Here is a 51,533-nt window from a genome sequence, read left to right as displayed (position 1 = left end):
GTAGTCAATAACACAATCCAATCCACATCACAAATTTTAATTACGAAATTCAAAATCAATAAACATAACTTACTTGCAACATGTAAATGCATCCATCAACATAAACATTGGTCTTTGCATTTCCTTTCTTCAAAGCATCTGAAGCTTTGTTCAAACCACGTACCAAAAACCGATAAACTAGACTACCCCAACAATAATTACCTAGACCATCTAAATTATCAACTATTTCCAATAAAATGGGATAAACTTTACCATTACGTTGGGGAAATAATATCTCACAAATACCAACCAATATGTACAGACTACAAAAAGGGGTACAGGGGATTTTTTTTCCTTTCTTCATCAAACATTTGTAAACCAATTTCAAATCACTTGTCCTATTACCAATGTATTTCACACATTTACTTACTCGCATTTCTCCATTCAAATTAATCTCTTTCCCATCCAAACTTAACCCCAAACCTAAAAAAAAATCTTGCTCATTCATTGAAACAATTTTATCTCCAATTAAGAAACCACTGCTTGGATCAACCCATTTCCACACCAACTCACCCAATATTTTCCTACCTAATTTAACATTGTCAGTAAAATCTAAAAACCATCCAAAAGGAGTGGCCAAAATCAATGACCGGTGCTCATTTGTTAATATCTTGTTCAAAGCACATATGTACTTGGTAGAAAAAGAGTGACGAACCGTCAACTGCATACAAATTCAAAAAACCACACATTCAAAACCCAAAATGCAAAAAAACAAACAACAACANAAAATCAAAACCATAAACTCCAAAACCAACCTACGACTTACCCTGGTCGAAGAAGACGCCATTTTGCAAAACGAAGACTGCAAACGAAGCAAATGATGAAACACCCACAACCTTTACGAAACCCAACGCCAACAACAACGAACAACCCGCAAAACGAAGGCCAAACCGGAGCCAATACAAGCAAACCCACACAACCCTAGTGCCAATGCAGAGAATGGAAGAGATCTTTGAGTTTGATGAAAGAGGGAAGAAGAGAGAGGATTCGAATAACATGAATTTCGAGAGGGGCAATGTTGGAATACATAAAAACATGTTTCTGTCTCATTAATGACGTCAATTTTTTCAATTTTTTTAAAAAAGCATTGCATCCAATGATCAGCTGACACGTCAGTGTGTCAAAATTAAGTGTGTCAAAATATCGGAATCCAAAATATTTTTCATTTGTAATTTTTTTACCAATATACGAAACATTATATAGTATTATTCTATATAATATAGTATAATCCTTCTGCCTTTAAATGAAGATTTCCTATATGTTTATTAATAGATATCACAAGAGCTAGTTACTGCCTAGATATTAAGCTTCACTGAAAGAATCAAATATAACATTAAACACTTAGTTAACATAAAATAGTAAAAAAAATGTCATTAAAATATATTTTAAATGGTTTTAATATGTATTAATTTAAAGATTAAATATGTTTTTGGTCCCTTAACTTTTAATAAAAATTAGAATTAGTCTCTCCTCAAAACTTTAATCTAATTTAGTTCTTCAATTTTAGAGATGTATGAATTTAGTCATTTTAATTAAATTTTGTTAACTTTAATTGATGTTTTAAGCGCGTTAGAAACATCAATTAAAGTTAACAAAATTTGGTTAAAAGTTCAAAATTCATACATTTCTAAAATTGAGGAACTAAATTAGACCAAAGTTTTGAAAAGAGACTAATTTCAATTTTCACTTAAAATTAAGGGATAAAAATATATTTAACCCTAAATTTAATTTGATTTTCTAATATTAAAAAATGAAATTTATATTTATTTATATAATATAAATCAATTTAATTTTTAATCAATATAGATTTCCAATATAAATCAATTTGATTTTCTAAACATCCTTTTTGTATCTTTTGAAATCAAATTCACACAAAGACAGACAAATTAATATTTATGTTGTTCATAAATTGTGTGAAAAAAAAGACAGCTTGCAGAAGAACGTGTTTGCGCGTATTTGTGCTGTCAGTCATTATCTCTTTCTTTTTTTTATTATTACACTCTCAAGAACCAAACAACACCATAATTTCTTCTCTAATTCTACCCAATTTTCATTTTTTTCTCTATATGTAAGTTATAATCTTCTCATTACAAGTTACTCAAATCAGAAACATAAATCTGTTTCAAGAAAAATAAAAATCAAGATCAACAACAACTACCACAAGAACAACCTCTTCTTCTGTTTCTATCATTTGGATCTACCCTTTCTTCTATCAGTTTTGAACTAGTCATGGTGTTTTCTCTCCACAAAAGCTTCTGGGTTTCTTCTTCGTTTCTCCTTCTCTTCTGCGCCCTCTCTGTTTCTTCTCTCACTCCCACTTTCCTTTCTGGTAAATGTTTTTACTTTAAGCTGAACTTTGGTTTTTTGGTTTTGATTTTCTCAGTTTTGGTGAACTAAGCAGTTTTCTAACAAGTTTCTGTGTTAATTTGCATTTGGGGTTTTTCTTGTTCTTTGCAGACCATGTCTTCGATTCTCAAGCACATGCTGGTCGGAACCTCCTTCAGGCGAAAAAAGGTTTGCCATTTTTTATATAGGTGGTTGTATTTTTGTTTCTTGTTCTATGCATTTGGATCTACTCATTATTTTGCTTTGAAAAAAAAGAGTAAACCACCATGCATAATATTATGTTCTTGTTTGTCATATTAACTGATTCAACCTATATTTTAAGTTCAATTATTTGTCTGTTCTTTATGAATACTAAAATTTTACCTTTTTGTTTGTATTCCTTGAAACATTCAATTTTAGTTCTTAGTAATAAATTCTTTGAAATATGATTGACTTAAAGAATTAGTTCCATAGCTGATCCAAAAGACTAAAACATGTAGGGATACAAGGTAGTCCCATCTGGGAGTCAAAGGCCTTAATTATGATAGTTACGGGAAAATAGTGTTTGTAGTTTACATTATCATCCAATTACAAACTGTTATCTATGTTAAATTTGGTATCTTTTAAAATAATTGTCTTACAAAACGTCATATCTATATTGGTTTATAATTGTTTGACAGTAGTATCAAATCCTTCTATATGATATATTTATGGTGGTCTGCATATTGTCTTCAGTATTATGGATTTTCTGCTTGTATCATTTTCATTTTGAGATTACAGAAACTAGGTGCATTCTTTTTGGACAATTAATAAACAGCAATGGCTACTAAGTTAATGCAATGTAAATTGTATTCTATGTTCCATAGGATTTTTGCTATTAAAAATGCCTTACTGTATAGTATTCCTACTGGTTTATATGCAAAGTAGAGAAGTGGTAGGTTATATGAACTTCATCAAAGGTACAGAGCAAGTGACTCATATACCAACCAACTACATCTTGCATCACCTCTGTTACAACTTGTGTTTTGGTTACTAGCTGCTTCATACCATTAAAAGAATTGAAAGTATGGTGTTTGAAAGCATCAAAATAGTATTCTGATGACAATTTTTCATCTTGCACTTGCAGGTTGTTCTGTGAATTTTGAGTTTTTAAACTACACAATAATCACAAGCAAATGCAAAGGACCCCAATACCCTCCCAAAGAATGCTGTGGGGCATTTAAAGAATTTGCTTGCCCTTATGCAGATGTTTTGAATGATCTCACAAATGAGTGTGCCTCAACCATGTTTAGTTACATCAATCTCTATGGAAAATACCCTCCTGGCCTCTTTGCTAGTGAGTGTCATGACACCAAGCGTGGTCTTGAATGTCCTGCATTGCCACCATCAGTATCAGCAGATGACACTTCAAATCAATTTCTACACTGTCCATCTCTGTTGCTGCTGCTCACAACCTGTTTCTTAATCTTGTTATTCTGATACATTTATACCAACTTTCATTCTTTTTGTTGCACTATATTGATGCATTACCATTTTTTGTATGTTGTGTGTGAATTGCTTTTCGAGCCAAAAAGAAAAAATGGCCAGGTGCCTGTAGTTTGAGGATTGTATTAAACAATTATGCATTGAAAAAGGTTACTTGTGCCAAGTGATCTATCTTCTTGCTGCTTAATCACAGGTTTTGATTTCATTTGAATGAAATGCTTCATATAACAACTTGCACAATTTCTTGCCCTTCATAGCAGGTTGCTGTTTGTTCCTCTGTTGCTATTCTTATTCAATGTTTGATAACTTCTAATTGAACTATGTTTTATAGAAAGAAAAAACTATTTTTAGATTGAATCTATGCATATCAAATTTATATTGACCTAAAATTGTTTAATATTTATTTATGTAGATAAATTTGACATTATATTGATTTTCTTTTTAATTCATATTTATTTAGCATGAATTGTTTAGTTTTCTTTTTATTATTCTTTTATTTTGTCAAAAAACTACTTAAAAAGTTTATAAATTATCATTCAATTATTGATAGAGTAATAGGTAGTGAAATTATATAAATATAATTTGATTTAATAATTAACTTTTTGTCTGATTCGGTAAACAATTAGCTTCAGTATGATTTTTCAGATTATCACTGAAAAAGTTAATCGACTTATATATATATATATATATATATATATATATATATATATATACACACACACATAATTTTTTTAAAAATTTACGTATATAAATAAGTTGTGTTGTTTTGACAAGTAGTGTTAATATGAAACGATTTTAGTTTATAAGATTTTTGAAGTTAAAGTCATGCAAAGGTGAAAAAGTTATTACCCTGACACGAATTATATTAAAATTAATCTAAAGTTATATTATCTTAATATCTTTTCAGTTTAAAAATTCAGTTGTATCATTATGACACGACTCCTTACTATATCATTGACACCACTTATCCATATCAGGAACTTTTAATTGTTGTTCATTTTAATAAATTAAAAAAATGCACTAGTTTAGTAAAAAAAAAAAAACTCAGTTTTATTTTTTTAATATTACTTTTATATATGACATAGCTACTATAGTAATTTATTGAAATAGATTATCTTGTATGTAAGCTGACATGACCTACAATAAGTAATAAAAATAAAATAATATATCTCTATTTTGAAATTATGAATCCCTAAATAAATATTAATTAAAGTGTAATAAAAGTAATTTAAAACTTTGACTCTTGTAATATAATTGATCTAAAATTGAATTTTAAACCAAAGTCTTTACAAGTTATGTTTTAAAAAGTTCTGAAAACATTTATTTGCATGTTAATAGTTTCTCTTAAACTATCCTTATTTTTTGTGCATAGAATGTTTTCAGTGCATAAAAAAGTCGCCATGATCATAGATCAAAAACATATAAAAGAATCAAACTCAGGATTGAAATTACAATTTGAGTAACAATTCATCTTAGAAGTTTATGTCATTGTTAAAGGGTACATCTCACTTCAACAATACAAGTGAGAGGGAGAACCAGAAATGCATTCCAATCTTACAACATTTTTCAAATTACAGCAAACCTCTCACGTTGTGGTTTTGCTCTTCAACTACGACAGTTTCTTGAAGACACTTGCAGGGTAGCCTTCAACCTTATTACATTATTCTTAACAGGCTAAATATTAATTGTAGGCTTCTTATCAACATGGAAAACATAGTATTTGTACATGCTAGATCAGTTGCTAGCATTCTGATCTTCTGTTCTTGCCTCTTAGGACAAGAGGGAATAATTGAGGAAATAAATTATATGTCAAAATAATCACCATATGAGGCTGAGTCTAGGCTTCTGACGGAACTGCTTTTTTGTGACACACCAATGACCAGGAAAGGTGCTCAGCTGTATACAATTCAGAGACAGATAGCCTTGAATCAGATACCTCTTTATCACATTGATTATGAAGTAAAATATCTCTGCTATCAAGTAAACCAAATTTGTATGTTTATCTAAGGTGGTAGGAAGATAACTCACATTGCCAATAATCTTAGCTCCAAACCATGGCGTATCAGCACCATATGGAGGAGGTATGACTCTAATTCCATTGAACATGTAGGGAGGAAGTAAGGTATGGAGTTCTTTCTCTACCCTTTCTGTACCAAAATGGTTCCAAAAGAAGCATAGTTAGAAGAATGCCATAAACCAAAAATATAAAATGTCTCAATCAAAAATATTATAAAAAAGAACGTTTACCAGCCAAACCAGGTAGGCATGCAGTTCCCCCTGATAAAACTATAGTCTTGTACCAATCATTGTCACCTGGTAAATCTGCAAAATGGCAATGTTCCACACAAAGAGCTATTGCTTGGTGCAGACCCATGGCTTGCCTAAACCAACAAGTGAGAGCAACACAAGCTTCAGGGAATGCATAAAACACAACTAACAAAAAAGAAATAATCTATATTCTAAGTTGTAATTGTCCCATGACATGCAGTGTAGTTAGATTTGCATATTGATTGGTTACAGAATCATCAAGTCTGATACAGAATGCCAACCGGTTCCCTCAAACATCAGACAAAAATTTCTGAGTTGCACATTTCCTAGTCTGACAAAAAATAAATGTATTATATTTTTCCTCCTAGTCTTCTCTTGAATACCTTCAATTTTTTGGTTATTGCTAGACATGTGCCTTTACTCATTTTTTTCCTTTTTCTCAAATTACATGAGATTTTTTATGTCCAGGATATCTTATGGTCATTCTTCATTAATTTTCTATCATACCAATTAAGTATTAAATTGTGATTTATTCTCATGAGTTTGCCATGGATCAACTAGACCGAAATTTACCCCATTCATCTTAAATTAGACAACCCTTTATGAAATGCAACTCCAAAAGTTAAAACAGTTCAAGTATGAAAGTAAACAGAATGGAATTTAACTTAGCCCAAAAACATGATTTCAATTTCATCCAGTCAAAGCTGGTAGAAGATGCAATTTAGTGCATGCTTTAAAGATGACAAATATTGGTAACATCAATCTAAGAAAAAAAATATTATTACTCAATCAAACAAGCCATTAATTATTGGAATTTGATGTTGGGAAAATAAAACAAAAATACGCAAAGCCCGTTCATAAGAAGAGATATCAAATAAAGACTTTATAAAGTTATGCCAATCATTTTCATTTTAAAAAAACTTCCTCCTTATTCTTGTGTTTTTCAGTCTACCTGTTAAAAAAGGATAGTTTAATTATTATTATTATTATTATTATTATTATTATTATTATTGTTGTTGTTATTATTATTGACAAATTAACGTATACAATGCAAATGGGGAACCCTAAGCTTGTTGGGGGTAGAAGTGAAAAAAGAAAAATGAATTTTATTTATTTTCAAGTTAAATGTACTTTTGCAAGTAATCCTTCCTAAGAGACGATATCACATGCTAATTTATGAATGGTCATAACCGTGGTAGAGTATCTCTAAGGTTGAAGTAACTATGCATGATTAATCTGTCATATCTGTACGGCAATAAATGGAAATACTTACACTCCAGCAAAATGAGGCTTGAATAAGACCTCTGGTGTCTGAAACCTCTCTTTTGAGAGGGTAAACCATCCTTCTCCTGCAGCCTCATATGATGCGTTTGTATCCTTTGATAGCTCAGCTTCATAATCAAGTGCAACATAGCATAGCTTCTGTTTCCATGCAAATAAAAAATTACCAAACAACTTCTGTGATAAGACATTTAAGTAAAAGATATCTGCAATACCAATCATTCCCACCAGACTTCAGTGAGAAAGGGAAACAAAGTAAAAGAGATAAAACGATATGAAGACAATTAGAAAGATATAAAGAGGGGTTTGTTCAAACAGTGAAATCGCGTGTTACTCTCATGAATCTTTTTATCCCGGGCATATCTCAGCTGAGAATCAATAAACAATCCTTCAAGATAAAGAGATTACATTTAAAGGACTGATTTCTGTTGATGGATATTATTCCACACATTTAAAGATTAGCATTTCTTATTCACCAAGTAATGCCAAGATTCCATTCCAATTACCCACCTCAACCGAGTGCTTTCCACCTCTAGTCTTAGTTCAAGTAGCTGACCCCAACAACAAATTTCACTAAGATAGACTCTAAACTATGGTTCTGATATCATATTAAGAAATGGATTTTAAATCTAACTCAACCTCACAAAATCCCACTTATATACCCTAAATTAGTCTTATCATTAGTCGATGTGGAACTTTCAACAGGTGAAGACACACTAATGTTTTTTTCTATTATATTTTTGACTTTCCCCTTCATGCAAGAATCCTTCAGACTTGAAGCATGGACAATAAACAGATCTACCAACCTTTACTCCTTTACTTATCTGTCATTTATTATTTAATGTGCTCTCTAGGTTGATTCTTGCTAGAAGTAAGAAATATCTGAAGATAATACCTTAGAATATTTTAGAGTATCTATGATGATCTCCTAGGATTTATTTTTTTTATATTTTGATTTGTTTCCTCATTTAATTAGGACATTATTGTGTGATTTATACAAATCTGCCTCTAGAACTAAGGCCATTAGAGACCAGAAAGACTCTCTTTTTCTTTGTGCTTATACAGGGAAAAGTTTTCATTAGGATGCTGATTAATTTCAGCAAATTCCAACAACAATCAATAGAAGCAATTTCTGTTCAATAACACAAAGTTAAACCTAACCTCTTCCCATTATCATTAGATAGAAAAACCTTCCTCTAGCTGAAGGAGACCAGAGTCTCTGTCTTCTCTTAAACGACCAAGTTCTTAGAGCTTCCCATCATCTAATGTTTTAACTACTTAAGAACTATTTTTCTAAAAGCCGGCAAAATAAATATTAGCTAGCTAATACCAGGAATCAATATTCATTATAGGGAAGCTTTTAGAGAACAAACATGTTGTAGGAGAGAAAAAAAAAAGAGATGACTAGAATTTCGTATCTTTATGAACACAATGAGTTAAGCTTATAAAAATGTCAAATATTTTAAATTCCAAAATGTAGATAAGTGGATTGCATTTCATAAGTAATGGAGGGTCCTGTACTGTCCTCTAAGATGTGCTGTGGTAGCACACTTGACCTGATTGACATCATAGAGTAAATCTCCACACTGTAAATATTTCAGAGCACAAAGATGAATATCAGTACCTCTTTCAGTGTGCGAACAGTGTACAAAGATTGAAAAGTTAAGTTGTTCAACTGCATTTTCTCCCTGAGAAATCCTGTAAGCTTCAGTGCTCCCAGCCCCACGACTTCCACACCCACCTTGCGCATTACTTTACCATTTAAAACTGTGAAAAGATAATGCAGGTCACAATTGCAACAGAAGGAAAAGTAGAAAATGTCCATTAGCTTCTAACATACAAAATACTGTGAACAAAGTGGTGACATTTAAGCATTATAGTCTTTCCCAAGTCCCATTTACATTTCAAGAACAATTAATTTGATGCAAAAAATTTGTTGCTAAGAATAAATAAATTAAGAATTATGTTAAGACAGAAAGGTAAGAGAAAAAGAAACAGAGCATACTTGGAACAATAGAAGTGACTTGAAAACCTATATTAACAACTATTCCAGAAGTTCGTTTTGCAGCGTACAGAGCTAGAGTGGCCTACATTTTACAACATAGATGGTAAATACACATGAAAATAACTAGAAATAACAGAAACACAAATAATTCATTGGGCAAAAAACCATGCACAATTACTTTCAATAGACAATGATTTCAATATTGGTAAACAAGGTTCTATTCTCCAAGGTTTAAACTCGTAAGCTGGCAGAATAACAATTCTACTGCACGTAATCAAATGCTTTGTGCTCTCACTTTCTTACAACTTCAGCAGAAAAACTGAACACATAGAAGTTGACGGTCAAATCCTAATTTACAAGTAACTCAATATACTTGATGGCAAAAACATATATTAAATATAAAATAACATTCATGTCCCAACAAACAAGGAAGCATAAACATGAATTACCTGGTTGACAGCACAAACAGCAGGAACATTCATGTCAAACAAAGATGCGTAGATTGCCTCTTTAAGCTGTTGCCTTGAAGCTTTTGCTGATTGAGTATCTGGAATGAGGAAATAGATTAACATTGTACAGCTGAACATCATATTGGAAGAAAAACTATGTATTATTTGTAGAAATTATAGGAGTGTAAATGGCACGTCAAGACTGTATTCAAGACAATGATTGTGCCTCGTGTCTAGAATATAATGAACACTGCTTCTGAGACATAGAACAAGTTCCCACCATGCTATGCCCACCATTGCAAAAAAATTACACTGACCTTCATAATGACATATTGGTACTGAAACAATAACTGGTTGTTTATTTGGTTTCACCTGCATCCTGCCAGCAACATAAATCATGTGTAAATTAGAAACAAAGCTTTTCTGAAGGGCTAGTGAGAATCACCACTCAATTGAATGATCTATTTATATTTGATACCAATTGGAGTACAAGACTAGATAAGCTTGAGGAAAAGCAATCCTCAGGCTGTTTATTTACATTAATCAGAAAGGAATACAAATAAGAGAAGAATCCCTTGATTGTAGGGATGATAGAATCTAACATTGAATGTAAAGATAAAACAGTAACAAGGCAATGGTACTAATAACCGAAAAAAAGAAAAAAGGAACAAATCTCAACAATATTCATAAGTATTACAAACATAACCATTGCCAATTACATTTTACAAGAGATTGAACCTAGCAATACAAAGTATCTAGGCTATTTGGGAAGAGGAACATCATTGAAAATTCTCTCATAGTTTCAACAAAACAATTATTCCTTTATTCACGATAAGTTTGAAAATTTTCCTAGTGATAAAATTTAAATATTAATTAAAAATTACTGCCCTCTCAACAGAGTGATTGCTCTGGTACAAAATTCATCTAAATATGTACATAGATATTCTAATGTGCAATGAATGAGACCAATAAGGATTTACTTCACTTGAAAGATTAAGTGTTAACTGTAACCAATACCTGTTATAAATAGTTGCAAAAAAATGTCGAAGCCTAGTATACATTGGAGACTCAATGTTACCAAACTCCTGCCCATCAAAGAGGAAAGAAAATATGCAGCCAAGTAAGAACAAGCTGAAAAAATACAGAACGCAATGCCTAGTATCTGCATAAGTGTTTTCTTGTACTTTTAGGCTAGATCAAAGTCAAAATGAGAATGAGGTAAATTGGCAACGTGCAAGCAAGCCCAGTTAGTGCTAATTTAAAATTAAAATCAGTACCAAAAATGTTGCCGATCGACCAGATGGACATTCGTATTTGCTCCAGCCAAATTTGCAGTAGCCAGAACCACCTAGAGAGATTGATGGACAAAAATAAAAGTAAGAGAAATATAATCATCACGAATAAGAGAAACATAAGCTCACAGTTTAAAACTGCTAGACTGACCATCAATAATAATAGAACCAGGAACTTGTGCTCTCTGGCCATAAATATGCTTGAACGATAGCTGGGGCCAGTGGCCAACATATGCTCTGTAATTTAGGGAACTTAAACCACTTAATCACAAAATATCAAGCACTTTCATCTATATGATCTATAAGAGCATAGAACATCAATCACATGCACAACCCATCAAATTGAGCACAAAATACAATACCAATTACATGCCACCAAATTGAGCTCACAACACCACCCATCAAATCCCAGAATTTCAATCTCTATGAAGTAGACAATGCATCACCACTAAAAGTGCCAAATAAAAATCACTTGCACATCCCGTCAAACAAAACAAACCACACAACAACATAAACATGCAGACTGACCATTGCTTAAACCACCAATCATCACTAGCGCAACCAATCGTCAAAGCACAAAATTTAAATGAGTATCAGCACAAACAATCAAACAAAACACACAACACCAGTAACAAACACAAACCATCATAGCTAAAACAAACAACAACCATTTGGAACACCCACCAAAACACAACTTCAATCACCAACAGCACAATCCATCAAATTCACAAGCAAGACAGACCAGGGAACGAAATTTAAATCACTGGCACACCACCCTACAAAACACAAATGTCAATCACCAGCAGCACAATCCATAAAATCCACAAGCGACCCGTCAAAGCACAAAATTTGAACCTCTAACACACCACCAACCACTAAAACACAAAACTCCAATCTCTATCACCACACAGTCCATCAAACTCACCGACAAGACCCAATGACCAATCCAAGCGCCTCACCCATCACAGCAAGAACTTACGCAACCCATCAAACCACAAATTTTTAATCACAATCCACCAAATTCACTAGCACCACCCATCAAAAAACATAATTTCAATCACAAACCAGTAAATTCACTAGCAACAAGCATCATACACAAAAATCGAATCCATGAAAAAGTGAAGAAGGAAGATCGACGGTAGTACTCACGGAAGAGGGTAGCCAGAGCTCAAGGTGGTCTCAGCAAAGAAGACAGAATCCCCAGAAGGTTCAGCCTGATGGGTCTGAAGGAAGTATATCCAAAGTCTGTTATCAGACGCAATGGATCTCAAACTCTTGCAAACCACACTCAATTTCGCAACCGCTTTTGGACCCAAAAGCTTCAGAATTTGCATCAAGATGTCACTGGGTAGCTGCTCCAATTCACCCATGTCAGAATGTGCCACTTCAAGTGAAAATCTTGTTGCAGTTGTCGTTGCTGTCGTTGATGATGATGATGATGATGATGCTGACGTTGATGTGTCAGATCTCCACAACACCATATCCCAGGCCTTCCTCAGCAGCATCGACATGTTGAGAACAATGAACTGAGCTTACCTACCAATCACACCAACACACCCAATCCTCCTGCTTCTCCTCTGTTTCAATCCTATCCATGGAATTCTAACAAAAAAAAAAACACCATACACATGTTTTTTGTTTTACCATTCTTATTCTTAAATTATTATCTTTATAAAAAATAAAATAAAAATCTCTCTAGAGTCTTCTTATCCAACTACCTATTTCTTTTCATCATAAATTTTTATATGGCATTAGCTTTAGATGTTCAAATCTAATCTAATTTTACGGAAAAATTAGAAAAAAAAAATCTAAGTTTGTTTTTTAATTAGACCACTAATTTAAAAACATAAAGTACGTCTTTATATACAAATAAGACTTTATTTTTTAATTTAGAGAATTAAGAAAAGTGGTTTATGTAGTTTATAATACTAAATTTGTTGATAATTTATAATTTGTACTATTATTTAGACAAGTTTTTAAATGCATGTGTTATAGAAAAATTAATTCTTTAAATTAGAGAACTTAATGTGTTTATCTTATTTTTAATGAATGGTATTACTGTTTATTTAGAGATACAAAAGTGAAAAATTATGTTTCCTTCGTTTTGTTTTATAATTCATCTTGCCTCTTAAACATTCATTATTGCTAGTGGAGTTATTTATTAAGTAAAGTATTACTTAATTCAAAGGAGTTTTCTCCAAAGTCAATATGGTGATCTCCCTATTATTAAGTTAACATGCTTTAAATTATGCTTATATGTCATCAACATGGATCTCAACAATTTTAATTGTCACTACATTTTTTTTTAATTTAAATGTTATAACTTCATAAAAACAATTAAATGTTTCTACCATGAAAATCATGTTTTTTTTAGCTCTAATGAGAATGCAAATTTGATTATGTTAAGAATATGCATCCATGAAGTTGAATAATTTGCACCTAATGTTACATTCACAAAGTAATCAATATATGAGTAGGAATCCTTTGGATACATATTTTTTTAACTAAAATCAAATGTTAAAATTCTAAGTGTGAGTCTAAGTCATACATTAAATAAAAATAAAAAAGTAAAACATCATACATATAAATTCTTTCTACAATTGGTATAAGAGTCAATAATTCAGGTCTAGGGACCGGACTCAGACAAGTATGTCCCACCACAGTAAGGTGAAACTCTGACAAACGACCAATGACAGACAACCAGATGAATCATGGTAGGTAGAAAACAAGAGATGCTCAGTGATATAACCATAGATTTGCGGGCGGGGCTTGACCATCATTCATCTTTATCTTAAAAGTCTAATGTCAATATGTGAAATAAGAAAACAAGATTGATTCATGATATGTGAACCATCAACCACATAAATATATTGTTATCCGCTCTTTTAACAACTAAACCACACTTTTTCTGTATATGAGTTTAAATTCATACCTATTTTGACCATTTTTATTTCTTCAAATAAAATGTTCTTTTAAGTCTTTAAAAGATTTGTAGTATCCTTCTTCAAATACAATTTTCAGATCTAAATCAAATATATTTATTTATTGGTTTACTTTTGAAAGTAAATAGGAACACTAATTTTTCAAGCTAACACTTTTGAACTACATGTTAGTGTTGTGATAAGTTAGATACTTGACTTGTCGAACTAGTACACTCACTTTCAATAAATTTTATTGTGATAAATATTCAAATTCCCAACTATAAGATTTTGTCGTTGGTTAATATAATAAAAAAAAAACATGATAGTATTAATAATAATAATTATAAATAATAATAATAAGATTAGATGGAATTAATAATAATTGATGATATTATATATTAGATGATCTTTAATATCGAATACAGATTAAAAAAAATGAAAAAGCTCATAAAAAAATCAGAGAAAACTTATAAAAAAATTTATCAAAAGACATCAAAAAATTTATGTAATGAACTCTAGGAAAAAAAAAACTAGTTATAGTTTAGCTATTTTATTAATAAAATATTCAATTTACATATTATTAAACCTTCCACATAATATTATATTTCTAAACCTACAAAATAGTATTATATTTTTTTAGATCTTCACATCCTCTTTGCTATTTCTAAATCAATAAATGGAATATTTGAAACTTAGATTCGTATTAAGTTTCTAAAGATAAATAACAAAATAATTAAAATTATAATTTCTATTAATAATTCAACTTAAAGTTTTAATTTCTTTTCACAATCATCCTATTTTAAATCGAAAACAAATTATTATTGAAAAGTATGTTATTAATTGTGTGATTTTGTTTTAACTCATCTCATTAAATAACAAAGCTAAAAATAAATAAAATATCAAAACATAAAAATGAAAAAAAAAGAAGATAAAATACATTATAGAATTTTAGAGTAATTATACTTTAACTTTTCTGTAAAATTATTTTTAAAACATAAATAATTTAGAATTCGTGTTATTATTGTTTTAAAATATTGTATCTTTCTTAAACTAAAGAAATACTTTTAAAATTTTAAAAATTGTATAACTTTTTTATTTATTTTTAATATAAATTTTAAAATAAAATATTTTCAAAATTAAAGTATAGAAAATTTATCTAAAATTTAATAAAATACGAACAATTTTAAATTTGCTTCCAGTCTCTGCAGTATATTTTAATTTAAATTTTTTGTCTAACTTCTTTTTCTTCTAAATATTACAAAATGCGCACTAATGATAGAGTAATTTGATAGTAATAATACAAAATTCAAGTCAAATGTGGTGTAAATTACTTATAATTATTTTATATAAACACGATTTTTTTAATATATTATTTAAAATAATGCATTTTCTATAAGGTTTAAACAAGTAAAGAATAATTAAAATTTAGAACTTGATAAACAGTTGAAAAAAGAAACAGAAAAGTAAATTAATAATCTTTTTATTGGTTATACTTTTGAGATAATTTGTTTATTTATATTCATGCGTTAATTTGCATTTCTGAGTACTGAACGAGACAGCTCCTTCCAACAAAGGTTTGCATCAATCTCTCAAATCCCTATTTTTCTCTTTCAATCTTTTCCGTTTTCCATTTTTTGTGTTGAGCTCAATTATTCTTTATTTTTTTCTATTTTACGTTTGATATATTAATTTACCAGAACAACGAGGTTTGTTGTAGTATTTTATGTATATGTAGTCAATTTCTAGATGAATATTGAGAAATTATCTAAATAAAATGGCTTTGAATTTTTTGTAATGTCATTTTGGGCTATAATCTATCAAAACCCTAAGTCTGGGTCGTCTATAGGTTATTTAGTTTTAAATGAATTTGGAAAAAAAAAAAACTGTTCAATTTATAATTTTTTTTCGTAAAAATGCCCTTTATTTTATTTGTGTGATTTTGGAGGGTATTTTATCGGAACCCTAATTTCAGGGCCATGTGAAGATTATTATTTTATGCTGATCGGTTCATAGAAATTGTGGTTACTGAACTATTGTTTTCTTGTTTCTGTTCATTTTTCGTTCATTTATTTATTTACTCATACATGTAAGTTTTGGACCCAATTGTGGTTACTGGACCATTGTTTGCCTGTGATTTTCTAATCTTTTTCATCATTCTTGTTATTGCAGGTTCTAAATTCTAATTAGTTGGACAGAACATGTCACATCACCACGAGGGTGATGCTGAATACATGGCGGATGAATGTGAAATGGAGGATGTGGAAGATGATGTGGACGATGAATTTATTGACAATGGAGAGAGGGATGGTGTAGAGTCTGATGCAGATGAATTTGATTACTCGGTTAGTAAATTGCTGTTTGTGCTGTTTTACGAACACGAATGATTAATCATTTTCAGTCATTAGTGATGTCAAATTACCTTCCTCCTACTTCAATGATTCATGAAGCAAATGTGAACTATGTATGCAGTTATCTTTAGATTTCTAGGACTAATGTTGTGGTTTTGGTACAGAGTGACAAGGTAGTAGACACTACAGCTGCTCAGGTTAGAAGAGGACAAGACATCCAGGGAATCCCTTGGGATAACCTTAGCATCACCAGAGAAAGATATCGGCGAACTAGGCTTGAGCAATACAAGAATTATGAAAATATCCCTGGTTCAGGAGACAAGTCAGGGAAGGTAACACTTGATATCTTTAAAGAAAACTCTTTGACTTCTATCGATTTTCCCTCCAGTCAAGGTCGTTTTTTCAGAAGCATAACAGTATAACACCATTTAACCTGTCTCTTATCGCGTGCAGTATTGTAAGAATACAAAAAAAGGATACTCATTTTATGACTTTAAAAAGAATACAAGATCAGTAAAGTCAACTATTCTTCATTTTCAGGTAGGCTGTTTCTATTCTGGTTTCTATCAAGCAGCATGCTTTAAGTTTTAGGGTACACTGACATATTGCTGCATGTTGGTTCTGTTTATTCTATTTCTGTGAAGTTTTTAACAACTTGTTACTGTAAGGAAAAAAAAAAAAGAACATTCAAATATATAAGCAATTTTGCAGAAGTTCTCTTAAGTCTACAGCGCTCTCCCTCCAATGGAAGCCCGCTGATTTGACTGGGAACGGAACACGAGCATACCAGTACTATTACTACCTATTTTGGTGCCTAATGCTCCTTCTGTTAAAATTGTAGACAAATTTCTTAAAATCTTACAACAGATTCAAAATTAGTGAAAGCAATACAGTTAGTGTACATTTCTGATATGTAGCTCATGCACAGTTCTGTTGACAGTTAACTGACATTATTTAATTTTTAAATGATTTTTCAGTTAAGGAATTTAGTATGGGCTACATCAAAGCATGATGTATACCTTATGTCTCAGTTTTCGATAATGCACTGGTCCTCTATGACTTGCAAAAGTTCAGAAGTTCTTGATGTTTCAGGGCACGTTGCACCATCAGAGGTTAATATCCCTTGTGTAAATGAGCACCATAGACGTCTGATCGTTCATTGGATAAATGTATGATAAAATTAATTAATCACGATCTTAATCTTCCAAGTTATCACTTTTTACTGTCAGAAACATCCTGAAAGTCTGTTAGAAGGATTTACTCACACACAAGTCAGTACTCTTGCAGTGAGAGAGAAGCTTCTAGTTGCCGGTGGATTTCAGGGTGAACTTATTTGTAAGGTAATTTGACGATTTGCTTGTTTAAAGGGATGTTTACTTTTGTAATCTGTACTAGATACATTTGTAACTTGTAAGTGTAAATTGTGCTCTTGGATCTCTGGACATTTTATGAAACATGTTATGATGTTCCACATTTTAGTTATATGACTGACCAAAATTGTTCTTATAATACTCAGGCAATCCTCTTCCTTTGAGTTAGCCTTTTGGTTTTGGTTGTCCCAATTTGTTCTTAATATGGTATCTAAGCCATTATTGTTAGGATCATGGTTAAATAGTACAATCATAGGATCCTACTTGTTGAACCGCCTCTTCCAGGCTTTCATTCATCAAACCATTTATTCTTATTTGATTTTGGTGGAGTACTATACTGTTGATACTCCTTTCTTCTTCATTATGCATCCTAGTCTTTATTTTTTCAGCTTCTCTTCACGAGCATTGGTTGGTTAATCTTTTCCTTCGTTTCATTGTCTATTAGTCATTTGCAAATGTATATTTTCATAGATTATTGCAATCAGACTGTACATGCTTATGCTTTATAGTTACTCTGCCAGATGCTCCTAACTTGTCCCTCATAGGAATTGTTCATGGTTTTAGAACCATCAACAGATATCAAGATCTTATCTCCTTCTTTGTTACTGGAATGCAGCGCCTAAATCGACCTGGTGTTAGCTTTTGCACGAGAACAACTTTTGATGATAATGCTATCACCAATGCCATTGAAATTTATACTTCTCCTAGGTAAATAGTTTTTCTTCTTCCAGTTGTTTTGCCATATGAATTGTGGATGTAGGCTTCAAGTCTAATGTACTTCTGTTATGATTTTTAGTGGTGCAGTTCATTTCACAGCAGCAAATAACGATTCTGGAGTCAGAGACTTTGATATGGAGAAATTTCAGCTTTCTAACCATTTTCGTTTTCCCTGGCCTGTGAATGTGAGTCCTGACATTTTTTTTCTTCATTTCCCTCTCCTCTCCAGCACTGGTAGATGGATACTTTAATTTTGTTAGTTTGGAAATTGCGTTTCTATTCTTTTGCATCAGATTACATTGACTTACACTGAGAAGCAATTTTTCCATGGGATATGTTGCCTACATTGGCAATATGGATGGGAAAATTGGCAGTATTTGTTGTCTATTCCAATCCTCTCTAACTACTATCCTGAAATGTTTAAACAATTTATAGAATAAATGAAGAATGGGAGTGTCAATCACTCTGCCTTTGGAATATGGTCATCTAACAAGCCAGTAGTAATATGGATAGCCTTTCTATTGGATCGTACATTTAGTGGTTTTGTACCATTCCCTTGCTCTCTCATTTATTTTCTGTCTCCATTTACTGCAGCACACTTCTCTCAGTCCAAATGGTAAACTACTACTAATTGTTGGAGACAATCCTGAAGGTATGTTGGTGGACTCCCAAAACGGAAAGGTAACACCTTTTTGCCCAACAACCAATCAATTGTTTTTTCAGTTGTATCCCAAAAGAGCTTATGATGGAAATTTTTTTAATATGATATTTTTTATTCTGCAGACAGTGGTTACCTTGTCTGGGCACTTTGATTACTCATTTGCGTCATCATGGCATCCTGATGGCATGACCTTTGCCACTGGAAACCAGGATAAAACATGCCGAATTTGGGACATGCGGAATTTATCCAAGTCAGTGGGTGTACTAAAGAGCAACCTTGGAGCCATTCGTTCAATCAGGTATTCCTCAGATGGCAAGTATATGGCTGTGGCAGAGCCTGCAGATTTTGTACATGTCTATGATGTAAAAGGTGGGTATGAGAAGGAACAGGAAATTGATTTCTTTGGTGAGATATCGGGAATATCTTTCAGTCCGGACACCGAATCCTTGTTTATTGGGGTCTGGGATCGCACTTATGGTAGCCTTCTTGAGTATATCCGGCGTCGGAATTATACATACCTTGATGCACTAATTTAACTTTCAAGGAGCAATAAATGACAACTTACTTTAGTGTCTGATTGTGATGAGTTGGATTATGTATAAATTAAGTATCCTGCTAATGTTCTCTATAAAGTAGTGGTAGGATGCGTTGTTATCAGTGTGTGGAAAGGGAGGAAATGTACAGAAGGCTAGAAGGTGATGTTAGTGAAAATGGGATGGAAAGTAAATATGTTGTATGTGACTGGTTTGTGATGCTGAGAAAATATCAGTATTTACTTTAGAAAGCTTCTGTCTGTGGATGCAGACATGATGTTCTTTGCTTCTTGCCAGTCACTTGTCTTGCTAATGTTTTAGTTTATTAAAGGGTAAATAATGGATTTTGCTCTTTAGGTTTGGAAGTCAAAAAGTTTATAATTTCGTTGTGTATTTGGATTATAATTAGATTTCTGACGGAAGATTGCACTATTTTTGTGTTCGTGGGCTATTCCTTAAAAATATGGAACTAATCTGTCACCTTTGAACCATAAAAGCGATTTTAATTTAAGGTAACAATATAGATATGGCCGAAGATTGTCGAAATGTTGACACAGTACCATTGTTAAAGGGCAACGGCTATTCAAATTTTGCTTCTCAACCTGTTCTGTCATTGAAACTTCAGAACACTATTTAAGGTAAAAGAAATGCTTAATTTTATGGTTAACAATGAATATAAAAAAGATGTATTGATTAAGTTAACAGTTCTGAGTTTAGTTTTATCTAACTGTATGCAAATGTTGATTACACCTGTGGTCACTAGCAAACAATTATAGTACTCATTCAAGTGGCAATATAAGCTAGCCAAATTAAATCCACAAACAAAAAGCAATAAAATATCTGTGATCCAAAACAAACCAATAAAAGCAAGCCATGTCATGAGGCAAATCTTCATTCCATGGCTTACAATCAAAATGCATCTTATCTATGTTTCCAACCACCCCTTTTCGTGGTATATGATCCCTTCTCATATATGCTTCTATCCACCTACTCCTCCATTCTGCACAATTCTCTTCTCTTTGCTACCTGCAAATCCACACCAAAATCAAAATGGCAGCCTCAGCTTCATCCATGATATCAACTTCTGCAGCCTTATCTGCCACCATCCAAAAGCACCATCTTGTGAAGCCCTCAAACGTGTGCTTTCAGGGTCTGAGACCTCTCACAAGGTCCACAGCCTCAGCCAGAGTGAGCACATTCAAAAGGGTCCCTCGTGGTAATGGTGTTGTGAAGGCTGAACTCAACTCGGCCCTTGTGATAAGCCTCAGCACTGGCCTCTCCCTCTTCTTGGGGAGATTTGTGTTCTTCAACTTCCAAAGGGAGAACGTGGCAAAGCAAGTGCCTGAGCAGAACGGGCTCACACACTTCGAGGCTGGTGACACACGTGCCAAGGAGTATGTCAGTCTCCTCAAATCCAATGACCCTGTTGGATTCAACATAGTTGATGTCTTGGCTTGGGGTTCCATTGGTCATGTTGTTGCTTACTACATCTTGGCCACCACTAGCAATGGCTATAACCCTGCATTCTTTTAAGTCATCACCATCATCTTCCAAACTGCTTGTTCCCTTTTCTCTTTATCATTTTTCTTTGTACTTGTATTGTACTGTCATCATGTATAGGTTCTCTCTAAGATGCACACAAGTTCAGCATATTCTAATTTGGTCACTCTTTTCGGCTGCAATTTGGTTTACTATGATTAATGAAAAATGGGACTTCTTTATACATGTTGAATTTGAACTTACTTAATTACGTTCTACTGTGTCTGTTTTTCATTTGTTATGCTGAATTCTGTGGTCGTGTGTGCAATTATGCATTCAGAAATTAGCTCACGAGTTTTGTGATCTTTTTGGTATGCGTTTGTTTGTTGACATCAAATTTTCATAAAGTATTTTGTGGACATCTTTTGAATCTTGACTTCATAGTTTACCAATTAACTACCTAATAATAAACAGTTGCAAACCATATTTGAAAACCTTAATTGGTATGCAATTTGGTGATGTTCATGATATTGTGAGAAATTGTGAATAAATACAACCATAATTAGGGTTACAGTTGACCCTAAAACTTGGAAGTTGCAATTGAAATAAGTTATAAACCTTTTAAAAACTTCATTGATCACAGGTGAGGAAATTACTCGAGATTTTCGGGCATGATTATGGGAACTTAGTACTGTAATTTGTGCGAAATTAATTATAATTGGGAGCTCCGGTGACAAAATTATCAAAGGTTTTCAGAATCGGAAAGTCTTGGAATCATAGTATTTTCTCTTGTATCTAAGAAGATACATTATCTATCTGAAAAATATCTTGCAATGATGGGGTTGTTTCATATTACTCAACTTTCTCACATTAGTGAGTGAATATTGAACTTGAAATTGAGTATTTTGTACTGTGGAAGCACCATTTTATTTATTTATTTTCTGGTTATTGGGTTATTACAATTGAAAATTAAAATCTATACGAGGAGAATTTTGCTGAACAAAAAGAGTTGGTTGATTTTATATACTTGATGTCTTCTTCACCGTTCCTCTTTAGCTTCAAATTGGGATGGGTTAAGTTCCACCATTACAAGCATTAGAATAACGATTATTCTGCACAAGAGTGAAACATCAATATAAATATCAAAGCATCATTCTAATACTCTTCACACCCCAGTTGCAGCCAAAAATTTATTTAAAAATAGGGGGAATGAGGGAAAAAAGGATTTTTAAATTAATGATGCCTTTGAGATTGTGCCTGTTATTAGTTTCACTGTAATATTTGGTAAGAATTTATTCTGTAAGTGGAAAATGAATTCAACTTATCATGACTTAACCTGTTGAGAAACCAATTAGCTACACTAGTGGAATTACCCAAACTAAAACGGAAGTGCCATAATCAGCTCACAAATCCTGTTTCATTAATTCCTAAAATATATTGCACTCACTAAGGGGAATTATTGAGTGATCAGAGAACAATAACAATAACCAGCATTTCGTTTTAGGTGAGGTTGGCTATGACATGGACCAACTAATTATATTCAGCATTAACAGAAAAAAATGAATTGGAAATACTTAAAAATTGCATCAAACTTCTTTGGTAGTATTTCAGTTTATTATACTTGGAAGCCTGGATATAAATCATGTATAAAGATATTTAAACGGGCATTTTATTTTTAAGCATCAAAAGCTGCTTGATTGAAATATTGCTACAATTCGGTGAAAAATAGCTTACATAAGAATACAGAGCCCACCTGTTCTTAACTGCTTATTTAACATTTATTCCTCGTCCACCTACAGTAAAAAAATTGACAAGACTCAATTATAAACACCAAAAATTAAATTGAAATTGCTTTCAATTAATTGAAATCCCAAACTACAAGAGAACAAACTCTTTGCTTAGGAATTCAAAAACAAGACGAAAGGAAACTGACATAGAGGGCTTCCCTAACATTGAGAGAACTCCTCAGTCTCATCTTAGAATTCAAAACAGAGCTATCTGCTTTTTTTCCCAACTTCCTTTGTAGACAACTTATTACAGTATCTCTGCTTCCTTCCATCTAAGGCCAATGATAGAACCATTCCTATCTGAAGTAGAAGTGTATTACTGTAAACAGAAGTCGAAGGAATTACAAAAAAATAAGGGCCAAGCTCCACGTTTTCTCCCTCCCTGTATAAAAAATTCTATCTTCTTTTCCCTTTCTATAACTAACTCCTCGCTTCCCCAAATAGTGATTACCGGAAGCTTGTGCTAGTCTCAGGCACATAGGCCTTGGACCTCCTAGTGTAGACCAAAAGAGTTTTCTCACTTGTAGGTTGTGCAAGAACTATAGGTAATGGGTTACCATCAATACCGTCCTCTCTAGTTTCTGCCTTGTCCTCGAGATGGAAAGAAGGGAACTTCTCTTTGATCGTCTCTGCTGCCTCCCAAATTGTCTTTCCATTTCGCTGCTCATCTCTAGTTGCCAGTATCGCTTCAGGAGCAACTGGTTCTTTTTTATCTACCTGCATGTCAGAGGCCCTTGAGTTCGACTTTCAATGAAAGCAACAAATCACATAAACTAATGCTATCTCAAAAGGATTTGTATTACTGTTTATTAAAGAGGAAGGGCCAAACCCCAAAGCCACACACGCCTCTTGGATCCTATCCAATCCAATCAAAATACTTAAAACATATCCACCTCACATTTATTCTCTCTTAACCCATATATCAGATTGTATCTCCTTTCATCCTCCTATAATTAATTCCTCGCTTCTCCCCAGCAGTGATTCACGTAAGTTTGTGCTGGCCCTTAGGAACTTGGACATCATAGTGTAAAACCTTGAGAGGTTTTAAGCTGTCCAAGAACCATACCAAATGGGTTCCCATAACTAACACCCTTCTGAACTAAAATTATAAACCATCAACTATAACATCGTAATTAAACATAAAAAAAGAAGCACAAACTATCAACTCAATATTTTGGACAGACTTAAAGAATATTACTTTAAATGGACTAATAATGAGATGTATAGATCAACATACCCTTGCGGTGACACCATGAGGTAACACAATTTCATGCATCTTGCGCATAAGCATTTCTTCTTCAACCTAAAAAAAGAATCCAAAAATTCCAGAATTCATGTTATGAAATAGTGAAAGAGATGAGGGGAAATCTCCCTTGTGTTGAATATACACATAGGATCCTTTATTTATAATAGAAGAAATATGAGTTAAGCCCGAAATACAAATAAGAAATATAAACAAACTAACTAAAGATAAGAGATAAATATAAACTAAATATAATATCTCTAACACATGTCAAACACACTTCAAACAAACTAAATATAAACTAAATATAAACACATGTAGATGATCAGAAGAACATGGTTTCGATGTAATGGTCATCAGAGAAAAGATCAAATGAAGTTAATTATGTCTTGAAATATTAACACACTTCTCCCCAAGCTGAAAAAGATGGTGTAGCATGACAGCCACCATGCTATCAAATGAGGAGGTGGGGGATTCAACTTGAAAGTAGGCCGGACTCACAAACCAACGGTTTAAAGTCTGTTTGACCAAATAAGCATGCCAGTCAGAAATGAAACAGATATATCACAAATAAACCTATAATGGAATGAGGCTTTCCAACAAACCATCAAAAATTATATCATAAACATACAATTTAAAAGATAATCAGATAAAGAGCTGAATAACATCAATGAACAAAGGGATTTGGGAAAGAATGAGTAGTTGCATGAGACAAAAATAAGATGTCAAATGAATTAGATCTGTAAGATAAATTGTTCTTTATTTGGAGCAGGAGACTGATATCAAATGAACCAGATTCATGTGTTAATTAATAAAAAATGAAAATTCTCTTAATCAGACAAGCAAAAATAACATCCTTCCATTATCAATTCCAAACGAATTGAGATCATGTCTCAAGAAAAATAAACAACAAAGCAACTTTTAGTTATTTTTTGCTAAATCGGTGGCAGAATAAAAAAAGTGGAGAAAAAAAATTTACAGGTGATGAAAAAACTGAAACCCTAAAAAGAAAATTGCAAATTGGAAAATCAAAACAGCAGAGATGAAAAACCTGAAGTTTCCGTAATTCATGGAATATCGATCTGTATGCTTCCATAAGGACCTCATTCTGCCTATCCATGTGCCTGTTAAAGCAGAATCATAAATTAAGAGCAGTTCAAGTACAGTAAGCAGAAGCACAATCAAAATAGTGAAGAAGTGTTGGTTGAAGGAGATGTACTTCAATAACTCCCCAGTGTGTCTTGGGTCAAAATTTCTGAATTCCATGTCAGTAATCAAAATTGACTATCCAATCTGAGAAGGGGCTCGTGGGAATGCCGAGAGATTCTTATAAACCACACAGCCACACACCTTTTCCGATCTTCTACAGAAACAAATAGCAACAAAGTACTCAGAAGTGTTTGCACCTGTGGCAAGAATGGTCAGATTCAAATGATTATTGTTCTTGCTGCACAAGAGGCTGAATGTATAGCAATTAGATGTAAAGTCGGCATTTGTACATGGTAAGCTTAATGAGGATGTTTTTGTGGAACAACCAAAGGGCTATGAGAAGAAAAATAATCCAGACAAGGTCTATAAGTTGAAAAGGGTTCAATACGAGCTTAAACAAGCCCTACAGTCTTGGTTTAGCCAAATATAAGCTTATTTTGTGAAGGAGGAATTTGAAAAAATGTAGACATACAGACTTTGTTTGTTAAAATGAGTGAAGAGTGTAAAGTTCTGATTATCAGTCTTTACATTGATGATCTTATTTTACTGGAAACGATGAGTCTATGTTTCAAGATTTTAAAAATCAATGATGATGCATGAATTTGATATGCCTGATCTTGGAAGGATTTGATACTTTCTTAGTATGGAGGTAAAGCAAAAAGTAACATACATAAAAATTATTAATCATAAACTCATCCCAACACATAGTAATCAACCCAGATAAAGAATATACAAACATATTTCTGATTCACGTATCAAACTTATCAAAGTCTAGAAATATCTAATACCCTTCATCAGTCTAACCATTACAATCAGTTCAAATGATCCTAGTACGGTTGATGCTATAAACTACGGCTATCCGAATGTGTCCCCTCAGAGCACCAAATACGAGAGAAACAAACTTCACCAATACGACATGACATTCATGAATGATGAAAATAGGTTTATTTAAAACATTCATGAAGAACGCCGGGCAAGGGTCCTAGGCAGCGGCGCCACCGGCTATTTGTGGAAATTTTCGCATCAATAAAGGATTCAAAATTTTGAAACTAAAGAACTTATTGAAAAGCACAAAGTACAGTGATGATGACATTGTTGCATCTAATCTTAGAGAAAAACATGAATGAAATCAAAACTGACCTTGAATGCGTTCGTGAAGGTCACGAATGATGCGTTGAAGTTCTGATCAGCACTACCACACTGCGAAATGATCTTCAATGGCTTCGCTAGGGTTTCTCTCTTTCTTTCTCTGCCTAATGTAATGTTGGTGAATGAACGGAATTGATACAAAATCCCCCTACTACCCCTGGTTAAAAATATAATAAATATCTTTATACCTCCTTATTTTTAAAATTTTCAAAATGAAATTATTTTCGAAATATTTAATAAAAAAACATGAGGATAAAAGAAATCAGAATAAGTTTTTCAAAATATATTTTAGAATTTGAAAATACCTTCTAATTGTTTTACAATTTTTTTTTCTATTATGGAACACCCTATATAAAATATAAAAAAGGTGTTTTGAAAGTCGTTTCTAAATTTAAAAATACATTTCAAAACATTTTTTAATTTTTTTATTTTAAAATGACTATTTTTGGAAGATATTTTCATATTTAAAAGTATTTTCCAAAATATATTTTCATTTTTATCTTCCCAAACACTTCCAAAATGTAAAGTTTCCTAAGAATGGTAAACTATATTAACTTTTAAATTCAACTTAAAACAAAAAATAATAATAATTGGAATTCTAACTCAAATAAAAAAATTTGATAATCTAACATTTAGTGTATAAGTTCATACTATTTTATACAATTTTAATATAATATAAGAATAGTTCAGTTTCTTTTATTTAATAGTTGTTTGCTTTCTAAGAGAAAAATAACTTTTACTAAGAAAAAGTACCATAAATTTTCAAAATATAAAAAAAAAATCCTAATTTCATTATTTAAGCAATACAACTAACAAGAAATATGTTTGAACTTGTAAAACACTACTATATTCATAAATAGAAAAAAAAAAGTAAAAAGTATTTGAAGTAAGAGAAAGACTTATTCTAAAACAAAAATATAATTTAAAATTTTAACATTTATTCTTTTGAAAATTATCCCTTCTAAATCAGAAGAAAAAAGTTTTTGAAATTAATAACTAAATAATTCTAATTTTAATTTATATCCTTAAATATAATTTAAAATTTTAACATTTATTCTTTTGAAAATTATCCCTTTTAAATTAGAAAAAAAAGATTTTTACAATATTTCTATGGGGTTCTTAAATTTAAATTAATTCTTTAACCAACATCCTTAATTAATACTGATTAAAATAATTTTATGAATTTCTCTTACACTGAATATAATCTCAATTTTAGAAAAAAAAAACAATCCTATTGAATGCCAACCATATATGTAACAAAAGTTTAAAAATCAATATAGAGAAAATACTCAACATAATGAAGAGAATTAATAATTAGCATAGGACATATACTCCACAAATAATTTATTTAATATTATAAATCCCAAATTAAGAAAAAAGAATGTACAATTTTATTTGCCATAAAAGCAAATAAATCCAAAAAGTCATAATTTCTTAAGCATTTGTTCAGATTCTTTTTAGGTAAAGGAACATACTTACACATATTATGAACATATATTGATATTAATATTATTTTATCTTATTTTATATTTTTCACCAAGTGCATTAATTTATTTATAATATACTAAAAGTTAAACATTGGCACCACACCAAACATTACACAGAAGATGGTTATGCAGTATATAAAGGTTGTTTTATAACCTATGATTTTTCAATAATCAAAACTTAAGGTGTGAATGCATACATAGATTAGGATTTAGGACAAAAGACCGAGACATGAATGTGACAAATAAGCCAAATCCAGATGGTTCCACCAATGGGTTTCAGTCTCTGCTTCAACAGCAACACAGTAATGCTTGGGAGGGATCATCTACACATCCACCCACTGAGCCTTATCCTGCACCAACGGCTAGCTACCAGGACATTGTTCGTGATGAAAACCTCTTCTGGGAAAAGCTTCAAGCTTTTCATCAATCACTTGGTACCAAATTTAAGTAAGGAGAACCATGTTTCAATTGTCCTCTTTTAGTGTGGTTTTTGTTACTGGTTTATGCTTTTTTCCTTTGTGGGGTTGGTTAGTTGGATTGTGGGGGTGTAAATTTACGGGCTTTTGATGTTTTGTTTCCACACTTGCGGAGCTATCATTTTTAGCTCATGGTGAAAAATGAAATTGTGAAAATTACTTTTTTTTTCCTCTTTATATGACTGCATAATTTAGAGTTCCAAAGTTTGAGTGTTTTGTTAAAGATAATGGAAATTTGCACATTGGTTAAGTTAACATTTTGCCATGCTTGTTGAGATTTGCCTTGGCTTGCTCTATTGGTTGGACAATTGGGAAAGTTCTGGATAATTGATTTTCTTTAAGGTTTGGATTTGAAGGTTGTCTGGTTTTAATGGGTTTGTTAGTTCCTTTAATCCTTCTTATCGGTTTTATAGTACACATGTTTTTCTCTTCTGTCTATGTATTTGATCTTAGGTGCACATAGGGCATGTGAAAATGATGCAGAACTGTAATGGAATTAAAATTGATGCTACTTTTCCCTTTTTTTTTTGGGTAGGGTTGTTATTGTGGGAGGAAAGTCACTTGATCTACATCGCCTTTTTGTGGAAGTTACATCTCGTGGTGGGATTGAAAAGGTATGCTATGAATACATCATTCTCTATTAATTGTTGAAAATCAGCACCTTTGTGTCATGAAGCATATGTGTTTTATTTTTGTTGTTTATTTTACCCCTTTCTTTATGATCTGATACACGGTGCTGATGCAGCTCTGTGATCTTAAAATTTTTTGTTGCAGTCATTTATCTCTTTGAAATAGCTGTTTAAAAATGATCCTCCTAAGCTATTTCTTAAATTCATATAGGTGATTATTGATCGTAAGTGGAAGGAAGTGATTCTGGCCTTCAATTTCAAAGATACCATAACAAGTGCATCATTTGTAGTGCGAAAATCTTATCTATCCATGCTTTATCACTTTGAGCAAGTGTATTATTTTGGGAGGCAAGGCTTTCCTCCCCAAACACCTGGTACGGAATATGAATTCTTTTTCCCTTTTGTGTTAGAGATCTCACCTTAGTATTATAACAAAAATGGAATATATAAGTTAGGGACAACTCTCACTTTTTTAGCATGTCTTGGTGTTGAATTAGGCTCAAATTCAAATTCTAAAAGAGTACAAGAATCTATTCCAGTGATTATTGTAGGGCCTCGAGGGTTGAGATGTTCAACTCTTTGAGCTGGAAGGATGTTGAAAATCTCATATTAACTAATAGTATAACAAAAATAGATTGTATAAGTACAATACAGCTCACCTTAGTATTATAACAAAAATGGAATATATAAGTTAGGGACAACTCTCACTTTTTTAGCATGTCTTGGTGTTGAATTAGGCTCAAATTCAAATTCTAAAAGAGTACAAGAATCTATTCCAGTGATTATTGTAGGGCCTCGAGGGTTGAGATGTTCAACTCTTCGAGCTGGAAGGATGTTGAAAATCTCATATTAACTAATAGTATAACAAAAATAGATTGTATAAGTACAATACAACTCACTTTTCTTGAGCTGGTTTTTAGGACAATCCAAATTCTAAGACCTCTCTAGTTATGTTGTGGATATTTTTCATCTTTGACAAATCAATACTTTCAAATATCCAGATATTATGATTAGAGGCCAACCAGGCCTTTCCAATGGCTCCACAACTATTCTCGAGGTTACCGATGTGAATGATTCACCTGTTCAGGGTATGTCAACATTTACATCTGGTTACTGCTTTGATGCTTCATATCTTCATTTGAATCTATATATTTGTTATTATAAAAAAGTGGTTAATAACACAAAGTCATAATCTTCAAATTACTTTGAAATTTATGTAAGACCACGTTTTAGTAGAATTTATGTGTGGAAGAATCAATTTTGAAAAACATTTCTTTTAGTAACTTGTAAAAATCGCTCATTTGGACGGTAGAAGTTTAATAAATTTGGGTTTGAAATTACCCAAATAAAAGTTAATGTTTTTTGTTTTGTGAGAACGTATTGTACTTTAAAAATTAGGTACTTTGGCTACCAGACCGGTACAACATACTAACTTTACTTCATAACTGATAGCCCTAAATACCATGAGATTGGTTTTTGTTGTCAACTATAAGCAAGTTGAAGATAACACACCTACATGAAGCTATCTATGGAATGCTTTAATGTGCTGTGAAAATTCATTTCTTTGTCCATGTCCTGCAAATAATATTAGCAAATATCTGCTTCTGTTCTTTGACAATTTGTTTCTTCAATTTTCACTTTACTTGGTTTCTAGCTTTATGTTCATCTAATCTATATGGTTAAAATACTCTTCATGCATAATTGTGACATGAATTTGCTTTCTTATATGCAGTTACTCCAGTTCAGGGATATGATGCTGTGCTTTCTGGAACAATTGATGTGAAATTTGATGGTGGATACGTAGTCACAGTGACTGTGGGTTCTGAGGAGCTGAAAGGTGTCCTGTTTCATGTTCCTGATAACATGTCCAAGAGTTCTCATACCGAAGGCAATACCAGTTCACAGAATCATGGTGAAGGCACATCTGGGTCGCACAGTCGAAAGAGAGCAAAATATACACCACGTGATCCTTTCCGGCCGAAGTCAAACAGGAGCGGTTACAACTTTTTCTTTGCTGAGAATTATGCCATGCTGAAGCCCTCTTATCACGGGCAAGAGAGAGCAATTAGTAAGAGGATTGGGTTTCTGTGGAACAATCTGTCAGAAGCAGAAAGACAGGTACAAAAGCACTCCCTTTTGAATTGACATGGTTTCATGCTTTAGTTTTGTTTTGCTGATGATTGCTATCAACTTCTCATACCAGTCTGTGACATACATAATGAAGATGAAGTGAAAGAAATGGGAAAGTTATATCTATCTGGACTAGTTTTTCAGGGACATGATTATTTTCCTTCTTTTTCCCTCCATTTATCTCTTACTAACCAAGCAAATGTTGGATTGCCTTCTGCTTTAAGATTCAGAATATTAATGACACGTCTGCTATTTTTCTACTTTGGAATTTCTATGCAATCTTACCTCGATGCTACATACTTTGGTGCTTCTTGAATTTCCATTTAATGTACCTATTATTGAAATGGTGCCTAATCTAGATATGTGTTAGGTCTCAAAACAGTTTCTTTTCTCTTTTTTTGTACACATGATTCTTAGCTATTTTATGTTCCTTCCTATAACTAAGATCATTTTGACATTTGAGAGAATGTTCTCCAACAAGTTTTATATTATATAGCCAACTGTTATGGAATCTATAAGGGATAATGTTTCTATTTAGTATAAAAATGCATTTCATGCTAACCAAAGTTCAATTATTTGTCTTATGTATGTGTGAATTTGATGCAGGTTTATCAAGAGAAAGGGGTGAAAGATAAGGAAAGATATAGAACTGAACTGATGGAATACAAATCCAACAATTCAACTCCAAATGCTCAATAGGATGTTGTTTTGTGTAATTTCATATGGTTTACTTTTTATTCGTTGCATTTGTCTTTGTTTTTAGTTAATTTTCTTATGATGATTCTACAGAGAAACTTAGAAGAGTAGCTTTGTGACAATTCTGGTGTAAATTATGCAGAATGGTTTTGAATTTTATAGTGCCATGTTGTAGCAGTTCATTTATTGTGGTTGCTCTAAAACAAAGGATCCTTCATTCAATTTAAATCTTTTATTTGTAAGTTTACATTTCATCCCTAGATGCTCAAGTTTTAGATGCATTACCTTTAGGAATAAAAAATTGGTGAAATTTATTATATTGAAAATATTTTAATTTTGTATTAGTTTATAAATTACTAGAGCAAATTTGTCACTGGTAAAAGTTAAATAATTCATGATTAATTAGAAACATTTTTCAGTATTAGAAAATTAAATGACATATTCTATATTGTTTGAACATTTATACAATATGAAAGTGCTGACGGCAGCACTGATGTAGTGCAGTCAGAAAGGTTATTTTAGTCATTTTCCATGTTGGTATAGGGTGCATTTAGTAACGATGGGGTGCACGAAGCAAAAAGCCTTGGGTCCAATCGTAAGTTTCTATCCACCATTTTCCTTTCTTCATCTCACGCGTGATTCTCTGCAAAGGTATCGCATCTTCCATTCTGATTCCGTCGTTCAGTTTTCGCATTGAAGCGAAGAGCTCGATCACATTTTGTTCATCGATTATTACGCCTTCAAATGGTAAGTTTTATATTTTTAATTTCTTGTATAATCTTAGTGGTTTCCTTATCAAATTTGGATTGAGGTTTGTTTTTGCAATGCAGCTGGCTGGAGAATGATTACGATGATGGCAGTGAGTTGGAGAAGAAAGGAGAAAACTTAATGGTGAAATAAGGTGTTTTCTCTATAATGGGATTGGATTTTTTTATTAAATACTTTGAAAAAAATATAGGCTATATAGGTAGATAGTATAATAGACTTTTAATAAAATAGCATCACAAAATAAGTATTATTTACTCTGATTTCTGATTGATTGATGATAACCGTAGGAATAACTCTTGTATAAAGGATTTACAAGTTTTCACCTGTGACTGCATCATGAGTGTAAGATATTGCAATGTATCTCTGTCAAAAGCTTAGGCGGTCTAGAATATGATCACACATATGCTTTTTTCTTAGGCTCTAATGCTTTAAAGGATTGTGTAGGAAACACAGAAAATACAAAGCATGTTTTATATAATATATTTCCTTTTTATATAGAGATAATATTTTTTATTTGGCATTTATTGCATGATTTCCTTTAGGTTTAATTAAAGCATAGACGCCCTTATTTTACTATGTATAACCTGTATATGTGGAACTAATTCTTAGAAAAAGGTGTTGGACTTCTTAAGCCCTTAATGAGTAGATTCTAAATGGTATTATGTTAGATGCCCTTATATTGTAGAATCTTATTTCTTTTGGTGCTTCATTGACTAGATATATAAGAAATTTTCAGATTATAGTTATTGATTCAAAAATTAATTATGCTTATTATCGTTAAAACACATAATGTAAGGGTTGTCTAGTATACGTAGACTAACCAAGACTAGATCTACTTAGTAACAATGGAAAAATTGATAAGATGGAACTTCTTGGGGAAGAGTGTAAGGATTCATCACCAGAAGATGTGGTATTCCATCTAACATTTGATGTATGTTTAGTTTATATTGGTAATGGAACTTTGATCTATATTGTTGTATTCAATTTATTGGATTTACGCCACTATCTTTGAGATGTTGAGTCAAGTCTTTCTTTTGGGTTTAATACTTGTTTTACGAGCGCTAGTGGCTATTTATGCTCCCCATAAATTTAATTTTGAGTCAAAGATCAAATATAGTTTATTGTAGCAACATGATACATAGACTACAGCAACCTAGCTTTATATTCTAGTTTTTTTTTTTATCTTGTCCCAACACTTTATTTTTTTTCTCTTTCAAGAAATCAAGTTACCACTAGTGGAGACAAATATCTGGAAGTATTGTTTCTTACTCTTTTAAGAGATTAAGTTATCACTGGTGGAGATATAATATATGAAAGTAGAGTTTCTATAAGAAGGAGATATTGTCCAATCAACATCTGAATAACAAACAACTCTTGTATAGTTATTAGAATCATATAACAAACCTTTTTCAATATATCTTTTAATGTACTTTAGTATACAGATGACTACGTTTCAATGATTTTCACGTGGAGAATTGAGAAATTGACTTACTAGACCGATTGCAAAGAAAATGTCAGGATGTGTAACGGTAAGATAATTCAATTTCAATTTTTCAGTTAATCGTCTATACTACTCAAGATTTGAAATAGGATTCCCTTGATTTGGTAGGAATTTGATATTTGAATCCATGGGTTTGTCAACAAATTTTGAATTCATTAATCAAATTTCCTCCAAAATATTTAATACATACTTTTTTTGAGATATAACAATATTATTGTTGGATTGTGCTACCTCAATATCCAAAAGATATTTGTCAATATCTTTGATTTGAAAATGGTGACAAAGATATTGTTTCATCTAGGAGATGCCATGATGATGATGTTCACAACTTGTAAGAACAACGTATCAATATACACTATCAGATAAACACATCTCACACTTGAATAATGATGGTAAAAGACTGAATGATTTGTCTTGTTTCAAGTTATACCAAAGTGTTGAACAACGTAGAAGACGTATAAGTAGAGGTAGCGGAAGAAGCCACAAAGAGAAAAAAATCCTAAAAATCTTAACAGATCCAATTAACACCACAAACCCAGATTAAAAAAAAAGAGGTCACGATGATCTAGCAACGATGATCGACTTCGGAGAACATGTCTCACGTGCTACGTGGGCAACAGAAAGAAATGTTGTCTTTGAGAGATTTGATCGACACTTAAGATCATGTCAAGACTCTGATAAATACGATCTTCACAGCATGATGATCATCAAACTAATATAAACAAAATCGTGTGATTGTTAATAGAAATAGATGTTACAATAACGATGACAACAATTAAAGTGTTGTATACAACAAAAAAATTTGTAATTAAACTTTAAACTCTATATACCATATTCAATATATTGAAAAATAGATAAAGATAATCTCCTTTGTGTATAAAATATAAATAAAGTAAAGTATTTATAATAAAAGTACTAACCCTAAATTATATAAAAATAATAATAACAAATAAAAAAATAAAATATAAAATATGTAACATATGTATCATATCTAGCAAGTCACATGACACAAATAATTAAAATAGCAACTTTTCTTTTTTAAAGGCTAGATCTCTCTCTTCCCCATAAAAGTCATTTACATTTATGTCGTTGTAATTTTTTATACAAGTGATGTGATAGGAATAGATATTAGAAATAGAAATAAATCTTTACAGAAGAAATCAAAATCTTTATACTGTGAAAGAAACCAATACAAAAGAAATCAATCTTTACTATTCCTATGATCTCAGAACTTTAGATGGTAGGCGTAACATTGTTACCTCTTCGCCGCGAGTTACATGTGTATTATTGCCGCATCAACTAATATTATATGAAAGTTTTGGGCTCGCCACGATAGTCGTGAACTCTGTTCGATTTGGCAAAATATCATCCATTTTCAAGTGCAAAACTGTGGCTTGGAGGTCACTGCCCAAGGCTGGAATAGTGTTTTCGAGGTAATTTGTCTTTTCGAGGTAATCTTGCCCCATGATTCTGAAGATAGAATCAAGTTTCTTTATATCTGGACGAATTAGCACGTGAAGCGTCATTTGGATCTTTTACCGGTCTTTGGTGACCAAGAAGAAAACCTAAAAACCTTTGCATGTGCATAGAAGAAATATGCTTTTTGAAGGATAAAAATGAGACACCACAACCCTAGTCTGTGTGGCGGAGTGTTCCTTTCATCCTATCAAATATAACAGTATGTTTCCCAGGGTTTAGTGTAGACTGAAGAAGAAATGAGTACAAAAAACAAAAATGATTCAGTCTACACCAATTCCTTATTCAGTCTACACGGTAATATTTGATAAGAAAATTATTAGAAAGAACCAAATGTGTGAGTAAACAAAAAATTATTAGGAATGAAGGGTTTATGGGTGATAAGAAAGAAAAATCTAGAACCATAAAAATGTAGAATCTTTGAATGTCTCAATTGAATCCTAATTCACCAAGTCCTTTTTCAACTAATGAAAGAGAAAACGGTGACATGATCATATTCCTAGACCTCTCTTTTCTCAAACTACATTTTGGTTCTCTCTTATGGTTAGGTTCTGCTTCTCTGTTGGGGTTCTTTTCCCAAAAGTCCAGACCTTTGCCGTGGTTCTTTTCCCATGCCTATATTGTGCAATTCTCCTATATTCTATGCTGTGTCAGAGGGCTTGGTGGTGCAGTTTAGGTGTTCTTTGTTGTGTGTCTTGGTCCCATATTCTTTGTTTCCGCGACTTGGGTGTTGACTTCTCACTTTCTGTTGGAGGTTGGATTGATTTGGTGTCTTAAAAATGGCCCCTTTATAGGAACGAAGATCTTCTTAATGGCCAAGAAGGTGTGGTTTGATTGTTTGAATTCTGCCCTGATTCATGCCTTTTCTTTTGGTATTGACTATCGTGTTTAATTAATTTTTGCCATTCATTTAATCTTTTGCTTCCCCGTTTGCTTTTCATTGAAGTAATTTAAAAAACGTTGATTAATCATTAAATGATATACAGCTGTCGATCTTACCTATCGTCTTTGCTCCAGTATTATTTTAGTCGTTTCTGATAATAGTTTCCATTGACATCACCGAAATCTGTATTCTTCAAAAGTTTTTCTCAAATACGAATAGTTACTCATCTCAGTTTTAATGTGATTTATCCTTTTATTTTATCAGAATGTCATCGTAGTAGCTTATCTTTGGTGTGGAGTTTTATGCTGGTAATAAGGAAGAAAAAGGAAATGAACATCCAGGAAAGGAACTAAAAGCACACATCTTATTGAAATACAAATAAATGTTCTAGGCTCTCCCAATAATGTCATGCATGCACTTTATTTAATAAGGATGGGATCTAGGAGAGGAATACTTTGTTCATTCCTGAAAAAATTTTGGGGGTCAAACTTTGTCTTAATTTGTGCCAATCTCCTAAAGTTTCCCTTGAAGTACTTCTCGCCCCAAACACTAGCAGTTGAGTAGCTTGTGTTGTCATGCAGGTTTTTGCCTAAATCAAGATCCTTATAATTGAAATAGGCTGCTCGTGGAAATTTTGACACATATGGAGTCATATATCTGTAAATCATCTTAGCCCAAAGTAGATGCTTCTCTTCGTTGCTGTTCCCTTTCCAATTGACCAAGTATTGTATGTTATACAAGTTGCCCTTCCTGTGGGGAAAAGGGGTTTCAGATTCTGAAATTTCATTCATTATACCACCATAGGGTTCGAATATCATCACGGTTGATGCTTCTTCCTCTAGAAGCATTTTCCAAGCTCCTTCTAGACCATCTTTTGGTATTGGCTCCTTTACATAGTCAGACTTGGCCTTGAAAGATTCTTTAGATGTGGTAGTTCTGTTGAGCAAGAGTTCTAGAGGGTCGTCTATGTTGTATCCAGCAATAAACATAACTGATTGAATCCAGTTCATTTCANTGCAGTCTTTGGCCTGCAATCCCAATTCTGGGAAACTCTTATTCATAAGTGGGATCAACCTGTCTACTCCTCCCAGGAACAGAGAGTTGAAGAGTACTCTCAATGTTTTTGAGTTGTCACCACTATTTTGAGCTATTACTCTAATGACAAGATCCTCATGCAATTCATGTGCAATGTATTGCCACCTGTGAATGAGATTCTTGGCTCCTTCTTCCACTGTTTTGCGAACGTTGAAACCTGTAACAGTAGGTGGGACTCTAACCAACCTAATCTTCCATGCAAGGATGACTCCAAAACTAGTAGCACTACCTCCTCTGATGGCCCAGAAAACATCTTCTCCCATTGATTTTCTGTCATGAATCTTCCCATTTGCATCAATGATGTAAGCATCAACAACATGGTCTGCTGCCAGGCCATGTTTTCTCAACATGACACCCTGCCCCCCTCCACTGAATTGCCCACCTATCCCTACACTTGGACAGGTTCCTGCAGGGAAACCATGCACTTTACTAGCTTTTGAGATTTGGTAGTAAAGTTCACCCACCGATGCCCCAGCCTGAACCCAAGCTGTTTCATCAGAAAGGTTAACTTGAATGGAACGCATGTTGATGAGGTCAACCATGACAAATGGGGCCTCACTAAGGTATGATTGCCCTTCATAATCATGGCCACCACTTCTGACTCTGAGTTGCAACCCAAGTTCTTTGCTGCATCTGATGCCTGCTTGAATTTCTGATTCATGGAAAGGTGCTAGAATTAGAATAGGCTTCCATGAGGAATTCACCCATCTAGTGTTTTGTTCCCGTGCTTCCAAGACTTGGGGATATTGGGAGGATGATTTGGTGAAGATTATTTTCTCAACGTATTCAGAATTGCCACCAAGTTGGGTTATCAAGCATTCCTTGAATTTCTTCTCAACCAAGGTAGGAGCTGAAGATGAACATGAAATTGGAAGAAGCAGTATCAGAAACACTGCAAGATAACTCATCTGCATGTTTACTTCTCTACCTTTGGTTTATTGAGTTATGTTCAAGAATTCACACACATATATATATACATACACATGTGTAGTTCATGTTCACATGAAAATATAGGATAATGCTGAAGCTATTTTGTCAACCAGTTGAAACAGTTGTTGATTTGACCCTGTCCATGATGGCTGCTATAGAAGTAAAATGTAAATATAATTAAGACTTTGAAATTAAATGATTAAAAAGTATTAAAGATCAATAAAAAATGTCAATAAATTTAAAATTGCACGCACTAAACAAAAATTCATTACTGTTCCTGTTTAGGTTGCCATGGTAATATTTGTAATTAGTTTACCATGATTGAAGATGGGGTTTTTTAGATTTATTATTTTGACTTAATTGTATTTTATCAGTATTTTAAAAATTTGGGTAAGTTGTGTTTTTGTTTTTTTTTCTTTTTTAATTTTAAAATTACTTATTTTAGTTCTTGTAATCTAAAATGAGTTGTTTTAGTAAAGATTTCACTTTCTCAAATAGGCTATATGTATTATTATGAATTTCAACATTCCATTTAATAAGATTTTACTTTCTTAAATAGGCTCTTGGTATCATTGTGAAATTTTTTATATTCCATCTAAGATTTCACTTTCATTCTTAAATGAATTCTAAGTTGTTTATATGGCATTTTTATTTTATTTTGTATTATTGTTAAAATCTTTTATGTCAGCATAGAATTAGAACATGCTTCTTTCTTAGTCACTGAAATAAAAAGAGTTAATTTTACATTTCAAGATCGGAAACAAATTTATTTTAAATAATATTAGTGATCAAGTGAACCTAATTTTTAAAATTAAGCTTTATTATTTTAACAATTAAATGAATATATTTATAATTATGTAGGAACTTTCTGAAACTCTATAATTTTAAATATTTTGTTTTGGTTTCTATAACTTGTAAAAATTTCTGTTTTTAATTTCATCTGTCACATGTTTTAAGAATATTCCACGAATATTATCGTGGTTCTTAATGATGATAATATAATAAGAAACAAGAAAAGGATATTTATAGGAAAATAGACATTTTGAAATTACACTAAGCATGGCAATAAAATAAACAATAAAATAGTTAATAAAATTAGTAGTATGAAATCAAAAGAATTTAAAAAAGGAACAAATAAAATCTTAAAAATATATTGAACTGAAAGTAATCAAATATTAGAAAATATATTTAATGCATAATTATTTTAAATTTTCAAATATCTCACATAAAATAACATTTGTTGCATAATTTTTACTTCTTAAATCATTATAATTAAAAATAAGTATTTGAAAATATTTTAAATAGGAACTAAAATAAATTTTCCTCTAAAATAAGAAATATTGTTAAAATTCTCAATAATATTAAAATAAAAAATAATCAAATCATAAAACTAAATTTAGAATTTGGGATGAAAATATTTTAACTCTGTTTCTTTTTTTTTGTTAAATATCGTACAAGATTATTGGCAACTTTTAAAAATCGTTTACTAATTTCTTTATTGCAAACTAATCATATAGAAAGAAAATTAATTTCTTATGGGTTAGACTACCGAAAAACAAATGCATTTGTTGATATGAGTAGTCAAATTAATTCCTTTAAGTTATCATTCAACCGTATAGTCTCATACCTATACAGTCTTTAGATCTCTCTCATCCCGATGTATGTTCGATTCGTCTATGTGTCTCTTCCACTAGAAGTCTGCCAGGAATCGCTCCTTGTCTGTGTCTCTTGCACTCCATGGCTCTTGCACTCCATGCCTCTTGCACCGGCGATCACTCTCCGTCCTCGTTAGTGTCTGAGTATCACAAATCATATGGCGGAATAGAAGGAGGTCCTTGTATGGTAGCTTGGATTGAGCCAACAGTATTACCATTATGTATGCACGAGGATTATCCTTTCATGGTAGCTTGGATTGAGCCAGCGAAATTACCATTACATGTGCAGGAACCACTATAAATTGACATTCATATTATATCCGGATGAGTCAGGCCTGTGCGTATTTTATGTTTTTAGAATGTTTGTATACTTGGTTTAGTTTTCATGATCTATTTTGAAATCTTACATTTTATGATAATTTCAGTTTAAATTAGCTTATCTTTGCTTTTGTGTTATCTATTTCCCTGTGTGTTTTGTTTTCTCTTTTGTAATGATCACCTTAAATAGTGTGAGTTTAGAAAAAATCTCTAGTGATCAAGTGCTAGCGGGTGGAAGAGGTAAAACTTAGAGTAGAATATTTCACCACTTCCTTTCTATTTTATAAAATCTATATTACGTTTTTGTTCAGTATAATATATCTTCTTTTATATATATATATATATATAGCTATTTTTATTTGACTCAACTATTTTGTAATATAAAAAAATGTGATATTTCATACGCTAGTTAAAATTGGAATATTATATTTATGCTTACAATAAAATTTAAAAGAATGTTAATGTAAATATGGAAAGTTTCAATATCTTTTAAGGTCACTTCAAGAGTTTATTTATGAATAATAAATTGGAGATTAAAATTTGATGTCCTTTTTTAAATGCTAGAGCACTCGAGTTTATTTATAATATATGAGAATATATGCATTATGAAATAAGTGTGTTTACTTTTTCTAATAATAATAGTAAATTTTGAATTATAAAATTAAATATATATTTTTTATAATAAAGGATATTTTTTATTTATTTTCTGAATAACTTTTTCGCTATTAATAATTATTTTAATCTAAAATATCCTTATTATTTTAACAATCTGAATAATGATATATTAAATTATTCTTAGAAAAAGCCTTATTATTTTAACGATTAAATGAAAAATTTATATTTGTGAAGCTCTCTAATTATATGAATTTTCGTTTTTATGTCTAATAATATTTTGTTTTGGTTTTATAACTTGTAAAAAAAATTTGTTTTTAGTTTCTGTTGTGACGTGTTATAAGAATATATTATAAGAATGTTATAAGAATATTATAAGAATGTGGACTTTGGTTGATAATGATGATAATATAATTAATAAGGAATTTGTAGGAAAAAAAGACATTTTGAAACTAAACTAATCATTAAATATTAATATAGCTTCTCTTCTTTTAATTGGAAAGAGATTATCTAAAATCTAACCATTTCAACTTTACCTTAAACTTCATGCTAATGATGGCTATTAATATTTTTAATTAATTAATTAATTAGATTGAAACCCTTCTCTTGCTGGATAAAAAAATTGTTAAATAAGTTAAATTAATACAATTAATAATACATGATAAAGATACTTGAGTTTTATATTAATTATGTAAAATCAAAAGTTAAAATAAGATCTAAAAAGTCAATGTAAAAAAAATAAAAAAATCTTCATAGTTATATCTCAAAATCATTATTATAAACAAAGTCTCACAACTCTAATCCTAAATTATTAATTTTTGATAAATACAAAGTTTTACATAAATACTTTTCACTATAACATAATGGTCTTTCACTGTCCCAAATCATTTAAATATATATAAAAAAACCACTAATAAATAATTGCAAGAAGAGTAGTTAGTCAAAACTATTATTTAAATACTTATGTTTTACTTTTAATAAAAAAGACTGAATACATAAATAAATAAATAAATGTCAAGAATTAATTTTAATTCTAAAAGAGCAGAAATTGTTTATTAAATGTTTTTTTTACTGTTCTAACATTATTATCTGCCATTCTCCTTTTCTATCTAAAAATAATTACACTACTTACTATTTGAAAAATGAAGTAACTCAAATTTTTATATTCTTTCTTTATCTGAAAATAATGAATAAATAAATAAATATTATGTCGAAACTTTAATTCAAGACTCAAGAGTACATTTATATTAATTTATGAAATTATAAATAATTATGAAATATTACTTACAAGTAAATAAATTTATACTATATATATAATTTTATAAAATTATAAAATTTAGTTAATTCAAATAATAAAGTTATTTAAAACATACTATTTGTATAATTACAAAAAAAAATCAAATATTATTTAATAAACTATCACAAAATTATAAAGTTCTTTCTATTAAAAACAAAATTGTAAATCATGTAATAATATATAAAAGTGTGTAAACTATATCATGTAAAATTGTAAGTTTTTATGTAATGTATATAAATCGAACAAAAATTAAATTATTTTATCACTTACTATGAGGAAATGTGGATAAATGTTTGATTTTCTTTTTTCCACCAAACCAATGACACAATCATGAAAAGTTAAATTCTTTTATTTTTGGATGTGATTGTGAAAGTGAATCAATGAAGAAAACTAGAAGACAAAAAAAGTGCAAAGAAAAAATCACATTAATAGATTATTGATTTTTAAAATAACTCAAAAATCTATTAAGACAATAAGCAACTTAGACTTTCATTTTTTCATTTACTTAGCCTCATTCAAATCCATATTAATAGGTTATTAAGTTTTAAAATAACTTTCAATTAATATGTTAATTTATTTTATTGTAATATCTCGATACTCAATTTCGTCCTGGTAATAATAATAAAAAAAAAAGAAATACAAAATTAAAAAACACTTGAAAAAAAGTATTTTTTTGTTTAATTTGATAAAATTTGAAAAAAGTTAAAAAAGAGTTGCTACTAATTAAATATAATTGTAAACATCTTTGAATAGTTTTAAAAAAGTATTAAAAATATTAAATATAATAATAAAAATGAAAAGGAGAAGAATTCTATCCATGGAGCTTTAATCTTTTTTAAGATTTTCTTACTCAATTTGAGACAGAGAAAGGATGTAATTTTGTCTTAAAAATGTAGAAAAAGACAAAGATTTTCTTAATAATATTAAATATTAAGAATATTTATATATAACATTTTGCATTTTGCATGGTATTTTTGGTATTTTTAACAACTTACTTATTCTCATAATTGTTTTTTTAAATTTGTCTATTATTTTTTATCAGATTTACTTACTTTTGTGAAAGAACCACATTGTTTTTTTATTATATTTGATTGTATAGTATAATTTTGGGGTTTAATTGTATAGATCATGTTTTATCTTTCTAATTTTTTTAATAGTTTTTTAAAATGAACTATGATAACTACTCCATATTCTCAATTTTAAAATTTATTATTTGTTAATTCATAGTTTCATCCTGATTTTGACTTTGATTCTGACACAATAGTTACTTAAATTGATATCAACTTAGTTAATATTAATATTGTATTGTGACACATAATATTTTCTTAAAAGTATTATTGATACTTTTAATTATATAAACATCTAATAAGTTTTGCTTCCATATGAAAAGACACACAAATAAATAAAAGAATATTTTTTGTCTATTTTTACATTGCTTTTGTTTGTACGTTATTAGTTATATTACATAATGTTAGTTTCAAGAACTTGAAAGAAAATGTGAGAGAGATTGAAAAGTTTTCCTACTAATAAAATAATAAATAATATTTATGGATAAAAAATATATAAAATACTAACATTAATAATTTATAATTAAGTAATAATGTAAATTTGTGTATAAAAATTCTATTTCTTTTTAGTTTCATTTCACTGTAATTTTTATTTCAAGAAGGAGACCCATTTACTCTGTTTACTCTTTTATCATTTGATCATCTTTTTGAATGTTAGTTTTTATTACTTAATTACATTTTTTATATTAGATTTAGTCTAATGTTCTTGTTATTTTATACTTATTTTTTTATTGCAAAGTATAAAAAATTTATATCAAAGATATTTATCTAGATAATTGATTTTAATGTTAATTATTTATGTGTATTGTATGAGTTATTGTATTTAATCGATGTTTAGTTTAAATTTGATGAGTTAATGATTTTAGGATTTTTTTTTTCACTTTAACTTATTCTATCTTTTTTTTATGTTTTGTTATTATTTTTCTATGATCACTTCGTGTTGTGAACTGAGTTAATAATAAAATAGTTGTTTAGTCTTTCTGTTTTTATCTCCTTTTGAACAACTTATGTAGTTTTTGGTTGGTTTGTACATATGTTATGCTACTATAGTTATTTATATATATATATATATATATATATATATATATATATTGTATGTTATCAAACTTTATAATATTTTATTTAGGAGTTTTATGTTATTAAATTAGACGTTACATTTTTCATAACTACAAAAAACAATGCGGCAGTTACTAGTAACCTCTAACCACGAAAAATAGATTTAAATAAAAAAACCATCTGTTGCAAACTAGTGAATTGGACCAAATTTATAGTAAATTTATCAAGTTTGTTTCTGAGTCAACTTGTCAAGAGTGAATGGAAAATAACCTCAAACAATATGGTGTGATCTAGCATTAATAATAATAGAAATTATATCAATTTCTTTTCACTCAGAGTTCTTATATTTCTTCAAATTAACACTAAGTCATTATTGTAAATTGTAATTAACTTTTTTAAAAAAATCATATATTACTTACGATATTAATAAAAAGAATTCTTAATCAACATAATTGATTGTTGGATAAAATAATCAGTTAAAAATAATCATTTATGAAGTTAACATACTCAATTATATGTTTCTACATAATAAAAAGTCAACTTTTATATGAAATATTGTTTTTTTGGTGTATAGGCAAATTTGATGCAATAATTATAGAAATAGGCAAATTTGACAAAAATTATCTGAAGAGACAAGTTCTACAACATCCACACAATATTAAATGGAAAAGGCGTATATCATTAATTTCAATAGAAAATTGTTTTGATACAAGATTATTGTGTATTTGTAATCGATTACCAACGGCCCGAGAAGCTAGTCTCGCAGGTCAGTTAGACCACCTTAGGAGCCCAACTTATTAAAAAAAATTTAGATCCACATCACGCCATTTCATATTAATACAACGCTCCATTTCATATATTGTTAAGATTTGATATAGTTCGGTAACTTAGTCAAGATATGAAATAACTTGTTCCAAACCTTTTTAACCCATAACTAGTCCATCGACCTAGAACCAATCTAGCAACCCTTTTTCTATGTTAAAAATAAAAAATTTCATCCTGTTTCCATGTGACATTATACTTTCAATGATAGAAAAAGAAAAATAGACAAGTCAATGCGACAAGGGCTGGGTTGAGTTTTAAGGGTCTTGATTGAGCTTTGTCAGACTTGATGAAGCTATTAGATTATGTTAATATAGGATGTGATGACGTGAGTTCGAATCTTTTTTAATGAAGCTGACTGGCCTGACTCACCTGTCAAGTTGAAACTATAAGTGGTCTTGCTTTAAAATGACTTTATATTGAGATTGAAAGTCGTCAAATTCTCCAACGATTTCAATATGATATAATCGAACAAATTAATAACTTTTAATTTCAATGTGACAAAAACAAAAATCATGTGAAAGTGCACAACTTTTAAAATGGTGTCGGAGTTGCAAGATTTGTCTATTCTCATAATTTCTTTAAATTTGTCTATTTTCATAATTAGTGCGCCAAATTTGCGTAGATATGCAAAAAGACACCTTAAATTCTGTTAAAAAATTTCTTAAGGATTAATTCATGCCTCACATTTGATTATACTAAAATAAGGAAGAATAGAGAATGAAACAATCAACAAAAGGAACAAGAATAATCAAAAAGATCATTCAAATATGCTTGTCAACGTTTACACCATAGTGTGGTACCATTATGTGGCATCATTAACAGTAGCACTTAGAGTTCTTGTACCTGTTCATAAGCACTGCAAAACATTAGCAAGATATTCTTGGCATTCCTTATGAGATTTCATTACTTCATGACATTTTACACAAGACCACAACCATTACCAAAATATATCATATCCATTTCAAATTTCCATCCCCAACCTTTGAAATGTTTGCAAAAGCAGCATACCATTCCAGATTCGGTTATTAGCAACAACACAAAGCAGAAAATGAACATAACAGTGAAGCACTACAAAATGTTGAAGGTGTTCGACATAATGTCATACCCCTTTAAGAATGAAAGGAATTCAGGAGAGGAATACTCTGTTCATCCCTGAAAAAATTTTGAGGGTCAAACTTTGTCTTGATCTGTGCCAATCTTCTGAAGTTACCCTTAAAGTACTTCTTGCCCCAAACACTAGCCTTTGAGTAGCTTGTGTTGTGAAGCTTGTTTTGGCCTAAATCAAGATCCTTATAGTTGAAGTAAGAAGCTCTAGGAGATTTTGAGACATAAGGAGTCATGTATTTGTAAATCTTTTTAGCCCAAAGTTCATGCCTCTTGGATGCTTCTTTGCTATTCACTTCCCACTTCACCAAGTACTGTATGTTGTACAAGTTTCCCTTTCTGTGGGGAAATGGGATTTCGGATTCTGAAATTTCACTCATTCTTCCACCATAAGGTTCCAATATCAGCATTGCTAATGTATCTTCCTCAGCAACCATTTTCCAAGCTCCTTCTAGACCAGATTCTGGTATTGGTTCCTTTACATAGTCAGANTTGGCCTTGAAAGAGCTTTTGAATGTNGTAGTTCTGTNGAGCAAGAGTTCTAGAGGNTCATCTTTGTTGNATCCAGCAATGAACATAACTGATTGAATCCAGTTCATTTCAATGCAGTCTTTGGCCTGCAATCCCANTTCNGAGAAACTCTCNTTCATCAGTGGNATCAACCTGTCTATTCCTCCAAGGAACACAGAGTTGAAGACTGCTTTAAATGTCTTTGATTTGTCACCANTGTTTTGAGCAACTACTCTGATGAAAAGATCCTCATGCAGTTCAGGTGCTATGTGTTGCCACCTGTGAATCAGATTGTTGGCTCCTTCNTNCAATGTTCTTTCAACATTGAACACTGTAACAAGAGCNGGAACTCTNACCAACNTGATCTTCCATGCAAGGATGACTCCATAACTGGTAGCACNACCTCCTCTTATGGCCCAGAAAACATCTTCTCCCATNGATTTTCTATCATGAATCTTCCCATTTGCATCAATGAGGTAAGCATCAACAACATGGTCTGCTGCCAGGCCATGTTTTCTCATCATGGTACCTTGTCCCCCTCCACTGATATGNCCACCNATCCCTANACTTGGACAGGTTCCTGCAGGGAATCCATGAACTTTACTAACCTTTGAGATTTTGTAGTAAAGTTCACCTACTGATGCCCCAGCCTGAACCCAAGCTGTTTCATCAGCAAGGTTAATTTGAATGGAACGGATGTTGATGAGGTCAACCATGACAAATGGGGTCNTACTGAGGTATGATAGCCCTTCATAATCATGGCCACCACTTCTGACTTTGAGCTGCAACCCAAGTTCTTTGCTGCATCTGATGCCTGCTTGAATTTCTGATTCATGGAAAGGTGTCAGTATTAGAAGAGGTTTCCTTGAAGAATTCAACCATCTAGGATTCTGTTCCAATGATTCCAACACTGGTGTATACAGTGAGGAGGATTCAGTGAAGATGATTTTTTCAATGGATTCAGAATTCCCATCAAGTTGATTTATGAAGCACTCCTTGAATTTCTTTTCAAACAAGGTAGAAGCTGAAGATGAACATGAGATTGGAAGAAGCAGTATCAGAAACACTGCAAGATAACTCATCTGCATGTTTTCTTCTCTGCTTTTGGTTTATTGAGTTATTATGTTTCATAACTCAACACACATTTATACACATACATATCTGTAAAACATGTTCACATGAAAACATAGAATATTGAGGAAGACAACATGTGGAAGCTAAATATATGTTGATTTGACTTTTCTAAGGTAGTTTTCATTTTCCAGATTTGCAGCGAAAGAAATGGAACATGAGTAAAATACTGGTTTAAATATCTGTCTCATATGATTACTTTTCATTTTCTTTTATAACGGTTCTTTCAACATTTTTTATAACATTGTAAATGTCATTATCTGATTAATTCATGTTGATATTTATAATTATTATTATTAATTAAAAAATAATTTTGAATTAATCATAATGACACATAGATAATATTAAAATATTATAAAAAATATAATCAAAATATCATTATAAATTTTTAGTTCTTACACAGAAATTGTATCTGAGTGTACAGACAATGTTTTAATCTCTTAGATCCTTGTATTAAGGAGCTTTAAATGTCTTTGTTGTTGTTTGTTAAGTAATTTTGTTAACTTTTTAAGTGCTTTAACACAATCACAATAGAAATTGAGAAAATCTATTATCTATAACTATTACAGAGGAGATCTTTTTCATGTATACATTTTTTGTCACTTTTATCATCCAGATAATTATTTTGTAATATTAAAATATATTTTTTTTTACTAATTTTACCTTTTTGAGTGATTTTTTTTTTAAAATTTAATCTTTTTCTATTTGATACTTTTTAAGTATAACCATTTTTTAAAATTAATAAAACCATTTTCAATAAAATTGTATAAATTATAACCATAGTAAATTTATTTTTTATAAATAAAATATAAACACATGCATTTGTTGTGCACATGTATCTTCACTAACATACTAACATTTATAAAGAATATTTTAAATTTGTTGAAATACTACATGTTTGCCAATTATAAAAGAATATAGTGAATATGATCCCTTAATGCAAACTTCATAATTATTAATGGCTGCGGATCTGAGTTGCTTAATATTTATGAGTTGCTTAATATTTATAAATAAAAAATCAAATCAATTATCAATGGAGATTTCTGACTTTTGACAAAAAATATCTAATTTATTTTTTTCTCCAATCAGTTCAATTTTAATTACTTCAAACCTCTTATTATATTTCAAATCCAACTTTCAATTATTTATATTTTAAAGTTAATTCATTTCAATTCCTTCTCAAGTTTAGCTGCTTTTCCAGCAAATATTATCAACTCATATTTTTTTTACTAATTTATTTAATTTATTCATCTATATTGATATTATAATTTTAGGTGCTTTTATGTATTTTTTAAAATGTCACTAAATAAAAAAAAAAGTTCATTGTATTTAATAATACTAATAAACAAGTTAACTACTAACTTATTTAACTATCTTGTAGCATATAATTCTATCATCATAATATTTGATAAATTAAATCAAATTTATTACATATACAGATAAATTTGTTACTAAAAAATTTAAATCCACTTTACTTTACGAACTGTATATTTTCCCTTTTAAATAGTTTCTATTTAAGACTTAAGATAAAATTTAAGATCTTTTAAAAAGTATTTTGTATTTTTAAAATAAAAAAAGATCCTCGTTCATTTGTCAGTATTTTTTTATTTTTATTTTTTATTAATTTCTTCTTCGTGGTACACCAGTTTAGAATCTGAATCTTTATTCTAATGAATATAAAATTTCAACTTAGACAAGTAAATATATATATATATATTTCAAGATGAGATTATGCAATTTGTCTCCTATTACAATGACAACAAGTTTCCAATTTCTTAAATTTTATGTTCATGGGGCCATCATTTCATCATAAATTTCCGTTGCATTTGTTGACTAAATTAATAGTTTTAAAAATGACTCATTTGATACATTTTTTTTATAACTTAGGGACTAAAGATTTACAATTTTTAAAAACGGGATTAAACTGAACATCCCTTTATAACTTAAGGACCAAAAAGAGATTTAAACCAAACATTTATTTATAAAATTTAAGAGAAATTATTTTTATTAGTTAAAAGTGTAAAAAAATGTTATATTAATATGAGATAAAAGTTAAGTGTAACGGTATCATAACACATATTTACATTCATTTATCAGAGAGTATAGGATTAAAATAGTCATAAAAGTATAAATTTTTGTATTTAGAAAAAAAAATAAAAAATAATATCAAATGAATATAAAAACACCACAAATCTATAAATAAAAATATTTTTTAATAAAAAAACAATAATAAAAAGGTTAGATATTTTGGTCTAATGTTAATTAATTAATTTAAACTTATCACTTTGAGTACACATGGGCTGCTTTTCCACAAGCCATTAATGAGAGTAAAGTTAGAAAATTCAAATTAATGCAGAGAATAAACTCAGTAGAGACCAAAATAATTATTTAATTAATTAAAATCACAATAAATTAAAAATCTAAATTCATTCTTATTATGCTTAACAAGTATTTTGTGATCTTCACTTAGTTGTTAAGACAGTGCGATAAATTTCTATATATAAAAAATATAGTTAAATTTTTAAAACAAAGTAAAAAAGTTAGTATTTTTTATTTTTTTTTCCTTTTTACTTTTGATGAATTACTCTTCAAACTTATAAAAAGAAAAATTAAAAATCTACACGAGAAATTATAGAGAAAATAAATAAATAAAATTTTTCAATAAAAATTAAAATAAATATTAACTTTTCAGTTAAATTTATGTTAAACATGTATTTCGATATTTCAGTTAAACTTCATACTTCAAAAAAAAAATCTTCAAAATAATTCCTCAACTCAAAACTTTTTTTTTCAAAATAAAAAAAAAATCTTACTAATTATAATTTTGTTAAAAAAGAAATATTTTTTTATTAAAAAATAAACTTTAAATTTAACTCAATTTCACAAAATTAATTGATACACAAAATAAAATTTGCATCCATTTATATATTCTAAATTGATCTTATTTTTAATCAACAATTTTTATAATATTTATAATAATATTTTGCAAATTTTATTTAAGATTTTACTAAACTATTAATAAAATATTATATATATATATATATATATATATATATATATATATATATATATTCTCATTAGAGAAAAGGATACTGAAATTAAACCCTCTCTATTTGAATAATATTACACTTCAACCTCTCTATAAGCTAAGTTTTTAAATTCAATAGATATGCTATTATTTTATTATAACACAGTCTAAATACTGTACATAGCTTGTCAAACAAGCAGTTGCCAAAATAGATAAATGAAAGTTAGGTCTAAATTATTATATATATATATATATATATATAGAGAGAGAGAGAGAGAGAGAGAGAGAGAGAGAGAGA

At 30.6% G+C, this 51,533-nt stretch overlaps 9 protein-coding genes across 17 annotated transcripts in view; 4 read left to right on the top strand and 5 right to left on the bottom strand.

The window, feature by feature from the left end:
- The first annotated feature begins 2,000 nt into the window (after window positions 1-2,000).
- On the top strand, window positions 2,001-4,077 carry LOC106760909 (GPI-anchored protein LLG1). Its single transcript, XM_014644351.2, has 3 exons — window positions 2,001-2,368; window positions 2,497-2,553; window positions 3,491-4,077. The coding sequence occupies exons 1-3, from the start codon at window positions 2,269-2,271 to the stop codon at window positions 3,841-3,843; spliced, it is 510 nt and encodes a 169-aa protein (XP_014499837.1). The 5' UTR covers window positions 2,001-2,268; the 3' UTR covers window positions 3,844-4,077.
- Window positions 4,078-5,271: 1,194 nt separating this feature from the next.
- Window positions 5,272-12,773, bottom strand: LOC106762356 (actin-related protein 8). The gene is made up of 12 exons (XM_014646225.2): window positions 12,294-12,773; window positions 11,296-11,381; window positions 11,130-11,200; window positions 10,870-10,937; window positions 10,170-10,231; window positions 9,853-9,950; window positions 9,404-9,485; window positions 9,023-9,165; window positions 7,391-7,539; window positions 6,097-6,230; window positions 5,878-5,996; window positions 5,272-5,745 (listed from the first exon to the last, which is right to left on the bottom strand). Exons 1-12 carry the CDS (start codon window positions 12,653-12,655, stop codon window positions 5,668-5,670), a joined length of 1,452 nt encoding a protein of 483 aa, XP_014501711.1. The 5' UTR covers window positions 12,656-12,773; the 3' UTR covers window positions 5,272-5,667.
- A 2,771-nt stretch (window positions 12,774-15,544) lies between these two features.
- Window positions 15,545-19,945, top strand: LOC106762721 (uncharacterized WD repeat-containing protein C2A9.03). Of its 4 annotated transcripts, none has more exons than XM_014646763.2 (10): window positions 15,545-15,639; window positions 16,235-16,407; window positions 16,578-16,745; window positions 16,867-16,953; window positions 17,391-17,525; window positions 17,643-17,753; window positions 18,400-18,491; window positions 18,580-18,685; window positions 19,095-19,181; window positions 19,284-19,945. In XM_014646763.2, the coding sequence occupies exons 2-10, from the start codon at window positions 16,264-16,266 to the stop codon at window positions 19,695-19,697; spliced, it is 1,344 nt and encodes a 447-aa protein (XP_014502249.1). In that variant the 5' UTR covers window positions 15,545-15,639; window positions 16,235-16,263; the 3' UTR covers window positions 19,698-19,945. The 4 variants fall into 4 exon arrangements, with proteins under 4 accessions (XP_014502249.1, XP_022637270.1, XP_022637269.1 ...); XM_022781549.1 differs by lacking the exon at window positions 15,545-15,639 and adding an exon at window positions 15,751-15,771; XM_022781548.1 differs by lacking the exon at window positions 15,545-15,639 and adding an exon at window positions 16,018-16,151.
- Window positions 19,946-20,660: 715 nt separating this feature from the next.
- On the top strand, window positions 20,661-21,417 carry LOC106762387 (photosystem I reaction center subunit V, chloroplastic). Its single transcript, XM_014646277.2, has one exon. It carries the CDS (start codon window positions 20,745-20,747, stop codon window positions 21,225-21,227), a length of 483 nt encoding a protein of 160 aa, XP_014501763.1. The 5' UTR covers window positions 20,661-20,744; the 3' UTR covers window positions 21,228-21,417.
- Window positions 21,282-26,703, bottom strand: LOC106762388. 5 transcript variants are annotated; one of them, XR_002668045.1, is made up of 7 exons: window positions 26,553-26,703; window positions 25,423-25,609; window positions 25,255-25,327; window positions 24,198-24,263; window positions 23,107-23,677; window positions 22,927-22,966; window positions 21,282-22,285 (listed from the first exon to the last, which is right to left on the bottom strand). XR_002668045.1 is itself a non-coding variant. In XM_014646280.2 (7 exons), the coding sequence occupies exons 2-6, from the start codon at window positions 25,467-25,469 to the stop codon at window positions 22,941-22,943; spliced, it is 372 nt and encodes a 123-aa protein (XP_014501766.1). In that variant the 5' UTR covers window positions 25,470-25,609; window positions 26,553-26,703; the 3' UTR covers window positions 21,282-22,285; window positions 22,908-22,940. The 5 variants fall into 5 exon arrangements, 4 of the variants coding, with proteins under 4 accessions (XP_014501766.1, XP_014501767.1, XP_014501764.1 ...); XM_014646280.2 differs by having other exon boundaries at window positions 22,908-22,966; window positions 23,518-23,677; XM_014646281.2 differs by having other exon boundaries at window positions 23,518-23,677.
- A 1,498-nt stretch (window positions 26,704-28,201) lies between these two features.
- Window positions 28,202-32,201, top strand: LOC106762790 (high mobility group B protein 10). Of its 2 annotated transcripts, XM_014646856.2 has the most exons (6): window positions 28,203-28,495; window positions 29,060-29,138; window positions 29,365-29,527; window positions 30,155-30,241; window positions 30,886-31,271; window positions 31,890-32,201. In XM_014646856.2, the coding sequence occupies exons 1-6, from the start codon at window positions 28,278-28,280 to the stop codon at window positions 31,980-31,982; spliced, it is 1,026 nt and encodes a 341-aa protein (XP_014502342.1). In that variant the 5' UTR covers window positions 28,203-28,277; the 3' UTR covers window positions 31,983-32,201. The 2 variants fall into 2 exon arrangements, with proteins under 2 accessions (XP_014502343.1, XP_014502342.1); XM_014646857.2 differs by lacking the exon at window positions 30,155-30,241 and having other exon boundaries at window positions 28,202-28,495.
- A 4,342-nt stretch (window positions 32,202-36,543) lies between these two features.
- On the bottom strand, window positions 36,544-39,056 carry LOC106762789 (berberine bridge enzyme-like 22). Its single transcript, XM_014646855.2, has one exon. It carries the CDS (start codon window positions 38,614-38,616, stop codon window positions 37,027-37,029), a length of 1,590 nt encoding a protein of 529 aa, XP_014502341.1. The 5' UTR covers window positions 38,617-39,056; the 3' UTR covers window positions 36,544-37,026.
- A 7,343-nt stretch (window positions 39,057-46,399) lies between these two features.
- LOC106762845 (berberine bridge enzyme-like 22) lies at window positions 46,400-48,213 on the bottom strand. The gene has a single exon (XM_014646933.2). The coding sequence runs from the start codon at window positions 48,162-48,164 to the stop codon at window positions 46,572-46,574; it is 1,593 nt and encodes a 530-aa protein (XP_014502419.1). The 5' UTR covers window positions 48,165-48,213; the 3' UTR covers window positions 46,400-46,571.
- Window positions 48,214-50,487: 2,274 nt separating this feature from the next.
- Window positions 50,488-51,533, bottom strand: part of LOC106760645 (berberine bridge enzyme-like 23) — a 4,071-nt gene continuing 3,025 nt past the window's right edge. Inside the window, exon 3 of the mRNA XM_022780270.1 lies at window positions 50,488-50,507. Coding sequence (XP_022635991.1) covers window positions 50,488-50,507 — 20 coding nt within the window. The remainder of the gene's footprint in view (window positions 50,508-51,533) is intronic.

The sequence above is a fragment of the Vigna radiata genome, chromosome 5, assembly GCF_000741045.1.
Source record: "Vigna radiata var. radiata cultivar VC1973A chromosome 5, Vradiata_ver6, whole genome shotgun sequence".
In the NCBI taxonomy this organism is placed as follows: Eukaryota; Viridiplantae; Streptophyta; class Magnoliopsida; order Fabales; family Fabaceae; genus Vigna; species Vigna radiata.
This window is presented reverse-complemented; position numbering and strand designations above follow the sequence as displayed.

Excerpts from the sequence above, each read along its gene's own strand:
- LOC106760909 (XM_014644351.2), top strand. The coding sequence starts at position 2,269 with ATGGTGTTTTCTCTCCACAAAAGCTTCTGGGTTTCTTCTTCGTTTCTC. Across the intron at positions 2,369-2,496 it reads CACTCCCACTTTCCTTTCTG|ACCATGTCTTCGATTCTCAA; the intron begins GTAAATGTTTTT and ends TGTTCTTTGCAG. Across the intron at positions 2,554-3,490 it reads CCTCCTTCAGGCGAAAAAAG|GTTGTTCTGTGAATTTTGAG; the intron begins GTTTGCCATTTT and ends TTGCACTTGCAG.
- LOC106762356 (XM_014646225.2), bottom strand. The coding sequence starts at position 12,655 with ATGTCGATGCTGCTGAGGAAGGCCTGGGATATGGTGTTGTGGAGATCT. Across the intron at positions 11,201-11,295 it reads TGGTTCTATTATTATTGATG|GTGGTTCTGGCTACTGCAAA; the intron begins GTCAGTCTAGCA and ends CAATCTCTCTAG. Across the intron at positions 10,938-11,129 it reads GTCGATCGGCAACATTTTTG|GAGTTTGGTAACATTGAGTC; the intron begins GTACTGATTTTA and ends TTTGATGGGCAG.
- LOC106762721 (XM_014646763.2), top strand. The coding sequence starts at position 16,264 with ATGTCACATCACCACGAGGGTGATGCTGAATACATGGCGGATGAATGT. Across the intron at positions 17,526-17,642 it reads GGCACGTTGCACCATCAGAG|AAACATCCTGAAAGTCTGTT; the intron begins GTTAATATCCCT and ends TTTTACTGTCAG. Across the intron at positions 19,182-19,283 it reads TGGACTCCCAAAACGGAAAG|ACAGTGGTTACCTTGTCTGG; the intron begins GTAACACCTTTT and ends TTTATTCTGCAG.
- LOC106762387 (XM_014646277.2), top strand. The coding sequence starts at position 20,745 with ATGGCAGCCTCAGCTTCATCCATGATATCAACTTCTGCAGCCTTATCT.
- LOC106762388 (XM_014646278.2), bottom strand. The coding sequence starts at position 25,469 with ATGGAATTCAGAAATTTTGACCCAAGACACACTGGGGAGTTATTGAA. Across the intron at positions 25,328-25,422 it reads CACACTGGGGAGTTATTGAA|GCACATGGATAGGCAGAATG; the intron begins GTACATCTCCTT and ends CTGCTTTAACAG. Across the intron at positions 24,264-25,254 it reads ATGAATTACGGAAACTTCAG|GTTGAAGAAGAAATGCTTAT; the intron begins GTTTTTCATCTC and ends TTCTTTTTTTAG.
- LOC106762790 (XM_014646856.2), top strand. The coding sequence starts at position 28,278 with ATGAATGTGACAAATAAGCCAAATCCAGATGGTTCCACCAATGGGTTT. Across the intron at positions 29,139-29,364 it reads CTCGTGGTGGGATTGAAAAG|GTGATTATTGATCGTAAGTG; the intron begins GTATGCTATGAA and ends AAATTCATATAG. Across the intron at positions 29,528-30,154 it reads CTTTCCTCCCCAAACACCTG|ATATTATGATTAGAGGCCAA; the intron begins GTACGGAATATG and ends TCAAATATCCAG.